Here is a 72,089-nt window from a genome sequence, read left to right as displayed (position 1 = left end):
AACATTAAAAATTAAAACATTAAAAACAATTAAAACCCATTCACACCATTCATGGCCGGATCTCGCCAGATCGCAACAGCGAGATCAACGGCCCCAGGCCTGCCGCAAAAACCAGGTCTTCACTGCTTTTCGGAAGGCCAATAGGGTGGGGATGGTCCGGATCTCAGGAGGTAACTGGTTCCAGAGAGCTGTGGTAGCCACAGAGAAGGCCCTCCCCCACGGGCCCACCAGCCGGCACTGTTTAGCTGACGGGACCTGGAGGAGACCAACTCTGTGGGATCTTACCAGTCACTGAAGCTATGCGTTAGAAGGCAGTCTCGAAGATGACCTGGGCCTCAGTCATGTAGTGCTTTAAAGGTAATAACCAAAACCTTGAATTGTGACCGGAGACCAACTTAGCTCCAAGTACAGCTGGGTGGTCGCTTCCCCCCCCCCCCCGAATGGCAGCTCCGGGCCGGCCGGCACACTGGAGCTGACATATGAATCTATTAAATGAAGCAATGGAATAATTAGAGATAGATCTTAAGGCAATGATGCAGAGATTCCCCTTTAAAAAGCAAAGGCTTGATACAGAGAACAGTGAGAATAAGAGAGAGGAAGAGAGAAATAGGAAGAATAGGAAGAAAGGAGAATGTAAAAAGCAGGAAACATGAAATTGACACGAAGATACCTTGCTCAGAGTTCCTTTATCCTAGAGTACCATCAGGATGAGATTTTATCAGAATTTGGATAAGTAGGATAAAGTTTTATTTGATTTACTCTTCTTTCCTATAACTGATGGAAGAGACGTAGCTGAAATTCTAAACCAGTATTAAGAGGTTACACCAGTCAGTAAGAGAAAGAATAAATGGAAACTTAATTCAGTCAAGGTACGGTTGCTTGGAGTTTCTGGGTGGGGGTGTACAGTCTGTTTGGGAGAGATTTGCACTTTTTCTGAAAAACTAAAAATACAGTTTGAGTTTTTGTTTGACTTGCATAAACGTTATCTCTTAGAATGGTCTGAAATTATTGTCCTGTCCTATCTTGTGAAAATGGATCTTGTTTCAGTCACTCCTGCCCGCGTTACACAGAGTTTAGATTATTCTAATACTCTACACAAAGGTGGTGTGAAGTATAACAGGAGCATTCCAGGTGATTCAAAGTGCGACTAAACTGCAGGTAGAAGCAAGGTGACCATACTTCAGATATATCCTACACCAGTAGTGGGTTCTACTTACCTTCGCTACCGGTTCGGAACTGTGAGAGCGCACGGGGTGCTTCTGTGTATGCGCATCCATGGTAATGTGCAGGTGGACGGTGCCTCACCCGAACTGGGGCAAACCGGGAGAAACCCACCACTGTCCTACACCAATTAGGATATATAGGTCAGATGTTCATTTCCAACTTAAATAAAAGGTCTGGAGTGAATTTTAAATCCCTAAATGGCCTCGAATAAATTATTTTTTTATATCCCATCTAAGCTTGGAGACTTAGTTACAGCATCTCCAAGTAAATCTTCCAGTTCTTTTGTTTTCTTATTTTTGGACGGAAAAGAGATTTTGTCCCAGAGGATTACATGATTGATTCATACATACAAACTCATTCTTTAGATTTTTTTTTCTTTTAAAAAACTATAAGTATTGTGTTCACCAATTTATAAGCTATTTTGTTTAAAAAATAAAAATTGGGATATAAAAACATTTATAGAGATCAATTTTGCAGATAAGCTCGGTTATAGGACCATGCTTCTTCAAAATGAAGTGAAAAAAGAACTAAATTTCAAAGCCAACGGAACCTTTTCTGTCAGATTAAAATTTTGAAAATGAGGACTTTCTGAAGATAGTTTTGCAATTAGGGTTAGTTGCAGTACTGAATGGACTGGCAAAGTTTTAGAATAAGAAGCATTCTTATGGTATGAGTCTTATATTTAAATGTCAAAGTTATGATTCCATTGCATGAATCACTGCACTTTTCCTTATACTGTAAACTATTCAAGAAGAACACCAGAATGAGTGCCTATTTTATTGTGCAAAAAACATTGAATTTTGATGGGTTTTCTAATCTTATGACAAACACACATATGCACACATGCACTAGCACACATGCTGCCAGTTCTGTGTACATTTTCACTCTGTACTTTCCCAGTTTGTCATGGCCATATACTTCCTGTAGAGTAGACAGTCAGCTGGTGCTGAATTACTTACTAAAGCAGACAGAGGAACTAACGATAGAAATTATCCTAAGAAGCGGGAGGTGGGGGGAAGAACAGACATATTTTACCTTCTGCCCCATTCATAAAATGTCATTTAAAAAAAACTTCAATGAACTGGTACTGCAGACCTTCATAATAAGAACAAAACAGAAAGTAGTTCAACACATTTTAAGAATACCAGGAATTTTTAAACTCAAGACGTTTTAATGAATGAATGACTCATGCTGTTATCATCACTGCCTTCAAAACCATCTCAGTAAAATAATGTACACTGGACATTGGCCAGAGAGATATGCTATTAAGAAATATCCTGGAAGGTAACAATAGTTTTTTGGCAAATAGCTACAGATACTGTATGTGTTAGAGTAACCCATGATGCAATACTGTTGCAAGGATATAATAATTGTGAGTAAAATACTTGACTAAAGACCCTGGGCCAGCAAGCAATCTTCAGAGAAATTCTGTCACATTTTTTTAAAAAATAGTTGGTTGCTTCCAACAATTTTGACAATGAAATGAAAGAGATGCATAGGATTAACTGTGCCAATAATAAAGTTCTTTAGCCTGGAAGATACATATTTTGATACCAAATGTCTTCCATGCTTTTTTCCGCATCAGAAATGGAAATGCTATATTAGCTAGTTTTCAATAACTAGGTTACAGTAAGGTTGCTTCATACCCTAAGAATCATGACAGCTAATCTCTTCCTTGTGCCACTGATTGATTATGTACAATCAAGTTGATGTCAACTTTTATAACCACATAGAGAGACCTTGTTCAGGATATAAAAAGGGATGAAAATTAAATATCAATACTAAATTCATGACAATGGGTAATTGTCTTAGAAATGACAATGAAGATATTGAAGTGTTTGACATTTCTTTGACATTCTTTGAAATAGTTACATCTATTCATTGACATCCCTTAGCATACCAGTTTGAGATTGGGACTTTCATCTGAGTTTGGAAAGCTTTTGGAAAACTTTGCTTGTTTTTCCAGATTTGTCCTTCTTACCACTCTTGAAATTCTTTGTTGAATTTTTTTTCTGAGATCTTTGTATTCCTCTCCTCTCCTCTCCTCTCCTCTCCTCTCCTTTCCTCTCTTTGCCAATTTCCACTGTTCATCCTGATTTCTAGTTTCCTTTCTTCTTATGTTCTTTGGTAGTTTGTTTTTCACATTTATCTTTTAACAACTTCTTTGTTTCACTACCACTGTTCCTCTGGTTTTCCTATCAATGAGATTCAGGAATTTAAAGTGATTACTGATGTTCTCTTTGAAAATGGTGGACATACGTTCACTATCATATCATGGAAGCTGGTTTTCTTCTGCTTTACCTTGATTTGAAATTATACACACGACCATAATTCATTCCATAACTTTGGTCGCAAACCGATTTGGTTGTGACCCAAACCTAATTTTGGAAATTTGGCACCTACCCAAAAAAATGGCGCAGAAAAGGAAATCGGTTGCGGGAAAAACATTGTGAATTTTTTGGTTGGAACCCAATTGGGTCGTGGTTAGAAGCATTCGTGACCAGAGGTTCTACTGTATAGGTGGTTCATAATGTCTTCCACAATCAAACTCTGGCCATGTCTTTGCTGTTACTACTGATCTCTTTCACCTTCTTTTACCTATATATAGTTCACCTAATTTTTTGTACTCTAGCTCTTCTTGAATATCAAGTGTCATTCTGGCTGTTTGAAGATGATATTGGCAAAGGGGAAATAATTGGTTTGGCAGAAACTGATAACTCATTCTCCTACTTCAATCCAGTTTCCTAGGCCATGTGGTCCAACTGCATTTTCTTCCTTAACATTTCCAATCTCCAATCACAACAGCACATCTTGCGTATATGCTCTATCGATTTCAGATTGAACTTGACCATAAAAGTATCCTATCAGCTTCTGATTGTTCTGCATCAGTGGCTAGAGCAAAAACTTGGTTTACTGTCAGGGTTGTCCATGAAATCTAATTAAAATTATTTGCTCTCTGCATTGTACCTAAGTATCATGTTAACTATATTCTTCCTGGATGTTCCATTAAAGTGTGTATGTTTTATTGTTCAGATGACAAATTAATTAAAAAAATAGGAAAAATGTCTGTTACCATGTTTTTAGAAATGTTAGAAATGATATATTTTTACTATGGGATCATGTAATATTAATATATTAAACTTAGTATAATATAATATACATCCCCAACTTTTACAACATGCTCATGCATTTGGACATTAAATCAGAAATGGGTGATAATATTGTAAACCAGAACATTTAGCAATATGTGAAAATGAACAGTTATTTTAATTTTAAGGAAAAGTTCAGAGTCAGACACTCCATACTGCCATACCACCTCCTCCAGATCAACAACCAGCCCACCTAACCCTTCTCCACTTATTTTTAAAATGTCTCTGAAACCACATATAATTCAGCCCACTCAAAACCTTGGTGCTTAACCTGGGGGAAAACCAACACCAATCACCTTCTTCCTCTCAAAGAACCTCCAGTGTGTTTTCCCACCTCACCCCTCTCATATAATTTCTGATACTCCCACTGCATTGTGACCCATCTCCTCGGGAGGAGGGGAAATTCCATCCCAGCTAATGACACATAATAGTGCTTTGCACTTCAATAGGAGGGGTGTTTACCTTTCACATGGAGAAGTTGCTAGGGCGGGCTCAGGTTAGGGAGGTGGGGAAACTAGGCCGGTTTTAAATACCAAGGTGAAAATCCATGTACAGATATATGCACCAGAACACAAGTACTGAAAAAAGTCAACGCTCTGTCCTAATCATAATAGAAGAGGATCTAAAGTATGATTTCCCCAACTGTGAGGTATACTTCCATTGGGGACAGAGTGTGAAGAGATATGAAAATCTTTTTACTTGCAAGTTGTTAATAAATCCACTTTTCCCAAAGTTCCATTGCATTGTTTTCATTATTTATTTGTGTCCATTTTGGTTTTTAGGGTTTTTAGGGGCGGTTTGTACATTAAGATAACACTAAAGGAAGGCGTGATGGCAAAAAGCTTAGGAACTCTTGGTCTAAAGGGTAAACTGAAAGAGATAAAATGATTACAAACATAAAGAAATTTGGCCCTAAAGAAAGATGTAGCAACAAGACAATTAAGAAAAGGTTCTCTTGTTCAATGTTTGACTTTTTTAAAAAAATAAGATCAAGTAAATGTAATCCTTGGTAAGAGCCTTGGTACTACAGTGGTTTAAAGCACCCTGTTATTAACACAGCTGCCTGCAATTTACTGCTGGTTCGAATCTCTCCAAGGCTCAAGGTTGACTCAGCCTTCCATCCTTTCTAAGGTAGGTTAAATGAGGACCCAGTTTGTGGGGGCAATAAGCTGACTTTGTATAAAATATACAAAAAGTATGAAGGCTATTGCTGAGCACATTGTAAGCCGCCCTGAGTCTCCGGAGAAGGGCGGCATATAAATCAAATTAAAAAAAAAAAAAAAAATCCATCCAAATTTATATTTAATCCAATTTGGTTTCAGTTAGAAAGTGAAGCACACTCTTAAATCTCTCCCACTGAATCCAGTGGCAATGAAAAGCAGCTTTGACGGCATTGTACTTTTTATTCCTTAATCCTAAAGGGGATGTACTGGTGATTAAAGCTATGTCTAGACATCTCTCTCTCTCTCTTCTGTATTTACCATCACTTTCTAGAGCAAGACAGAATTTAGAGAAATTCTTCTTCACCGTCACAAGAATTTAGAAAATCCTGTCCTGTTTATACCAGAAGATATGTCACAGCAGAATATATTTATATTTCTGTGCTTTTTCCCTCCCATATCCCCTCTCTTCTGTCTCTGCTCCGTTCATACCGGAGCAATTATAAAGCATTTGGTTGCATTAAATGCTGACTCTACATGTCTTTGAGTTGGTTTTTACAACTAAATTTCAAAAGCCAAAAATACAATTATTGCAAACAGACTACAATGGAACCCTGGAATTTTGCGAGTATTAAAAAACCCAATATTTTGCAAGTCATAAAAGCACAAAGCAAAATGTTTGAGTCTTTAGAGAATGTATTATAAGAGAGAAGCTTCACACAGGTGTCAGAGTTCCTCCTCATAATAATGTAGGTAATGCGGATCCAGCTAGATGATCACTGAGGGCCCTCTTGATTCATAGTATTGTAAGAAAGAAAATGTGCTTGAGAAGCAAATTATCCAGTTGAGACAGTACAAAGGCAGAACAAAGTTCCTTTGAAGTAGAAACATTCAGAAGAGGGGGCCCTCAGTTGTCAGAGATTGAAACATTTGGTGATATACAGTTTGAAGGTTAAAAGAGATCAAGGATGACCACATGTAATATCAACAAGAGATAATTTGAATCTATGCTTCAGTGATTTACAAGAAGAATTATGACTGTTTGGCAAAGATAATGTAAAACTTAGTAATTAGGAAATGTCAATTAAATATAACAAATGTATATGACCACATAAACTGCTGTGTTAGCAGAATCCTTTGTTTGAAACGGTATAAAACTGGAATCTCATGATCATAACCTTGTTCAGATCTTGAGGTATCAATACCTATCTGATCCTTATTGCAATAATAAACTGACTCTGTCTGCCCCAAAGGGATGTCTCTTAATTCCTTCCTTCCATAACAATATCCTCTGCAGCATTTTCATGCTCTCCCAAATATCTTCCCAGCTGCCCTTTCTCCACCTGGCCAATAGGAATTTGCCAGCTAGTAGTATCCTGCCATTGGACCATTCTTTCCTTGGTGGGTTTGCTTTCCACAGGGTGGAAAAAGGAACAACCCCAAACCATGAAGGGGAGCAGCCATCACTCAAAACAACTAAGCACAGGAGGGAGGCGCTCAAAGACTTCAGGAATGGGAAGGAACGCAAAACCATCTGTTCCTCAGCCTCAGAGGAAATGGTGCAAAACTATTGTTGCAGCATTTCCTCTGGAAGAGAACGTAAACTGAAGACGAATCAGCTCAGTTTGTAAATCCAAGCCCACAACTTTGTGGGGGCCAGACACAGATCTTGGTGAAGCAAAGCAATTGGGCATGTGGAAGGAATTCCTACTGTTCTAGGTGTGGTTTTGTGAAGGCCTTGGATTAAGGGAGAAATCCTTTCAGAATACCCTCTCATAAAGAGAACTGGCTATTGTCAGAAGAATAATTTGGGGTTCCAACTCGAGCCGGGGCTTCGCAAGAATAAATAAAAATGAGATCCTGATAGCTGTGAGGAAAGAAGAAATATTTATTCCTAGAATAAAACAGCTTGCATTTAGGGGCAGGCTGAAGAGAAATGGGGTACAGCCAGGAGTGGGCTTCTGTGAAGTTTGGAGAACCCCCAACCCCCCCTCCTGGCTGGCCCCTCCCCTCCCACCCCACCCTGCCCCTCCCCGGAGTTCCCACGTGACCCGTTTTGGATGCAGGTAAGTGCAGGGCCATGCGGAGGCTCTGGGAGGGCGAAAAATGGGCCTACCGGAAGTTCGGGAAGGCCAGAAACGGGCTCGTTTTCAGCCTCCAGAGGGCCTTAGGAGCCTCGGAGGCCGTTTTTGCACTCCGGAGGCTCCAGAACCTGGAGAGGGCAAAAACGCCCCCTCCCCTATGGTGCAGGAGGCCAACTGGCCACACCCACCATGGCCATGCCCACCCAGCAACTGGCAGAGAACCCCTTGCTAAAATTTTTGAAGCCCACCCCGGGTACAGCAGCAGATTTTTATAGGGAGAGCTTGCTGATTCTAGGGTGACACTTGAGGTGTGTGTGTGTTTGCGTGTATGTGTTTATTCTTGTGAACATGCAGTTTCTCTGGGAGATCTAATTTAATTAACTGTGTTTGCAGACCTTATCCTTTAATATGTGGGATTAGGTCTGGGTAATTTATATGAGGAAGTTTGCTAATTTTAGTTGATTAACTTCGTTTCAACTTGACTGTTAATTATCTAGTGGAGATACTGATTCTCAGACCATTGTGGATTCTGTTAATATTTTAAGGGGAAGATGGAAACAATATAAAGAATAAAATATATTTGGATATAAAACTTTTCACACCATGCTACTATAATCTTTTCAACCGTGTCACAGACTCGCAGTTCAATAATATTTAAAAGAATTCCCATTGCCTATCCTGGTTTCCTTGTGTTTCTTCTCACTCTCTCTGATACCCAATCGTCTTTGCTTCCCACAAAATACATAATAGTTGCAAAATCTGCATGTGTCAGCATGGCTTTTTATTCTTGTGTAAACATATGGAGAGAACAAAATGTTATAGGCCTCCATTACATGGATGACCACTCCCTACCACAGGCTACCTCCACTTCTTGTCTTCCAGATGACTACATAACCCATCATTTAAATCCACCACGAAATGCTGGGTAAAATAGTGGAATTGTAGTTCAACGCCTCTGGAGAAAGTCAGATTTGAGTAGCCAGCTTTATTCAGTGTTGCTTTTTTCTCTCCAGAAACACATGCTTTTGTTTATACATTTCAACTGTTTCAGCATTTGCACAATTGCCAATTGCCACACATGTATACAATCCTGAGGAAATGAAAACCAGGAACTATTATTTCCCCAGTGATTCAGTTTTCTTTTTTTTCTTGTGAAATCCCTGGATGTGTTCTTAAAACTGCTCGGAAAGACCAACCGCCTAATAATAATTGAGCAAGACATATGGGCTCACATGACTCAACCTGCATTATGTAATTGCCCACACTTCAAAGCGTTTATAGACCCAGCACGAAGATTAGGAATGAATGCAGTCAGAATATTTATCTTTTGAAGTATGGAAAAGGAAATCAAATGTAAAACCTTGTACGTGAAAAGCATTGAGTCACATTTTTAAGGTTTATCAAACTAAAAGTTGCAAGTAACTGAACCACAAAAGATAATTTGATTCTAAGCAATGACACTACAGCAAATGACATCTTCATTTAAATGCAAATATTGTGACTAGGATCTGATGCACCATAAAGGGTTTTATTTGCTGAGTATTCTGAGAACTGTAGACTTGCTACATTTGGAAAAGAAGAAGTTGGGGGGAAACTTTTGACAGAGATTTTCGAAAATACAGTACCTTATGAATATGATAATGCTCCATCATCATCAGTCAATCAATCAATCAGTCAATCAATTAACCAACACATGTATCATTTTTATACCAGTTGCTTCTGAAAAAGTCAACAAAGGGATGAGCTATTTTAGTTTAGTTTACTTTATTGTCATTGCACCTCGTACAATGAAATTAAATGTCATCTTCAGTGTACATCATACATATGAAAACTATAAAAATAAAACAAAAATGCACATCCTTCTCATTCTATACAATTGAATTGAAACCCCCTGATACTGCATTAGTATTAGTATTGTTTTATTGCACTTATATCCTGCTTTTTCTCTGAGAGGATGATTTACAACATACTTCCGAAGGGATCCAACCACAATACTGCCTATTACAGAAGAAGCTGAAGTTGATGTATATTTGCATTAGCTACTACTTTTCAAAAAATAAAATTTTGCTTATTTATATGTACCCAAAAGGAAGATGAACCTGAGTTTATGATGACTGCTCATCTCCAAAAGAAGAGTCAGCAAAAAATTTCATCTATTCCTATTATAAATTTTGAATAATCTTTTTTTAAAAAATGCTTATTATTTGAAGAAAAACCTCTCTTCCAGATACATAGTAAAGTTCCATTTAAGTTACTTTTATCTTATATCCAATGCTGAGCTCATATGACTTTTATTCATAAAAAAATAAATGTAATTCTCTGACAGTGAATTACATTTTTTTTGTAATTCTCTGATAATCTCTTTCTATGATTGATGAGGTAAAGGAGTTTTTGTGGGTAATTGAAATCATGGGCTATGTCATCAGACAGGTATATGTCCAAAAGGTGAACAGGCCATTAGTGATATCACAGACTAAAACATCTGCCAACCCGCATTGGACCAGCATGGCAGATTATGATCTATTCCTTCCAATCCATATGCCAATACATCAGAAATGGCTGTCATTTCCCTAGAGGCCTGAAGGCAACTACTCACAGCAGCAGGAAGACCTGCCGGAAGGCAGTGGGTGCTAAGAATCACTGGGTTAGACTTAAAACAAGATGGATTGATGACATCAGCAAATATTGCAGGCCCAATTGGCAAAAAAAGAGCTCAGGACCATATTAGTCGGAAACATGAGGAAGAGGCCTTTATCCTGCAGTGGATAGACAATGGCTAGGACTCCTGGCTAGGAGGAGGAGGAGGAGGACGAGGAGGAGGAGGGAGGAGGAGGAGAAGAAGAAGAAGAAGAAGAAGAAGAAGAAGAAGAAGAAGAAGAAGAAGAAGAAGAAGAAGAAGAAGAAGGAGGAGGAGGAGGAGGAGGAGGAGGAGGAGGAGGAGGAGGAAGAGGAGGAGGAGGAGGAGGAGGAGGAGGAGGAGGAGGAGGAGGAGGAGGAGGAGGAGGAGGAGGAGGCAGCTTATAGGGATACTTCCACTAATGTTTCTCCCCAAGTGGATCATATTATGAATGGATAGCAATGCTGTGAATTGAATTGGGCTGAGAATAACTAGCCCCAAATATTAATAGCAGCCTTGTGGACAATAAGCATGTGAGTTGCATCCAACATACAATCAAGAGTACAATCAGCCTTCCATTTTTTGAATGGTAAAGCAGTGAATGGGAATACTGTGACTTTTCAGCAAAAGATCCTTTGAAGTGCCTGGGAATGCAAATGCCACCCTGTTTGCAACTCTTTAAAGCAGCTATGTCACTTCTTGGAATATATTGGAGATGGAGCCTGAAGTACAACATAGTCCTACTATCAGGGGACGTGAGAACAGTTGAAATTATTTGGACATTAACTAAATGATATCTGAGCTTGTTGTTTTTGCATGAATTATTTCCATGCTTAGTTGAGGATGATAATTTTGACATCAACCAGGACCAGAAAATCTTAAGAACTACTTTCAAATTAGTCTTTTCTTTGTCAGTGTGATTTGACATGAGATTGTGATATTTGATTGTGATATAGAACGTGGGCTCTACTTATCTTTACTACTGGTTTGCAGCGGGGCCGCACGTGCGCACTTGCTTAGCTCCCACGCGTGTGCGCTCTTCTGCACAGAAGCATTTTGATGACATCGGGGTCAGTGGGTGGAGCCTCCTGCCGGTTTTACTACCGGTTCTATAGAACCAGTGCGAACCGGGAGCAACCCACTACTGATTCTGACCCATGCTTACATATCTCTATGATTATTTTAAGCTTGCATGAATAGTTGCATTTGAGTTTATGGTCAGTATGAATTTTAAACTTGTTTTCTCCAAAAAGATACATTCCCAAATATAAGTCACTCCATAAATATCTATTCAAATTAATTTGGACTTTGGAAAAAGGAATAGAGATTCATTTCAGAACACTGTAGAAAATTAAATGCTTCCATGCAGTCTATTATAAGGCCTCCCAGAGACGTATTGGTTGATGCTAGTGTTAAAGCTATAAGAAATGGCAAATACTGAGTTCCATAAGCTTTTCTGCTGATATCAGAACTGCCATATGTTTCAGTCAGTTATATTTAATTTGAATTTTGGATTGACACTTGCTGTTTAATAATCAGCTTAAACTGCCCATTATCATGAGTTGAATTTAACTGACAGACAAACATGTTCTGACAATTTTTTCCTCATAATATTGCCTTCTATTATCCTTTGGTAATGGATTAAACAAATGGAAATCATCTTTTGTTGTATTATTTTTCCCTTTTCCCAACCAGGTCCACAGGAAAGTCCTTGTGTCTATCCCACTACTATTGCCACATTCTATTGTTCTGTACATTGAAGGAACCATTGTAAACAAGAGGAAATGATATCAATAGAGATAAGAATGAAAGGAGTCATAGTTCAATTACAGTCACATTTTAGTAAGCAAAACTTCCTTCTTTATTGTGAAGTCTTTCTTCTCCCCTCAGACAGAAGCTGATCATAACCTCACTCCCCCTCCAACATACTTTACAATAGATCTGAATGTTGACAGCTATGTTCTACCCCAAAACAAAACTAGGCAACATTCTATGATCTTTATAACACAGGGCCACATATTTTAAAAACTGCTTATTTATTATTTTACTTGAAATATTCTAGACTCTCCCACTACACAAGGGGATCTCATGGTGGGTTACAATCCACAAAAACAATAATACCAGTTTAATTAGCTAGTTGACTAATCTAATTAAAACATGCAATAATCATCACAATAAAGGAAGCTAACAGAGAAGAACAATAGGCAAGGGTTTCCATGGGGATTAAAATAAAATGGTAGCTACAATGGCTCCATCTCTTTTTTGTGTAGCTAAACTTTTTTTAAAAAATCCCCTGGACCCCCAAGTATTCCTATGACTGCTACATCCTGAAAAAAAATCATGTCTAGTGCCAAAAGGGCCAAGCTGTCAGGGCCAAGCTGATGTCCAACAGAAGGGAATTTCAAAACAAGGAGCACAGAGAATCTTGCCTTCTGCATCACCACAGAATGTGCTTCTCCTGACCATTCTGAGAAGAGTTCTCACTGCAGACCTTAATATTTACCTACCCTGTTTCCCCTAAAATAAGACATCCTCTGATACTAAGCCCAATCGGGCTTTTGAGTGCATGGCAATAAAGCCACGTGCTTATAAGACAGGGTCTTATTTTCGGGGAAACACGGTAAATATATTCTGTCCATTTTGTTTGCTTGTTTGTTACTAATCGTTGCTAACCAAACATCAAAACAATTTGTTATCCTCAAACCACAAGTTGGAAACACTGTAGCTTAGAGGATGACTTGCGACCCACTATTCAGAGAAGTGAGGCTGATTGGGATTTGATCCACTATCACCTTACACTGGAAGTCAATTTTCTTACTCATATTTCCCCAGAAGAAAGATAATTCTGAACTTAAGATGATACACCACAAAAGAAAAATTACAAAGAAAAAAACACATCTGCTTCTATTATCATATTGTTACCATGGCTAAGATGAATTATTTTTGAAGTAAATTATCTGGATAAATGACTCACTAAGGTTGCATCCAAATCCAGTATTCAGTGATACAGGTAGTCCTCATTTAGTAACCATAACTGGGATTGACCATTTGGTTGTTAAGTAAAGCAGTCACAGAATGAAATCATGACTGCACTTACAGTCTTCCTTCCTTCCTTCCTTCCTTCCTCTTTTGCTTACAGACCTGCAAGGTCATAAACATCAAGGTTGGTGGTTGTTACTTTTTCATCACTGTGTTAACTATGAACAATCTGTACAGTAGTCCTCAGCCTATGACCGGTTGCTTAACCACTATTTAAAGTTACAATAGCTACAGAAAGAGCACTTTACAGCCCATAGAGGACTTCCAGCCATTGTAAAACGTCATGCCATACATGAAGGATTTTCCCTTTTTGCACGGAGGGTACTTGAAAATCTTGAACAGGCTGTAGAAACATTTGAAAGTAAAATGGCTGCCTACTGGGCGGATTTCAGCTCCGAGCAGAGCTGAAACCCTCTGATAGGTTTTCTCTATGGAGATTGCGCTATGGAGCTTGCTCTATGGAGCTTAAATCCTTTGGCAGGCTGCTCTTTTGCTCTTTTTGCTTAACAAACTGGGAGATCACTTAATAACCACCAAGAGGAATGCCGGGACTGTAGCTGTTGAGTGTAACAGTCACATAAGCATCTTGTTTAATGACCATTTTATTCATTAGTCAACAATCAAGATGTTGGTCCAAATTGTGGTTGTAAGTCAAAGGCAAACTATATGTGGCAGTCACTAAATGAAGGCTAATTGTACACGAGGAGATCTGAAACTGAATTCAACCTGCTCTCTGGGAAGACAGACTTCTAAATTTGGAGAGGCTGAGGCTGCCAATTTTGTTCTTGAGTTACTGAGTTTTTGTTCAAATGCTCTAATATTATCAGTTTCTTTACTGGCTGTTTTAATGTGCTGTAGGTTACCTTGGATTTGTATATATTAAAAAAGCTAACAGGGTTTCTTTTTGGAAAACTGTCTATCTAAATTGATTGCTAGACAAATACTGGTAAAATGGATGGATGGATGGATGGATGGATGGATGGATGGATGGATGGATGGATAATAGGCAGATACTGTATATAAATGGATAGTTATTTTTCCCCAAAGAAAGAGTAATTGAATAACTGCACAAATATGCAGAAGCAGCTTTCTAGGAACTTTGAAGTCTGACCTGAGGATATTTTGGGACTACTGTTATCAGCTGCTCAACCTTTAAATGTGTAAATATTGCATGAACACCAAATAAATGCTCTGGTCACCAGAAATTGACTTGTTAAATCCTCCCTAAAGGATCTTTTATGTCTAGGGAAATAAAGCACAATATTGCATAACATATTGCTTAACAATGCTTACTAATGTTGTACAATGACCAGTTCACTTTGTAGTTTACTAGAGTTAGAGTAGTCCAACCATTTATCTTGGGAATAAGATAAATGCTGAATAATACCTGCAGTATAACTGTTTTCATTATTATTAAAATGAGACCAAATAGGCAGAAGAACTGGATTATGAGGAAAAGAAAGATATCAAATTTCAACACTGTTCCCAAAGATCTAAGTAATATTTTGCTAAATCAGGTTGACTGATCTGTGTTTCTCAAGGGGAGGTCATTGGTAGGTATGGGATTTGTATGCTGCTGATACCCAATTATATATCTCCACCCCTAGCTGGACAGTTGATACTGTAGAAGTGCTGGCCAGATGCTTGGAGGTAGTAAGGCTCTGGATGGGGAGGAACTGGCTTCAACTGAACCTTGGCCAGATGAAGTGACTGCGTTTTGGGTTAGTCAGGTCCAGGTACTATTTCATCCTTCACTCTGGATGACATGGCACTTCCCTAAATTCAGCTGGTACACAACTTGGGGGTTCTCCTGAACTGCTCAAAAAGCAGGTGGCACTGCCACCACCGTGGCAGTGGTAGCTAGGACAGCCAATTGCACTCTTTCTTGAACCGGGACTTGTTCACAGGCACCCATTCCTTGGCCATCTCCTGTTTGGAATACTATAATGCATTCTACATGGGACCACCCAGAAACATTATCTAGTCCAGAACGTGGCACTGGCTTCCAGTTTCTTTACAGATGCAATTCAAAGTGATGATTATCACCTTTAAAGTCCCATATGGCACAGGGCTAGGCTATCTGTGGGACCGCCTTTCCCTATGGACATCTACCCATCTTAAAAAGTTAGAAAGGGTGTGCCCACTCCTAGACCCTTCCTCTAAACCCTGCCATCTTATGGAAGAAAGGAAGTATGCTGTTTTCATTCCTGCCCTATGGAACCTCCTACCCTCTGCACCTTCCTTATTCCTGAGTTGTCTCAATTAAAATTTTTGCACCATGGCATTTTAGCTCAAGGAAATTCTCAAGGAAGGTTGCCAGGAAGCTTCCCCATCGCCTCTTGCCTCTTCCACCAACAATAAACCAGAAAAACGTTTGTGCAGCTGCTGTTAATGCTTAGAAGCCTCTTTGGGCTTTTTTGAGTGCTGGTCAATGCAAACAGAAAAACCTTGACTTTATTCCATCCTCTGAGGATTCGTTAGAACTTAATGAACTCAAAAGATTGTTTATGCAAATAAGGGGTGAGGAGAGACTACCAAGAAGAACAAAGCAAAGCAGCTTGGCTCCCCCCCCCCACTAGAATCAAAGAGACCATATGATTTTGTAAGCTTTGTTGCAGCTGGGGTTCTGTTCTCCTCATGCGAATGGGCATTAAGTCATGGTGGAACGTAAGCCAACTTTCAGCTGTATATTTCCTCAGAAACTGGGAGCCTCACACTTGGGACAAAGGTCCAAATCAAGCACCCTGAGTAAAAGTTGGCTCAGTCCTTTATACAAAATGTTTCACGTTTACAAAAACGATAACATTTGTTGTATTTAGTACAACATAGCGAAACCCTCCTAATCTTATTATTGTGAGGAGCTTCCTGCTGCAGCCTGTCATTTGTCAGTTTCAAAAGGAAGCAGGCAAAGAAAGGGGAAGCTTAGACAGTCAGGTGGGTAATTTAATCACTTATAACTTTTGGTGGCTTGTTCCTATATAATTTGATCAATTCTTGGCTGACTTGCTATTGAAAACATTATTTAAAGACCTATTCTTACGAATGGGATAGCTTTCCTATAGAAGTTAATCACTTTTGCAGTTACTGTCTCTAGGATTTAAAGGGGACATTCCCTATTTGAAAGATTCCATTATTTTATATTTTTCGTTCTTAAGCTGTCATTAAGCTTCAAAAAAGGGACGCGGTGTCTCAGTGGCTAAGACATTGTGCTTGTTGATCGAAAGGTCGGCAGTTCAGCGGTTCGAATCCCTAGTGCTGCATAACGGGGTAAGCTCCCGATACTTGTCCCAGCTTCTGCCAACCTAGCAGTTCGAAAGCATGTAAAAAATGCAAGTAGAAAAATAGGGACCACCTTTGGTGGGAAGGTAACAGCATTCCGTGCGCCTTTAGCATTTAGTCATACCGGCCACATGACCACAGAGACGTCTTCGGACAGCGCTGGCTCTTCGGCTTTGAAACGGAGATGAGCACCACTCCCTAAAGTCAGGAACAACTAGCACATATATGCGAGGGGAACCTTTACCTTTAAGCTTCAAAAGTTCATCAAAGCAAAGGAACCCTTCCAAGATTTATAGATGATTCTCAGCTTGCTGCTTTTCCATTTGTTTTATTCCAGAAAAGCAGAACTATATATCTTAAGATCATTATCTCTTTCTTTTACCCACAGTTGATGTTTATGATTGCTCTCAATATGTTATACTCAATAATAGACTTTTGACTGGCACACCCAGTACACAGCCCCAGCCATAACAAGGAACATAACATTCCATTAGTTCATTTGACAGAATTCAATGGATCCAACATTAGGGTAAACATGCATAGGATGAAGCTTCAGATGAAACTGATTTTTTTTTTAATTAACCGAAATGCTTGAGTACACAACATGTAAAGCAAGAATGTTGAAAAGGGATTTTGTCAAGTCTGTGTGCTTAAAGCACACTGCGAACAGATAGCCCTCAACTTATAACCATTCATTTAATGATGATTGGGAGTTATAATGGTACTGAAAAAAATGATTTACAACTTGTCCTGGAAATTATGACCATGACACCTTCTCCACAATCATGTGATTGCAGTTTGGACATTTGGCTACTGGTTTACAACTGGTTACAGTGCTCTGTGATCATATGCAAACTTCACTGCCGACTTCTGACAAGCAAAATCAATGAGGAAAGCCAAATTTGGTTAATGATCATGTGACCATAGTAAAAATGATAATTAAATTGGGTCTGGTCATGTGACGACATTGCTTATGATGAAAATTCCAATCCCAGTTGTGGTCATAAATTGAAGTCTACCTGTACATAAATCAAGTATAAGCAAATTTGTACAAATATTCTCCCCATTTCCCTCAAATATTCTCCCTCAATGTATTATTGCATTTCCTAGAAGTTAAAGAAATCACTTTGCACTAACTTAAATTGCTTATGAACCTTCCACTAGAAAGTATACAATTGTGCAATGTCAACTTAACATCAGAATATTTTCATGCTCATTTTCAAGGGCTAACTCCATGTTCCCTCTGAGTTGCTTAAATGTATGGTTAGTGACTTCCTTTTGAAGAAAAACTTAGTCACCTGGTCTTGTTACACAAGTTTGGCATTCCCCTTTTGAAAAAATGAAATGTTCTGTATGCGCCTATCTGCTTGTGTATCTATGTTTAACAAATAGAAGTAACAGAAATGCTTGCATATTACTTATCTTTATCCTGATCTGAATCTGTTTATCTATTTACTGCTTTGTTTCAATATTTGCTTAAAAAGGGATGATCTGTACAAACCACTTTGCAAACACCCAGGAAATGAAATACAGCTCACCGATATTGAAACTATGATGGAATATCCTTAGGTATTTGTCCATCAAGCTGAGGATCTTAATACAAACTGCAGTTTAAAAAACTCATAGAGATTCTCAGTCTCATATAAAATGGAAGGAAATTATTTCTCCTATATGTTAAGGAGCATATACTGTACTCACTGTTAAAATTTTTTATCAGTTTTATCAATTATATCTATGAAACAAAACATCTCAGATCATTAACTTCTTATATGAAGAATGCCCTTCATGTGAGCATCTTATTGTAACAAGATACTATCCACAGTTAACAAAATTTGAACAACTAGAGCAGGGGTCTGCAACCTTAAACACTCAAAGAGCCATTTGGATCCATTTCCCACAGAAAAGAAAACACCAGGAGCCACAAAATCCTTCCCGTGCTTGACTGTGTGTTGAGCGGCCACAAAACTAGCATATGTAGTTGAATTAAACGTTCTGTTTTCTTCTCTTGGATTTATCCATGGTTGGCCTACCATACCAGGGGTTGAAAAACTCAATAAATTGTGTGCCAGTGGGTGTCGCACATTGGCAGTTGTGACACATATTTTGAGTGACAGGGAGCCACCAGAGGGGGGGGAAAGCCACATGCGGCTCCAGAGCCGCAGGTTGCTGACTCCCAGACTAGAGAAAAGCAAGGGAAAGTAGACGCTGTTTAGCTCTTTTCTTTGAGAAAAAAAATAGCACCTTAAAAGTTTCTTTTTCTGAGCCAGGAATAGACAATTTTACAGATGAGGCTCACTCTGAGGGCCACAGGAGGTATTGGCAGAAATACAGTTATGTTACCAGAGAAGATTGATCCAAATATTTTGGTGTTTTTTTTTCCCCCATTGGAAGTTGGTAAGGAAGCGGATTGTATCTATTTTCCAGTTTATGGTGCTAAGCAATATAGTTTTAAAAATTGTACCATAGGAAATCAAGGGGTTTTTTTTTACAAATTTTGGCCATTTCAATCCTGGCAGGTTTGGCTCCAGCAAAATTCAGTTCTGGGAGTCTGTTCAGCCACGTACGAGGCCTATCCTATCTTAAATAAACAAAAGGAAACAGAAAAAAAACACTTCTCTCAACATGTTTCTTATGTAAAAATTTCCTCACTAACAGATTTCCAAAGTTTTTTTAAAAAGTGAGTTGCTTTTGGCTCTCATAAAGTGTTCCTTTCCAAAATAAATATTGCTGTTTAGTAGAGGAAGGAGGTACGGGGCATTGGTTTTTCTTTTGTGTAGAGTTCTTGCAAAGAAATGAGAGATAAATAGCAATATCAGAAGATTTTTTTTTTCAAGAATTGATGTTGAAAAATAAAATACAATAGAATGGGGTGGTCAAAAGATGGGCATTGAACAGCTTGCAACATGGGGACTACATGATAGATATGGCTTGGTTCTTATTCAGGAGTGAAATGCTACCGGTTTGCTCCGGTTCGGACGAAACGGTAGTTAAAATAGCTACCGGTTCCTCTGAACCGGTATTTCCGACGATCGACTGTGCGGCGGGGTTTAGCTTTGCTAGAAAGCAGGAAATCCTGCTTTCTAGCAAAGCTAAATCACGTGCCACAGCTATTCCCCCCCCCTTGCTGTTCTACTTACCTTCCCAACCCTCCTTTTGGCATGTACTATGTGCATGCATGCGCAGTACGCACCAAAAGGAGGCTTGGGAAGGTAAGTAGAACAGTGGGAGGGGATCAGCTGTGCAGCGCAGTTTAGCTTTGCTAGAAAGCAGGAAATCACAAGATAAATCACACACTACAGCTGATCCCCCCCCCTTGTTTCTATTTACCTTCCCAAGCTTCCTTTTGGCACGTATTGCACATGCGCGCACACACACAGAGCGTTGTTTGGTGTGCACTGCACATACACATGCAGCGCATGTTTGGTGCGCACTGCACATGCACGGCCAGCAAACTGGTAGCAAACCGGTTTGGATTTCACCACTGATGCTATCGTTACGTTCTTTCAAGTCAACCCTGACTTCTGGCAACATTTTCAGAAGTGATTTGGCCTTGCCTTCTTCCTACAGCCGAGAGAGAACGATTGGCCCCAAATTACCCAGCCACCTTTGTGCCTAAGGTTAGAACTCAGGTTTCCCCACTCTTAGTCCAGTAACTTAATCACTACCCCAAACTAGTTTTCAGCCATACTTATGTGTATATAGGTATTATCTTTCTTGCACCCAGCACTATGGCTTGGAGTGAACTATGCAGGAAGGACATTCTTGCATTGGTTTGTGATTTTCCTCACAGTTTCCAACTTAAATCACCTCTAAGCATAGGGATGCTATTTATCAGCGCTATTTTTCTGTTTAAAATTAACTCCAGAGTCATTTTCCTTCCCAGGTGGGGAAAAAGTAGTTTTAATACCTAGAATAATATGTTAAAAATGGGCAGTGGTTAACAGTTTAAAGAAGCTTTAAATATGAATTCTTTCAGTGTTGCTTTATATTTGTGTGTTTTAAAGTTGAAGTTAAGATACTTATATGTGAACGTACATCATTAACCTCTAGTGAATCAGAAGTCATTATATTAGTATGGGAATTCAATTTATTATTGTGCATTGATCAGGATAAGGCTAACAGTGCCAGCAGTGTATTCAATAGCATCTAAGGATATAACAGAAAACATCCCATAGTTTAGGTCAGGTATGGTAGTCCTTGACATACAAACACAATTGGGACCAAAATTTGTAAGCAAGACATATATTGAGTTGCACCCAATTCTACAACTTTTTTGCCATCATTGTAAGCAAATCAATGCAGTTGTTAGTGAATTACACAGAAGTTAAGAGAGTCCTGCTTCATCCAGGTCACAAATGGTAATCAGATGACCCTGGGACACTGCAACCTTCATAAATAGATGCCAGTTGCAAATCGCCTGAATTTTGATTGCATGACTGTGGGAATGCTGCAACAGATGTAAGTGTGAGACTTGGTCATAAGACACTTTGTTCACTACTATTCTAACTTTGAACAGTCACTAAAAATATAGTTGCAAGTTGAAAACTACATATAACTTAAATCCTTGGACAAAAACTGAAATTATAGCTGAAACTAATGCTAGACAGAAAACAAATGCATTTTTCCTATCATTCTTCCAGTCAAATTGAAGAAAGAGAATATATGATCATGTATGGAATGTATTATTCTTCCACTTTAGTTACATAATAGAGGACGTGGCGGTGCAGCAAATTAATAATGCTGGAACCGCTGACCAGAAATGCTCTCCACTCCAGTGGCGTTGAAGGAAATACCTCAGGACCGTATTGGTTGACAACATGCGGCAGAGGCCTTCACCCAGCATTGAATAGACAATGGCTAAGATGGTGATGATGTTGTTGATCATGATGATGATAATAATGATGATGATGATGATAGTTGACATCAAGCAACTGGTAGGGAAGCAAGTCAAGTCAGAGAACATGGGATAAGGAAGCAAAATAAGGGAAGGCCATCTTCTTGAAATGCTTCTCACTAAAAGGGATGCAATATCAATATTCTTTTTTGCAGATGGCAAAAACTAAACAGAGACAAGGAAATCCCACAAGTCTACACTAGATGGAGAAGTTTTAAAATATTCCAGAAGAGAACAGTGGCAAGTCATTTCTATAATCATTGCCAAGGAAGCAGCATGATTCATTCTTGCTACTGAGCTGGAGAGGATATAAGACTGCTTTGTCCAAAATCTGAACCTGCAGTTATTTCGCTGCAAGACTGTTTGAATGTAGATTATCCTCCTCCCAGCACTGAAGAGCTTTATAATTCAACAGGCATTTTTTCTTCATTGTCTGTGGGGAGTGGAGACAGGGAGAGGTTCCTTAGCCACCATTCCTATATAAGAATGCATAAACTTATGAAATGGATATTTTAATGGTTATTGTGTCTCTACATGTATGTATAATTACACAAAGGAGGAAAAAATGTACAAGTGTTGATCCAGAAATGGAGGAAAGAAAAAAGGCCTCCATGAAAACTTTGCAGTGCTACCATCAACAAATCCAATCTGTTATAATCATAATAATTTTTTAAATCTGTATGCTGCAAAACTCTCATGGCCTAATATTTTTCTATTTTTTTCCATGTCAGTCCAAAGTCCCAGACTCCAATAGTGGCATATAAATGTAATAAATGATTGTTACTGGTCACATAGTCAGCCAGATGTTTAACCTGGATTTGGCATTTTTATCCTTTTATCAAATTCTTTCCAAAGACCTAGGCTAGGAAGATATTGTTATTTGATGTTTTTGAAGATATCATTGCAGAATGTAAGCTGTTCTAAGTAAGACTACTTTTTGCAATTGACTGGTGGTTTTGTCAATGCCGATTGTGTCAGTAGTGTTCCATGTTTTGGAATTGCACCAGAGGTGGGTTTCAGCAGGTTCTGACTAGTTCTAGAGAACCAGTAGTGGAAATTTTAAGTAGTTTGGAGAACCAGTAGTAAAAATTCTGACTAGCCCTACCCCCATCTATTCTCTGCCTCCCAATTCCCAGCTGACTGGGAGGAAATGGGAATTTTGCAGTAACTTTCCCCTGGAGTGAGGTGGGAATGGAGATTTTACAGTATCCTTCCCCTGGAGTGGGGTGGGAATGGAGATTTTACAGTATCCTTCCCCTGCCATGCCCACCAAGCCACACCCACAGAACCAGTATTAAAAAAATTTGAAACCCACCACTGAATTGCACCCAGCACATCTATTACTATTTGCTACAATTATTCTACTTGCAGATTTTTATATTTTGTGATTTTTCTCCATTTCTTTCTCTTCTATTCTGCCTTCTCCACGTACTGCAGCATCCATTATCCAGACTATTTTGTCTTCCTTATCAACAGTTAAGTCTGGGGTATTCCATGGCAGGTGCTTGTGTGTTTGAATCTTAAAATTCTAGAACACCTTATCTTCTTTATTTTTTATTACATTGTCTATTTTGTAGTCCCACCAGTTCTTGCTTGCAGGCAAGTGTTATTTCTTGCAGACATTTCAATGCACCATTGTTGCTCATTTATCATACTATTGTTTGTAGTTAGTCTGTGCAATCGTCTTGCAGCAGCTAAGTAGGTGGTCCATTGTTTCTTCAGCTTCTTTGCAGAGGCACTTCATTATGGCTTTCTTCTCAATTCTATATTTATATTCATTTGTTCTTAAGGTTTGGTCTTGTGAGCCAGAATTAGCCCCACTGTCTTAATATTATCTGTTCACAACAATGTAAAATCACAGCTGCCAGTTCTTTAGCTGATATTGGCCTTCATATGCATCAGTTTCTTTCCAAAAATGTAGGATGTTATAAAGTAACAGCATAGTACAGTAGTGGCCAAAATTGTGGAAACCTTTTGGGGAAAAATGCATTTTTGAGGTTTGATGGCTAATAACACCACTTTTTTTTGGAGTTTCAAGATAATCATATTCCACTGCTGGAATGGCCTGGGAATAGCCCAGACCTTAACCCAATTGAAAATCAATGGAACCGACTAAAGAAACTTGTTAGTCAGAAGTGACCCAGCAATAAAACCCAGTTAATAGAAGCAATCATTCAATCTTGGTTTCACATTATAAAAGCTGCAGAACTAAAAGACTTGGTTCACTCCATGGGAAGATGTTGTAAGGGTGTAATTCATGCTAAAGGTTACCCAACTAAGTATTAACTGACGTGATAATTTTTGTATATCTCATTTTTTCTATGGTGATAATTTTTGTATATCTAGTTCTGTCTATGTGTTTCACTTTTCTTCTTTATACTGTAACTGCTATTCTAATAGCAAATCCTTCATAAAAATTATTGCATTGCATTCTTGATTAAATTATCTTTCCATTGATATATAATTTTATGGTACTACTCCCAAAAAAACTGGTGTTATTACCTAGTTTTAGAAAATACACTTTTCCCAAAAGGTTTCCACACTTTTGGCCACTACTATATACAGTATGTGCAGATAAAAGCAGAGTAGCCTTTTGTAACAGATAGATGGAAATTGTGTCAATTCACACATTTTCTAAATGCCATCCTAGGGTGATAATAAGTCACCCTGGAAGATGCCTCTCCTTAATATTGAAAAGCCCATACTTTTCATTTCTAACCACCAACTCTGTCTTCCACTGCTTCATTATTTTTTTGTACAAAATGTTTTTGTAATGTTTGTAATGTTTTACTGTTTTACTGACAGTTGATTCCAAAGATTTGATGATCCGAGTGGTTAATCAAACACTTTTTATAATCGATGCAGACCATATGTAAATTGGCTTTTCGCCTTTTGCAATTCTTCAGTACCATTTTAGCAATCAGAAGTTGATCTTTTGAACTTTTGCTTTTCATTGTATTTCCTTTCTGTTCTACTGGAAGATGTTATTTTCTTCTTTATCATGTTGGATGTATGGTTGTTAATTTCCTTTCAGGTCACTGACACTACTGCACACATACAGACTAAAAAAATAAACTTTTATACACTTGGTTCAATTATTTCCACAGAATCTTTCCACAATTAGATTTGGTAGTTTAAAAAAAGAAGAAATTCAGATCAGGGATTTGAAACCCAGGTTTCTCAATCCACCAGACAGAATGATCAAATCTCCAGTTTTTTTAAGATCCAAGGCAGTGTGCCCTACAATGACTTGTAACATACTATAATTACGTAATTGAGAGAGCCTTATGAAAGATACTAACACAAGATTCTGACCTACTAAAAAATTCATGGAAACTTTTACTACAATGGAGTTATTTAGGGATGCTTTTTGCTCAAATTCTACTACTCCTTTTACCTCTGGTAATATCTTGATTTTTTTATTAAACTAGCAAACCCCAAGCCTGGTGGCTTCTTTTGCTTTCTACAGTTAATAAGTCCATCCATTAAAGAAATCAGGAAGTAGACAACTAGAAAGTGGAATGTATCTGTGATTTTGTTTTGTTTCATTTGTTTTAGGAGTTAGGGAAATGTATCTTAGTGAACATCCTAAACACAATTCACACTAAACAAGTGTGAATAATTAATATACATCAAAAGTGCCAAAGCTAAGACAAATTAAAAGACAAGTAAGATGAGATGAAACAGCATGCCTGTAATCAGGCACATGATAGAAAAGAACAATGTGAGAGAATTTCCTGCATGTAGTCATTCTGAGTAAGGAGTATAGGCTCCATTTAGCATCCTGTTAAATAATAATCTTGTATTTGTTAATGGCTGAACTATCATTCATCATACTATAACAAAGAATGAGTCTCATGTTTAGGAAAAGCAACTTAACTATATTCATATTGTTAAATTTCAGGAGTCTTTTCCTTTTTAGGCTAACATTTTTCTAACAGAATTGAGTTACAATCTCTATTGGGTTTGCACCAACAGTGGTGTGCATTTGATCTTATTCCCATGTTTACTGTTCAGATAAGGGCTCAGTGGCTCAGCAGTTAAGATACTAGGCTTGTCAGCTAGAAAGCTGACAGTCCAGTTTCAAGATCTAGTTCCATGTGACCGAGTGAGCTCGTGTACCTGCCCAGCTTCCGCCCACCTAGCAGTTTGAAAGCATGCAAATGTGAATAGAAAAATAGGTATCACTTCAGTATGAAGATAACAGCATTCCATGCACCTCGGTGTATATTCATGCTGGCCACATGATCACGGAAGTGTCTTCAGACAATGCTGGCTCTCTCAGCTAAGAAATTGAGATAAGCACTGTCCCCTATAGTTGGACACAACTGGGCAAGGGAAATCTTTACCTTTACCTTAACTGTTCACATTGAATTTCCTCAGGAAATTCAGTGGCCCTAACCTCACATAAAACAAGCCCATCATCTAGTTTGTGCATTTTTTGTTTAGCATAAAAACCAGGGGTGAAATCTACTTATCTTTCTTACCAGTTCGGAAGCGCACGCACTGCACACACATCATGTGCACATGCAGACTTGCACATGCGCAGAAGGTTAAAACCAGAAAGTAATGACACCTGGGTGGGTGGGCGGAGCTTCGCTCCACCATCACTAGCAGATCGCTGAACCACCAGCCAAGATCGCTACCGGACCGGGCGATCCAGTCCGATCTGGGACCATTTCACCCGATAAAAACCCTTCCACTATGAAATAATATAATATATATATATATATATATATATTATACCTACCTACCTACCTACCTACCTATATATATATTATATCTACCTACCTACACATATATACATATATTATACCTACCTACTAGTCATGCCGCCACATGACCACGGAGATGTCTTCAGACAACTCTGGCTCTTTGGCTTTGAAACGGAGATGAGCACCGCCCCCAGAGTCGGGAACGACTAGCACATATGTGTGAGGGGAACCTTTACCTTTACCTTATACCTATACGTACATATACATATACATATACATACACACACACACACACACACACACACACACACACACACACACGTATATATATATATAATTCAATCTTGTTCAACATTCAGCTAGAATTAAATCTTATTCCTTTTTTTTCTCAAAAATCATAGAATCACAGACTTGGAATTATCCCTTGGAAAGGGATAATTAGATCAACATCTCCCTGCTTAGTATATATTGCTTAATATATGGTTTGCATGTGAATTCTGCTAATATCTGCATGTTAGGCACTAACTGAAAGGTTCATGCTCAGACTTTTTATATGGAAGATCTTCTTTTTGGCTAATCTATACTTTTCTGCCTTATTAGAATATGTCAAGGGGGCTACAAGCGAAAAAGCGGGGAAGATATTTCTTCCCTGCCTGGTTTTTTAATGTTAAAAAAGCTTTTTTTGTGCTAAACTCATATTGGACTCTCAACAGTCCATACAGGATTAATATAACACCTGCAATCAATTAATAAAGAATCATGTCTGGAAAATTTTACATTGAAAATCAGCTGATTGTTTCTCAACACTGAAAATTCAAGCTTAGGAGTCTTAGGAAGATATTATTCATTCAATCATCCATTTTCTTTCTTCCTTTTCCCTCCATGAGCCAGTTCTTTCCTTGATATGATATATGGATTCATCATTGAAGATCAGCATATTAGCAAAGTGAGGTAATGTGAAACATGCCTAATTTTCCAAGAAATGGTTTTGACTTCCCTAAATGGCTGAAAAGAATATACTGTATATACACATGAACATCTCCATAGCCCACATATACTGTAATTCTTACTCTTTACTACTGTGGTTCTGCAACCACAGGAACATTTAAATATTGAAAGCTGGCACATGATTGTTAGTCTCCAGGGCAATGGAAACAAGAATGGCCCAATATCTTACAATGTCAGCATTATCAACTCAGTAGAAAAAGAGGTAAAAAAGATTTGAATGAACTTTTCACCATATGCTGTACAAAATATAAATGTACTTATGTATTTATATATTTCTAAAATACATTGCTCATTTTTAAATTATAAATATAATAATCAGGAGCGCAATAGAATTAAAACTACTGGAGTATAACAACTTAAAATAACAAGAGTAACAAGACATATTAACAACAGATTCATCTAAAAACCTGAATAAGGAAATACATTTTTTAAAAAAGTTCATAAGGCTTAGAGACCCCTGGATCTGAACTGAAGGCCAGTTCATGTTCTTCTCAAGTAGCTACACAGAAAGATCCTGTCAAATACAGATTAACAAGACTGTGTCACCCCTTAAGCCTCAAAAATCAGGTTGATATATATGCAAGATATTAACATATCATATATTAATTATCTAAATCTTACCTGATTTTATGCATCACCACAAGCATTTTAAACTTGGCTTCATCACAAATTAACAGTCTACTGTGTTTCCCCAAAAATAAGACCTGTCTTATATTTTTTGAACTCCGAAATAAGGGCTTGGCTTCATTTTCGGGGAGGTCTTCTTATTTTGGGGCGTGTGGAGCAAGATGGGGCTCCTCTTGCTGTCTTACTTGATTTCCAGCTCTGTGTTTAAATATTTTTGGGGAGGCCTTATTTTCGGGGGGAGGCTTATTTTAGCGCATGCGCTCAAAAGCCCAATTGGGCTTATTATCAGGGGATGTCTTATTTTCAGGGAAACAGGGTATGTAGCTCCTTCTGAACTGAAATAGTCTTAATGGATTGTCCCCCTTCTTTGAATAACCTATCCATGGCATTGTAACTTTTAGGACAGTTACATAATGAAGAGTTAGCTTGTGAGACTGTTTTGAGTAACAGTTAAAAAAATTGGGCTAAAAACCAAAATATTGAGTTCTAGTCCTGCCTTGAGCACAAATCCAGCTGGGTCACGATGGACTAGCCATAAGAAGATGACAAGGGCAGGCCATGTCTAAAAAAAAGTTGCCCATGGACTACTCGTCCATGTAGTTACCAAGAGTCAAGACTGAGCTGAAATATTCAATCGGTAAATGAATTCAGGTAACGTAATTATTGATATTATAAAAGAAAAAGATATAGTTATATCATGGAATAAGAACATCAGGAATGTGTGCCATTCCATTTGAAAATTGAGTCTCTTTTCTAAAGCATGGGAAATCTTAATTAATTCTGGGCCGGAATTCTAATAGTTGCAGGCAAGTACAAGAACTTGCACATATCTCCAAATATCAAATGTGCCACAATAAAAGGGAACTGAATACCACATTAGAGAGATGGTTAGAAATTAGTGAAGACTGAAATCCATTGATTAACTCAGTAGCTCTAATTCTCAGTTTGCATTCTAAAGTGTATTTTCCAAGGATGTAGACCAGTGGTGGGTTGCTCCCAGTTCGCACCGGTAGTAAAGGTACCAGTGTGAACCGGGGGCAAGTAAAGGTACATCGCGCACAGCCTCATTGCAAACCAGTAGTAAAGGTAAGTAGAACCTACCCCTGATGTAGACTCTATTGGATTACTTCCAAATAAATACCCAACACAGTATAATGCCTTTACACAGGGAGGGAGAGAAGATAGATGGTTAACTATGTAATCTTTCTGATTTGGAAAGTATGGATGTTACTATACTTTTCATGTATGGCCCTTTTACATCAATTTTAGTTTGTATACAATTGTGTTCATCATATGAAATTGCTGTGTAAACTGATACTATGTCATAGTGACTGTTTCCTAATATGATTTGATTGTTTATTTGTACCCTATGACTATCATTAAGTGTTGTACCTTATGACTCTTGACGAACGTATATTTTCTTTTATGTAGACTGAGAGCATATGCACCAAGACAAATTCCTTGTGTGTTCAACCACACTTGGCCAATAAAATTCTATTCTGTTCTATTCTATTCTATTCTATTCTATTCTATTCTATTCTATTCTATTCTATTCTATTCTTTCTATTCTATTCTACTCTACTCTACTCTACTCTACTCTACTCTACTCTACTCTACTCTACTCTACTCTATTCTATTCTATTCTATTCTATTGCAGAAAGTTCTACTGCTGGACAAAATTGTTATTTTCAATGGGAAAGTGTCTTTTACTGTCACTTTAAATACTGTGTAATATATACACTTTCTTAAGAGTAATATTTCATTTATAATTTCTCAGCAGCAATGTATTTCAGATCAATGGTTGCTTAGGAAAAGGTTTTCAGCAGTTTATAAGATCTTTGATCAAGATTGTTTCTAAGAAAATTAATGAAAGCCATGAAGATTTAATTCCTCAAAAATAAGCCAAGTAAGCTAGTAAATCTTTTCCCCATTTTTTCCCAAAGGCATTGAAAGTCATCGTTTTGCATTTTTTCTATATTGCCTAATAAAATCACCTAAAACTATAGGTTGATCTTTTTAATGGCAGAAGCCTCTTTAAAAGTTGAACTTTCTGTTCTAATTTTCATTGTACTAAAAATTTAAAATATGTTTATTTAAGTTTGCATCCACAAATTTGCAATAATTATGATTATCTTGTTTTAGGCACTTCTACAAATTCAGTGTTAGTGAAACTTGGTGTGGTTTGGTACTGTTATCTTCTACTGCTTAGTATGGACACCTCCACAAGAGGGCTTTGCAGTGCTTAAAGCCAGCTCTAGACTTGTACATTTGTACCATAATCATTGACATGGACAGCGGAGGTAGCCTTTTCCTGGATCTGTATTGGTTTATCTGAAACAAAATCAAAACTGATTTCTTTTAAACAATACTATAGGTCTTTATGGAAATTGTGGATGGGATTTTTTTTTCCTGGTGCCCAAGAAGTTTTGTCTCATTCTATCTCTTGAATCAATTTTTCATCCTCACCCCTAAAGTTTAGTTCCTAGTCCTTGAGTATTCATCTTCCCTTCTCTTCCAACCCAGGCCACTGCATTCTGGCTACAGCAACTGGAAAAAAAGCACCGGTTGTAAAAGATGCCAACATGTTGTTAATCTGCCACCATGGTTTACAATGGATTTTATACTGTACAATGAAGTGTTGATGGCTTAACACCTATATTAATTATTCAGATTATTCTTCACCAAAGTCAGAAAAATAAAGACAATGTAACTTGTTTACTAAAAATAGGAAGGAAAGAAAAATTCCAATTTATTCCATCTCCTTCCTTAGGAGCTTATCTGTAGTGTAGAGATAAGCATTTTTCCTACTCCAGTCAGATAATGTAATACCATAGTATGTGGGAATGACCTTGGAAGACAGGAGGAAGACCCACAGCCTAGACAATGGTAACAGAATCTAAGTTCAAAGGAGGAGGGTAGCAAAAGTGCCTGAGAATGGAGCTTTCCTAGTTTTTGGGAGAATAGAATGAAGATGGTAGGGATACTTTTACACTTGCAATATTCAATTGCAACTTCACACTAAAGATATACCGTATTTTTCCATGTATAAGATGATACTTTTTCTAAAAACATTTAGCTAAAAATGGAAGGGCATCTTATACATGGGGGGCTGAGAGGAGAACCGAAGTTGCGAAACTGCTGATACCTTATCTCTGCAAATATCTTATCTTAGCCTCATGAGCAAAATTGCTGATTGCAGAGACAAGCTAACAGGTTTCCTCCAATCATGAGCCTTATGTAACTGACATCAGCTGATGCTGCAGAGAGTGCGTAGCCAGTGCCCAGATGTGTCAGGGAGCGGTAATGTCAGAACGTCCTGAGCCCATAAAAATGTCAGAAAACAAACAAATAAATACCGGTACCAGTAAGTGTATAGTAAGTACCAGTAAGCATATACCAGTAAGCATATACAACAAAAGTGCATATAGTCAAGGCTATGGTTTTCTCAGTTGCAATGTATGGCTGTGAAAGTTGGACCATAAGAAAGGCTGAGCGCCAAAGAATTGAGGCCTTTGAACTATGGTGCTGGAAAAGACTCCTGCGAGTCTCTTGGACTGCAAGGCGATCAAACTGGTCAATCCTAGAGGAGATCAACCCTGATTGCTTTTTAGAAGGGCAGTTCCTGAAGATGAAACTCAAATATTTTGGCCACCTAATGAGAAGGAAGGACTCACTGGAGAAGAGCCTAATGCTGGGAAAGATTGAGGGCAAAAGAAGGGGGCGGCAGAGAATGAGGTGGCTGGATGGAGTCACTGAAGCAGTAGGCGTGAGCTTAAATGGACTCCAGAGGATGGTAGAGGACAGGAAAGTCTGGAGGAACATTGTCCATGGGGTCACAATAGGTCGGACACAACTTCGCAACTAACAACAACAACCAGTAAGCGAATATCTTACTCTGCAAAATAAGTGTCTTCTATTTAATGTTTAGAATATTAATTTCTTAATTTTGGATAAGAAAATTGGGGGGTGTCCTATACATGGGGGCGTTTTATAGACAGAAAAATATTGTAACTAGCACTCTTGGGTGTATTTCTTGTCTGGACTACCTCACAAAGCTGACAGGTAAGTTATTGAATTACATTTTTATTTTTTCCTATTAATGGGCTGGAGCACCGATTAGATCATGGTGCTTTCAGACCTCCAAATAAAAGTGAAAACAGAAGGAAGAAGTGAAGATAGGCTGGCTATTAGCTGCTTTTGAAAATTTGGGGAAGCAGGGAAATGGAAGTGGGTGGAAGGTTCTTAAACCATTTCCCTACTGGCAGTTTGGCTCTCTTTGTTCCTTTATCGTCTGTCATCAAAAATGCACAGTAACAAAGTATTTTAAAAGTGTTATCACTGTTTAATGTTAATGATCAGACACTGGACATTCATTTAACTGGTCTCCCACAAATATTTGCTTTGGGAACAGTGCTTATATTCTAATACAATCTTTTTCCTTCTGAATTTAATTTATATTAACATATGAAACCACAAAATAAAAAAAATGCACCTGTATGGATACTGAATATGGCATTTTTATCCAGTAAATTCATAATATGTGGACTATTGATTTCATGTAAGTCTGCATCCTATTAGTCTCAGAATACAGTAAAATATTTTACTGCCAAGAAGCTGTGTGATAAGAGTTCAAGGAAGTTTAATAGTTATGCAGAATACAAGATGCGAAAGGTGTTGCTTTTACCATCACATCAATACTCCATGACCAAGCAGGTCACATTTTTTCCGATCGTATTTTGACTATAAGCAGAAATCCTTACTTATATTCTCAGCACTTCATGACTTGCAGCATTTTTAGAAACAGTAGGTCACCCAGTCCACCCCTTGATGTCTTTCAGATCATGTGTGATTATGCCTCTGATAGATCATCTTTAGTCATTTCTGAGGATAATCAGTGGGAAGCTAAGTAACATCTGTTCATCCCACACTCATATGAGGTGAGAGTTCAGAAACAGAGTAGCATTGTCTCTTCCACTTTAACTGGAAAATTAAGTACTTGCCTTTCTAATTGAAGTGAATATATATAATTCAGGACTGAACTGTGGAATCTTTGGTGCTTTCTGATGTGTATGCATGATGCTATGAAGTTGAGTAATAAAATATCTGCAAGCAAAGAATTAACCTCAGAGGACACCAAGTAGTCCATACTTGCCCTTTTCCACATTTACTAAACATAATTAGGTGGAGTTGTATATTACCTAACTAATAAGACATAAACTTACAAAAATTCCACTTTAATTGAAAGCATATAGCTTAAAATCAAGCAACCACTGTTTTTTTTGCACTTTAATAATAGATTCACGCAGCAGGCTTTTGAATCGTGGACCCACAGTAGTATCTCCCCCTCTCTGTCGTCTGTCTCCCTTTTCATGTTCCAATGAAGTAGACATAGTAAAACAATGATAGAATAGAATAGAATAGAATAGAATAGAATAGAATAGAATAGAATAGAATAGAATAGAATAGAATAGAATAGAATAGAATAGAATCTGGAAGGGACCTTGGAGGTCTTCTAGTCCAGCCCCCTGCTCAAGCAGGAGAACCTATACCATTTCAGATATGTGGCTGACTAGTCTCTTCTTAAAAACCTCCAGTGACCCCACGATTTCTATTGCTTTAACGACATATCCCATCTTCTCTGAGACCAATGCAGCTGCTGGAAAGATCTCAGGTCCTCAACCTACGCCTTCTGGGATTTTCCTACGGCATATGGTTCGTGTGAATGCTGTTCCGGGTCACTAAAACATAAAGTGAGGAGGGGTGGGGGAAAGCAAACGGCTCCCCCACCTCCCTTACAAATCAATTAAACACGCCTTTCAAATAAAAGAGAAGGGAGGGGGGCAAAGGCACTCCGTGACTCATCTGGGAGAAACCCAGCCGGAGAGAAAAAAAGGTTTTAACCAGGTCAGACCGGCTGCGGATGACGACAATCCAGGACATCACGTGCCGGTCTGCTCATGCGCCGCGTCTTTCGCGTCTCCAGCGCCCCCTGGAGACCCCCGAGCCGCATCGCGCCCAGCCGATGCTCTTTCAAGCAGCTGTTGTTCTTGCCCAGGCAGGGGTGTCACCTCGGAAAATCCCTTGGCGGCCGATGTGGAAATCCCCATTATGGAACTTTGAGAGGGGGGTGGACGGGACGGAGGAGAGACTTGCCGTTTTCCTCCTTACTAACAGAAGGAAAAACAGATAGTCCTGGTCGAACCGGCCCAGAATCTCTTTGCAACTCTTGGCAAGCGCGGTGGCAGAGAGCAAGAGGAGGAGCCGAGTGGTTGAGCCAAGGGAACCATCATCCTAAAGCGCTCAAAGGACGGGATTGGGATTCATGGCTCCCCAAATTGCATCGCCCAACGCCTGACTCGTTTATATTGAGATTGCGGGGTCTTTCTTCCGAACGATCCGGGTAAGTTCTGTGTCCGGTTCTGATTCTGCGAAGCTGCTTCGGGCAGATGGTCGGAGAGGAATAGGGGGGATGGTTGGCTCCAGCCTGGGGGCTGCACAATGGTGCGTAAATGGAGTTGGCTTGTCTGGTGTTGGGAGATGCTTTTCTACCAATTGGGAGGGTGGAGAGAAGAGGTCGCTTTGGAATCAATGAAATTTGGCATTATGGGGCAGTCCTTAAGTAGAAACGAAGAAGCCTGTTTCCCTCCATTCTTTATGATTTAATGCAGAAGTGTTTGGATTTTGGAAAAAGCTTATGAAGATGATCAAAGGATTTCCTTATCTTTTGTGTACATCAGAGTTGCAGGGTGTGTTGTTGGACCTTATTTCATTCAGCTCTTGGAGGTCTCTGAATGGTATTAGTTGTGCAGAGTTGCCTTGTTGGATGGGCGGCTAATACGTTTTTCAAATAAATAAATAAACTGCTCAGAACACAATTCCCAGTGAATTCAAGGCAATTTTCTTCCAAGAAATAAATTAGCCTAATGTAATAATTGCACAGTTAGGGAACTGAACTATAAAGAAAGCTAGACCAGGCTTGCTGAAGACAGGTGCTTAGTCAAGTGGGGAAACTCAGATGTATTTATATTATAGAAAAATATAAATATAGTTGATGCACTCTCCTCCCCATTTAAAAATATCTGTAAGTGTTATCACACCAGTTCTTCCAATTTTGACTTAATGGAAACATATCCATAAAGCAATGTCATATTCAAAGTGGATTGCTCTTTGGCTTAGGCAACATAAAATGTATAGGCTGAGATAAACTTTCATTAGTTTATAGATAATAGAAGTTGGATTTAGTACTGAAGATAACGTGGGGTTGAACTCTGGTACAAATAAACTTTTGCAGCAAGAACTACAAATGTACAAGTTATACTAGTTTGTTCTATAAAGTTACATAAGAGTATGACAGCTCCTACAAATGGTTATGAAACAAGTATTCTCTATTTTTTAATAGGATGCATTTTTTAAAGAATGCATATTATATTTGGATATTACAAGGTGTAATATCACAAGATGTAACAATATGCAGGTATATCTTTTTAATGATAATTATACTATTATGTTTAATAGTATAATAGTATATAACTATACTATTATTATACTATATTATATTACAAAAATGGATAAATGTGCCACTGTTGCAAAAAAATAAAATAAAAAAATAACATATAATCCTACTTATAGGAAAGGAAGTCCCATTGAAGTGAAGGAATTCTGTTAGTTATTCCATAAAACCTTTCAAAAGGTTGTAGCTGAAATTCAGATTCCTTAACAGTGATTGTTAGCTCTTTATATAATTATTTATTTAGGATAATTTGCTGCCAGAGACAGAGCAGCCAATATAATACTCATTTTATGCAAAGTTGGTCAAGTTACATTGACACAAATAAAGATTTTTTTCTTTTCCCTGAATAATAGTTATACAATAATAAATATTAAAAATTGCCTAAGGCCAATTTAGCTGCTTAAGGTTGCTTATGCATTCTGCCTAATAACTGCTAATGAGACTGTAGAAGTTTTATGAATAAGTCTTCAAACTATGGATATACAGGCCAATACAACTCACAGAACTAAAACAGTTTTAGTTGCATGTCTGGGTTTGATGTAGTCTGTAATATTTACCGTAATTAGATTTGGAAAAAAACTTTTTAGGGAAATAGCTGGATTATCTTTATTATTGTCAGATCAAATAACAGAATTATGATCTATGGAACATAGGTAATTTCCTTATAATTAGTTAAGTAATTAGTTAAATATGTACTTTCGACAGGGATCTTGCCCACCCCTACCTGGAAATTTCAAAGATTAAAATATCATCTAGGACTATTAAAACTGAACTACAAAAATTCCAGGTAACCAGTAAACAGTAGCAAAGAGATACAGAAATGTAATTTGCTCAAATATTTGCAACCAGATATGGTTAGCCCTAGCATCCCAATTCCTAAGAGTACCTTATCTTGGCAGGTAATGTTTGGTGGCCACAACTGTCCATTTTAGCAATGGATAGTTTCTAATTTATTTCCCATATATGAGAGATAGGAATTACATCTTAGAAACAAACCTAAAAGTTGGCCAGGAAGAAAATTATAGAGAAACTTCTTATTTAGGTACAAACATTTTTTGGTGCTGCTTTACTACAGACTGCAATCCTAAACCTTTTACCTGGAAATAAGTCTCAATAACTTCACAGAAAATAGTAGATATGTATATGTCAGGGAAAGATAATCAAATATTTTCTGTTTAAAAGGCGAGCCTCATACAGATGCTTAGGGATGGCAACTGATAACATAGACAGTAGAATCAAGAATTTGTAGTGAGAACTTTAACTGTAGGCAATTGAGACAGTCCAATAAATGTGCTTTATTTATTTACTCATTCAGTTTTTTACCAGCAATAATCAGGAAACTCTCAACAGGTTGAGGTGTGAGAATATTTCCCAAAATGTGGAATAGAATTAACTCGTAGGAGTTCAGAAAGCCAAAATTGTGGTCTTAAGACTTCGGTAAAAGTACTAGAAACCTAGAAGCTTATATTTAAGTGCCAAGTAATGTGACCAAATCATAGTCAGTTCTGTTTAGTTTCATCAGTCTATTTTTACATCATACCTTGATCAATCACTTCCTTTTAAAATAAAATTCATTGAGTGTTTTGGAACTAATTTCTTAGTGGACATGAAGAGGTTCATGATGTGCTCTGATTTGATTCCAGTTTTTATTTTCATCCAGATTAAGCTGCTGCCAGTGTTGGACAAATGGTCCAATTTACTATAATTTTCCTTTATGCATAGCTACAATTACTAGATATTAGAAGCTAGAATTCTCTTGTGCTATTTAAAGGTAAAGATAAATGTTACCCCTGTCCAACTGATTCTGACTCTAAGGGGTATTGCTTAACCCTGAGGGAGCCAGCATTGTCCGAAGGCACTTCTGTGGTCATGTCGCTAGCATGACTATACACTGAGGCACACAGAACACTGTTACCTTTCCACCAAAATAATACCTATTTATCTATTCGCATTTAAATGCTTTCAAACTGCTGATTGGAGATGGGACAAGTAATGGGAATTCAACCCGTTGTGCAGCGTTTGGGTCTCAGACACAGGCTGTCAGCTTTCCAGCTGACAAGCTCAGTGGTTAATGAATATAATAGCTTAATATGAATATCAAGATAGATATTTATATCACTCTTCTATTTTTAAGCCTACCTGTAATGGTCAGTCGAGAAGTTGAAATCCCTTAATCTAGCCTTTCCCAGTTGTGTACTTTCCTGGTTTGACTTTAGATTGACTGTAGATTTTGATAGCAATTATTTTTTAAAAGGTAGTTTTATTTTTTTCACCACATAAAATGACATATTTAAAATTATGTCAATGGAGATTCTCAGTCATCCAGATCATGGTTGTCTCAAAGGTGCTTTTTTTTTTTTTCCAAAAGGCAATTGAACTGTGTTTTTTTCCTTTGTGGAAGAATAAGACATCGGTTCTCATCCAAGAAACTTCATCAGGTCTGGCTGGATGGTGGGGAGGATGGAAGGATGCTTTTTTTGGGGAGGAAAAAGCACCTTTGAACAACTATGTCCCGGATGACTGAGAATCTCCATTGACATATGGAGGCAATGTTTTTTTTTTTTTTTTAATAGTTGGTGAGATTTCTGCAGTCAAGAGAAAGAAAAACAAAAGCAGGCATCATCCAGGATAAAACCTTTGTTAGGGTGAAACTGCAGATACGTTTATATTGCTAAACGTATTGAAAACGTATTGAAATTACTAGGATTAAATATAAGTAGGATGGTTGGAAAACTCAAGATGTACAGTGTACTTAATCACATAACAAAGATTGCATTAAAGGGAACTACTGATAACAGTTCAGGAATGTGAATTAGCTTCACAATTGAACTTAACTAATTGGATAGTTTATTATTATGTAATATTGGAAAGAACCAGTTAAAGGCCTAAGCATATTTTTCTTATTTAGGTAATCATTGTTATTCATACCAACTTTCCCATTGACTCAAAACCATCTTCCACTATTATGTACTTGTGAGAGCTGTCAGATGGGAACTGTCTATATGCCCTTGTTAACTTTAGAATTGAAAACATATTTGTCTTAGGCACTATAATTCTTATAATTCTAGATGTCTTAATATGCATGCAATTCTGGAAAAAATGATTTTGTTAAGAAGGAGGAAAATCACTACTACATATTCTATTGAACAGTGATGTCTTTTTGTCTTCGCACATTTTAGACTTTGTCCTATTAATAGTTCATATAAAATAAATATTAAAACACAATTACATTGTGCGATTTCTGCATAATTAAGCATTTATTTCCATCAATGCTTTAAATAGATTTTATAAAAACGTATTTAATTATCATTCTAGTGTAATTAAGACTGAAATCCAGATTTTGTCTTATTTTGGTAAATGAAATCAATAGAATTGGATTCTGTGGGTCTACTCTAATGAAAATATATCTGGTTTTCATCTTGAGTGCTTAGCTGCAGTGCTTTCTATATAAAATCATAACCTGGTGTCATTAAAACTTTTTTATATATCTCAAGTTTTCTGTTGATCCAATAACTGCTTTGTTTTCAATTCCTATAGAGATATTGTTTACAAGACAGCTGTAAACAGTTTCCCCGTATAAAATATTTTCTTTTGTAAGACATACACATATTTAACACAAATTATTTCTTTTATATCGTTCAGGATTAGTAATCTTTTGATGCTTATTTGCTTTAGGACAAATAATGGCCACTTCACTGTTGCCTAGAATGTCTGTTTTTGATTTGATTTTGTTATGATGAGAGCTAACTAAACCCACATTTTTTACCAGAAGATTCTGGGAATCTTTAAATACCTGAAGTGTAGGTCACTGAGTTTTTAAGCTTCATGTACAGCATTAAAATTGCAATTCAATCTTGAAAGTAAGGTGGAAAATCCTAGAGAAAAATCTATTATAAATACTTCCTTTTATGGACAAATGTTCCAGTCTAAGTGTTGCTGAACAAATGAGAAACCTCTGTATTTCAATGAAATATCCGTTTTTAATAATCCATGGAAAAGTAGTCTTTCTTTTAAGATGGTGACCTTAAATACAGGTAATCCTGAAAGTAAGACCACAATTGAGCCCAACATATGTTGCTAAGTGAGAAATTTGCTAAGTGAGTTTTGCCCCATTTTCTTGTTACATTTGTTAAGTGAATCACTGAAGTTGTTAAATTAGTAACACGGTTGTTAAGTGAATCTGGCTTCCCCATTGACTGTGCTTGTCAGAAGGCCGCAAAAAGTGATCATGTGACCCCGAGACACTACAACCATCATAAATATGAACCAGTTGTCAAGCATCCAAATGTAAATCACGTACCATGGGGATTCTGCCAGGGTCATAAGTGTGATAAATGGTCATGTCACTTTTTTTCAGTGCCGTTGTAATTTCAAATGGTCACTAAACGAACTGTTGTAGGTCGAGGACTACCTGTATTCTTTAAAGTTGTTCTGGTTATTCAAATAGTGGACAGTATTACCCATGCCATCCTAATAATGATGTCTAGTGTTTCAGATTGCAATATATAATTAAAGATGGGCAATTCAAGCTATGCCATGTGCTACTAAAAAAAAAAAAAATCCCCAAAGTCACCAGACCATGTGAGGGAGAATGTGGGATGGAAAAAAATATATGGGGGGATTCTAAACTAAAAGGAAATTCATTGTCATCAGAAAGATTTACAGCTGAATAATTATGGCTCTTCGGTTCTGCTGTGTTAGGTACACTCAACCGTAGTATCTCTAGAATTGACATCATCTAAGGATATCCCTTAGGTACAGATTTCTTTTCCCACAGCAAGTAAGTGTTTGATTAAAATTCATGATAAACCACATGAAGATGCAAATATTTAAAAGTGACCTACAGTACTGCTTGTTACATGCTTGCATTAGACAGGGCATTTAGGACACATTTTGTGAGGTAAAGCAAGCCATGAATAACTAGTGTTGTTCTCTTGTAGGTTTCTTCGTACAGAATGGCTGGATCACAGATCATTCCTCAAGCTTTATATTTGAGCAACATGCTGAAAGCTGTGAAGATAAGAGAATTGATGTCTGAAGACCTTGTCAAATACAACAATGGAATTATCCAGCATTTTAAAACTATGCATAGATACACCATAGAGATCTTCAGGATGTGTCATTTTTGCCCGCCTTTTCAGAAGCTTCTTCAAAAATCTCTAATTGACCAAGCAACCCAAAACTCATTGGAACGCCAAAAGAAGTTAAACTGGTGTCGAGAAGTTAAAAAACTTATGCCGCTGAAGACTAATGGTAAGTCAAGTTCATGGTATAACTGTAAATTGAGATTGTTCTGGCAGTGTAAAAGTAACATGTAGTATTTTCAATTCTGTTCCATCCCAAATGTTAGTTCCTTCCCAAATGTCGATATTCTCATATGGTTGGTGTAATGCATCAGAAGGGTACCAGGTGAGTCAGTAGTGGCTAACTGATACTATTTACTATAATCATTCCAACAATGGACCTTGAATGAGCCTTGTTTAAAGGAAAGTACATTTAAAACATACACAAATGAGCCGTTTTCTCCTTTTCAAAATTAAAATGCATGTCTAATATAAAATGGGCTCCTAAAAATAAGTTATATTAATTTCTTAGAAATCCAATATTATGTTCAAAAATCATAGGTTTGTTAGAGCAACAGGTACCCTGAGTTTCCCCACAATCATGCCAAATATAGGCAAAAGGCATTTGAATGCTAATTTACAATCGTTTCTTCCATTATTGTTCATGGTGCCACCCAGAGCTGTTCAGATTTAACAAGGAGGTGGATTAATTGAAACGAATTTATCTGTGGGCAAAAATATTAGACAATGCCTTCTATGAAGTTAATACAAATTTCAGATCAATGCTTTGTCAGAAAGCTTCATTGGTGTTCTCGTATCTTTCTCAGTTTCAGTGTTTCCAGTATAATCTCTCTAAACTTTAGCTTTATGTCCAATTAAGTGGCTGAAACATTACATAGGAAGTGGTTTGAACTAGACAGTATTTGAAAGATACATGCACAAATAAATACATGAAAAGAGTATTTGTATTTTGCTAACCTAGCTTCATGTTTGCATTTCCTAAAATGTCTATAATCACCATTTTTGTCCCAAATTCCCAATTTTTATCCCAAAATTATCTTGCTGTTGTTGACTTATCCAGCTCTACAATATAGTCTTACTCAGAGAATCAGGGCCCTTGATGGGACTGTGAAGTTTATAAAATGAATTGGGTCACTTGTTGTTAATACTGTGTGTTGTGATGAATTTAGAAAAAGAAATTTAAAAAGGTTTGTTTTTAGGTAGAGTGCTAGAACTGGCAGATTCATCTCAGACGAAGGCAACTCTCTTTTCTTTTCTTTTTTTTCTTTTCTTTTTTTTTTTTTGAAGGCAACTGTCTTTTCATTGGCTACCGTATTCCACTATAGAAATCTTTCTGTCACTTATCTACATTCCTCCAGGTTTCTGCATTGAAAGTTTTATTCAAGGAGTTAATGCATGGTAGTCTCTGAAGAGTGTAGGCGTGGTGTCAAAACAGCTAAGATGGAGGCCATGGTACTGTCCTGTTGAATGCATATGCAACATTGACACACATAAAAAGGGCGGAGTTTGGAGTGTGACATTATGTCTGCTATCTTGCCTGCTTTGGCCTAACTCCCTCTTCCATGGATACTGCTGCCCTACAGCTGTTCTTATGCTTTCAGTTGTCCTATGCTTTCAGTTGACTCTCCAAGGCCTCCTTCTCACCTAATGCCTTCTGGTGGTCTATTAGACAAAACTGGCCCCCTTGATTGGAGAAGTGGAACTTGTAGTCCATATTTGGAGAGCATTAACCTTGGAATGCCTATCATGGGCATTTTTCTGACCATTGGCAGTAAATGATGCTACACATCAGAAGCGAAACATATTGGGCATATTTCAGTGTATCTGGAATGGGGAATATTGAGAATGCAGATGATAGGGGAATCAGAAGATACCCGAGGACTCCAAGCATATGAAGGAGTCTATAAGGGCATTATCTTCCCTGTGGAGATAATGACAAGATTTGTAAAAGAAGTTTTTGCACCTTCAGTATAACTATAAGTTGTCATTCTTACAGAACTATATGGATTTTTATTGCATGGAAATTGTATTATTCATTTTGAGAACAAGAAAATAAATGCTCCTACAGTTGTAGTAAAGTTAGTTTTAATAAATGGAGTGCAAATATTAAATGCAGTCGTAGAAATGGGGATGTTGCTACAAATACCTCACATAGGTTTGTTAATCTAAAAGACAATGACTGAAGGAAAGCATGTCATTTTAAAAGATTCCAAGATCTACTAACTAGTAATTTCGCTTCTCTAATGAATAGGCATTCCAGCATAACCTAACCACACCCACTTGGAAAGTCCAGTGTGTACTTCACAGTTCAAATGTCTGTACATCAGAACAAGAAGTACAATAGCTGTTACTCAATTGCTAGTCAAATATCTTAACACTGGGGAATTCCAAATGTTGCTTAGGGAATTTTGGACTGCTAGTTCTCAATAAAGAACTGAAAACAAGCATATACAGGGAAAAAACTTCTTATCTTTGCTCTAGATTTTGCACAGGGAATTTTTTTAAAGGATGTAATAATAATTGTCCTACCTCTATGCCATATTTTTCTGCTTTGCAGAGCCAGAAGCCTGTAAATCAGCATTTCATATCATTCGTTATTCTTTTTTTTCTACTCTTGTATTTAAACCCTTTTGTATACTTACTGAAAAAAGCTTACTACACCACTGAAAATGCCTTCCGTGAATTGTCCTAAATTGAACAAGCAGGGAAGGGGGGAAAAAACCGGACTAGGTTCTTGAAAAAGCTGAGATATTAGTTTATTTACTACTGAACATAGTACTTTAAAAATGGTTTTATAAACCTTCCTCTTATTACCTAATCTATAATATGAAGAAATACAAAATGACACCTAGGATTTTTTTTACAGCATAGTTGTATACAGTAGCAAAATAAGCAAGCAGGCATTAAAAAGTACCCAAAAATTAATTTTCAAATCTTGATAAAGGCGTATGAAACAAAGAGATGTAATATTTTAAAATACTTGGAAAGCTAATGCTTGCATCAGCATCTAAATTCACTTTTTCCTGATAATTCATTTTAATAGCTGCATTATAACTTCCTGCCTGTCCCACCATGTGTGCTTATCAACTAGGATTCTGTGTACATCAAAAGAAAAAGCAACAAGTCTGTTACAGTTTGCTGCACGCTACAGTATCCCATTAGAGTCCCTTGTTCAATATTGTCATTACATATATTGATACGATTTTCTTATATTTTGTAATGTATATTTGAATATCTTAATCGTTTATTTTCCTATAGGAGATGGAAATTGTCTCATGCACGCTGCTTCCCAGTATATGTGGGGTGTCCAAGACGTTGACCTGCTTCTGAGAAAAACATTGTTTAGTGTACTTAAAGAAGCCGATACACGCAATTTTAAACTGCGCTGGCAGAGAGAAACACTTAAATCACAGGAATTTGTGGCAACAGGACTCTGCTATGATACCAGGGTAAGGTAATTCAGTTTATGTAAGGGAAGAATGTTTCAAATTTTGATATCCTCAGGTTGTGATTCCTTGTGGTAATTACACATGATGGGACACAATTAAGAAAGTAAAATTGCGGAGCCAACCACCAGTTAAAACATTTTAATCCTATAACTTTACTGGATTGCTCAATTCATTAACAAAGAGTTTCACTATTGTGGAGTTTCCAGACTAAGTAACCTCCCCCAATTTGGGTTATTTCCATGGACCACCCACATCTTACAAAGTTGGTGTTTGTCTGTTTTTCCTATTATGGAGAAATACACCATTACTGCAGTAGTAAAAATGAAAAATGAAAACAATTATTATTATTATTTTTTTAATTCCTGCCTTTTGGGAATATGCAGTATGGTCATACCTCTTCCATTACAGAGTCTGTGCCAGCTGAATATTTAATCCTGTTTTCAGCTTCCCTGTGCAGATTGCTGATGGTTATCCATGCAAATCTTCCTAAGAATATCTAGCCATTTTCCCTCCTTTATCACCAGTTTGCCTAACTAGAAGCAGTAGCTTAGATGAGCTGTCCCATCCTCCCCTAGCAGACAGAATGATGTTCAGTCCTGAATTGGCATCCTTATAAATAGTCACTAGTCTGATTATTTGTTTCACTGGAAATTAATGTAGAAGTGCCAAGTACTATTTCTGTCTGTGATGGGCTCTGAAAGGAGTAGTCCCAGATTTTTTTAAAAAAATCATTTTGCTAATTAGGTCCCTTTCTTGATCGCTGAAATACCTTGATCCAAGCAACAGCAGAATATCATGTCTCTGCTCACCTCTTGCCCAGATTGTTGTGAGCTGGTACCGTTATGATGCATGACACATTTCTTCACCATCAGGTCATGCTGGTCCATAAGATAGCTATAGGGGTAGACTAGACCCATTCATCCTTTCGGGACATGAATAGAATATAAAATAACGTAGTATGTAGGAACGCTATTAAAAAACAATAAAGAGCCGAGGTGGCGCAGTGGTTAGAGTGCAGTACTGCAGCTACTTCAGCTGACTGCTAGTTCAGCAGATCAGCGGATCAAATCTCACCAGCTCAAGGTTGACTCAGCCTTCCATCCTTCCGAGGTGGGTAAAATGAGGACCCAGATTGTTGGGGGCAATATGCTATTTAGTATACTGTCTTTGGTGTAAGCCGCCCAGAGTCCTCGGAGAGTGGGCAGCATAGAAATATGAATAATAATAACAACAACAACAACAACAATAACAATAATAATACCAATGTTCAGACTCATGTTTAGAACTAATTTCCAGAAAAATGATTGGGAATGAGAGTAAAAATGACCACTTGATTAGTTCTGATTATAAATAAAGAATGATTTTCCCCCCTCAATAATGCGTTTATCAATACTTCAATCTTTCAACATGACTATGCTATAAAATGATTTGATTTGTAGCAGAAGAAAACTGTATTTAACTGTATTTCTGATGTGCGAAGGCTTCAGTGTTGCATGATGATTCCTGATGCATCTTATTTTTCTACATTAGAACTGGGATGATGAATGGGACAATCTTATTAAAATGGCATCTGCAGAAACATCAGTTGCCCACACAGGCCTTCAGTATACCTGTCTGGAAGAAATCCATATATTTGTCCTTGCTAACATCTTAAGGCGCCCCATCATAGTTGTTGCAGGTAAGAATTGATGGACATAATAGCAATACTTCTAAGACCCCATTTTATGTGCTCACACTTGTGTATATGTGTTATCATCCCTCCACATAATAATTGCCTAAGAAGGACAAGTGGTATTTCATAATTTGACCTTCCCTCTTTCCCAATATTCATTCATTAAGGGATCAACAGCAATTCTTCCCTCTGTCCCATATTCATTCATTGCTACAATGTGCAATCAAGGTTTTAGAGCAGGGTTGCCAGAGGTGGCTCCCAGGCTTCTTTTCCCCAACTTTTGGAATCCCCTTTGATGGTTAAAAAAAACCCAGCATGGCTTCCTAAGGAAAACATTAGAATTATTATATATCTGTTCTAAACTAGGCATAAAAAAAAATCCACCAAATCCCCCACCTACCCAGCCATTTACAATATCACTTTACTCACTTTCCAGCCTTCATTCTCCCGAAATCAACTGGTGTTAAGTTATTGTCACACTGAGTTGTTTATGTACTGATGAATCTTTAGAAATTAATATAGAGGAGCCTAATATTAACTCAACCTGTTTATCTTTTCTTATAGATAAAATGCTCAGAAGTTTGCAGTCAGGTTCCAGCTTTTCCCCTCTGAACGTTGGTGGAATTTATCTGCCTCTCCATTGGTCAGCAGACGACTGTTATCGATATCCTATCATTCTTGCTTACGACAGTATGCACTTCACTCCTTTGGTCATTCTGAAGGATAGTGGGCCAGGTATGCATTTGAATACCAGACTATATTGTTCTTCCATTTTCCTGTTCCCTCTGCCTTCCAAGCTGACAGCCCCAAACCTATTTTGAATTGTTATAGTCACTTTAGACAGGTTATTTGCCTGGTTTAGAATTCCCAATATTTTTCATCATTTGCTTATACCTGACTACTGCCATTACTTGACTTTTGTTTACATCATTGGTTGTTTGGATGAAGATTGCCAAACTTGATCTGTGAGTGACTTCTGCTGCATTGTGCTCTTCTCTACCCTATTTGATTCATTCCCTTTTTCTTATTTCTTTCTGTAGAAATCAAGGCAGTTCCTTTAGTCAGTTGTGAAAGAGGAAGATTTGAAGACTTGAAAGTGCATTTTTTAACTGACGCTGAAGAAAGAGAGAAAGAAAAACTGATAAGAGACTATCTCATGGTGATAGAAATTCCTGTTCAAGGATGGGACCCAGGGACAACGCATCTCATTAATGCTGCAAAGTTAGTATAAGTCTTATCCCCTTCCAACATTATTATTATTTGATAATATTTTAAAAATATTGTTAAATACCCTCTTGCAAGTTGTTCAATGTTAATGTTAAGCAGTGTTAATGTTAGTTCAGGAAGATACAAAAAATAATGAACATAGATCCTGTTCCTGATCTTTAACCAGGAACTGGTAGATTATTTTTTTAAAGACATTGTCTATAGCTTTTTTGTCACCCCTCTTCTTGCAAAGATGACAGTCCAAGATGAAACTATTTTATTTTACTCTCTGAAATTCATCTATCTGAGGGGCAATAAGGATATTCATATGCTATTCCTTTCTTTTTCCCTTGTGTATGAGGGTATGCAGAGGGGAGGAGGGAAAATCAAGGAAAAGTGTGACTAGTCTTTCATTCTTATTATTGATGGAGTCTGTGTGCCCAGCCGTCATGCTTACCTGCAAGACTTCTTTGCCACCAATGTGAAAAAGTGGTTTGTTCGTACCAATATATATATGGAGAGCAAACCTTTTGTAAAGTGAGATCTGGACCTACTCTTTCTTCAGATATCAGTATATAAAGACAGGGAAGTACCACTGCTACAGCCTGGGGGAGGGGGGCGACATAGCTGCAGCACAAAATATTTGAATGGCAAACTCACAAGCTCTGCTGTTCCCTTTTCATGTTCTTTTAACTGTTTGAGAAGTTTCTAAGCATCTCTAGTTAATCACTATCATGGATAAGAAGTAAGTTCAATTAAGGTTTACTTTATGGAAGCTTAGTGCCATTTGCTTCCGTGTTGTAAACCATAATGCTCCTCAGATTCCCATGATTAGATTGTTGAATCTGCCTCTTTTCTGTTACTCTTCTGGGATAACATGAAATAACTTCTCAAATTTGGAACAAGTATGAGCAGAGTTTTGTTTTTTGTTTTTTTTTTAAAAAGCAAATCAACTGGTCCACAAGCAGATCAAAAGCTTTAATTTGTATTTAATCCTTGGAGAGCAGCTAAGAGTTCCATGAAAAGCATGTCCATATGCCCTCCAAAGAATATTGTATGCGGCGTCTTTCAGAACACCTGCCAGCAAGATAGGTAGTAGCAAAACACCTGCCAGCAAGATAGGTAGTAGCAATTTAAAGTGATCTGCATGTTGATTAAAACAGCAGTACCATCATCTTGTCCAGAGTCCATTATGTGCTGCAACATCTTTACAACTGCATATTTGCTTCAGTGGAGTAAATCACTCCTGTTCCTGCAACTGTGTTAAGTTAAATTTCCTGAATAGTATATTATTGGCCTTGTAGACAAGGCAGAAAAAGTGTTCTGATGCAGGCTCAGCTGCCTTTTATCTGATCATTTCCTTGGCTGTGTCTCTGCCCTATCTCCCAAGGTCATCCCCACATATCATTACAATTATATTGTATAAAGCATTGCAGAAATCAAGGCTGAATGTTTCTGTGGAAATAAATAAAGCATAACAAAGGTATCTTGAACCAGAAAAGGGGGGCATAATTAGTATTCAAGCTAAGATAGTCTTCCAACTACTCTCTTTTGTTGTAATATTTAGAATTATTTTCAGAAAAAACTAGGTTGTGATGAGAAGTCACATTGTTTAATAGGGAAGAAATCTAATTGGAATGAGAAGTGGCGCCCATAAGCCACCTGGACCTTACAACTTGGTCCATGACATAATCAGGAAGGAATGTTCTTAATGTGCTAAAAGAGGCATTAAATGTCATGATCAACTCTTTCTGCAAATATGCACGAAACTCTTCCCCGTAATTTCATCTTTTTAAAAAAATTCCACTTCCTTCTGACATATTATTAGTGTAGCTTTTCAGTTGTAATGCTATACTTGATTATATAAATCACAGTTCTCCCAACTTTCCTCCCAGCTTGTGTAAGATCATTGCCTTTTCTCCCTCCAGTGATATTAATTCCTTCTCCCTTTGCTTTTTTCAAGGTTGGATGAAGGTAACTTGCCCAAAGAGATTAATCTGGTGGAAGATTACTTTCAGCTGGTGCAACATGAGTACAAGAGGTGGAAAGAAAACAGTGAATTTATTGGGAAGGAAACGAGTGCAAGGAACGGGCTGGAGTTGCAGTTATCCCAGCTATCGCTTATGGAGGCAAAATGTGAAACTCCCAACTGCCCTTTCTACATGTCTGTGAATACACAGCCATTCTGCCATGAGTGCTCCGAACAGAGACAAAAGGCAAATTTGGTAAAGAGGCAGCACTTCTGGTCAGGTTCAGAGAAGCCCCGGGTAAATAGGTCCAGTTACCCAAAGGATGAACGCCACCATCTTCCTGCCTGGACTTCTGAAAATTCCAGCACAGAACCTCGTTCGGCGCCTCCCACGGCTCCAAGTCTTTTTCTATACAGTGAAACAACTGCTATGAAATGCAGAACCCCAGGCTGCCCTTTTACACTGAATGTGCAATATAACGGACTTTGTGAACGTTGCTACAACTGTATAGAGGTCAACCCTTGCAATATTCCAAGCGACCCACAGCATTCAAATTGTGTGACTTGCACATCCTGCCTTAAGGACACCAACAGAACCTTCAATGGGATGTGTAGCACTTGCTTCAAACGGACTAGAGACCAGTCCTCAAACGCCGGCTCCAGCACTGTGCCTTCAACCCATCAGAGGTCCAGTTCTGATCCTATTCCTATACCGCAAAGCTTTTTGCAGCATTCCTGTCATACGGCAACCAACAGCAATAAGGCGGAAGCGCCGCCATATGTTCAGCCCCAAAGAACAGAGCCAAGGACGAGAAACAGTAAATGCAGGAAGCCTGGCTGTAATTTTTTTGGGACTCTCCAGAATGAAGGCTTTTGTACCCTGTGTTATTTTGAGTATCAAGAAAATAGAGGCAAGTAAGAGAATATCATTTGATTCTATCTTCCTCTTCCTTGATGAGTTGGGAGGGACTAAATTTTGAATTTGCAAGAGAACACCCGATAAATGCAAATGGTGTATAACAAAATAGCCGTTCGACTATGGATCAAGTGTAGCACATAGCTCTGAAACCTTTGAAGTGTTGTATTGTGCACATGCAGCCACAGTAGAATTTGCTCGGCTTGCATTAGTCATGTGCCATAATGATAATTGGAGGGCTGTTTTCATATTTTGCTGAGATACACAGAAGAACCTTAACTACATCTGTTTATTTTTGTTACTGGGGAACTTTAGATTTTCACATTCTTTTCTGATTTAGAAAATCATCTGGGATTGAAATTCATAGCAACTGTAAGTTTAGTAGTTATAAATAGTAGAATATTTTACAGTATAGTAAAAGTAGAAAGTTGATACCTGTTTTTCCTCGTGTATCTCATTGCCAGAAAAAAAAATGTCACCAACTTCTTAAACAGTTACCAAAAAGGCCCGGAGAGTTTTTAAAAATAGCCTTCCTAAATTATATGCCTCAGCTTTTTTTCTGAATACATACCAGAGTTGTAGAATGAGGGAGGTAAAACAGATAACTTGGCCCATTTATAATTCTCTCCTCAGAGTTTACATTAGAGTGATTGTTTTTCTCCTGTTCTCCTTTTATTATAGAGGCTCCCCTGCTTCATCAGCGAAGATCTCCTGTGACTTCTCCTGTTTTGGAGTATCCTGGAATCTCAGCTGCTGTCTATCAGAATACCGTTTCCTGCCCGGGCCGGGAATGTGGCACAATAGGGAGCACCATGCTTGAGGGATATTGCCAGAAATGTTTTATTGAAGCACAGAGCAAGCGGCTCCATGAAGCCAGAAGAACTGAAGACAAAACAGTGAGACAATCAGAGGTCAGCACGCAGATGCAACTCTTTCTTCCCAATGTAATCTTATACCTATCTTCCCAAACAGTCTATATGATTCCATGAAAGAATCAGCAAAATATTGCCTTCTACTGAATTTACGTGTTCATTGTAGAGGATTCTGGGAGATGGTGTAATATGATAAATGTCTGCCCACTTCTTGCAAAGAAGGAAGAAAGCTTTCTGCTTTTGTTTATTAGCAGAAAATATTGCTTGATAGAGGTTTCTTTCCATAATGGGGCATTTTGATATTACAACATTCCAGTAGTCAGTAGATTGATGGGGATTAGATCATAATAACATGGGTAAGGAAGTAGTTGTTTGCAATGGGAGGAGAGGGAAGCTGGTGTTTACCACAACTAGGAAATTCGTGTTTTGCATTAGCCATATGCCGAGTTAATCTGTTTCACGTGCAGGCAGTTATTCAGTCATTCTCCATGTTATAGTTGTTAAGCGTTTTCAAGGAAATCAAGTGTATTTCTTTCTTTTTTTAAAAAAATGAATGATTAAAAAATATTCAGCTTCCACATAAATTTTGTTAAGTACTCTTATATTCATGGTAGTTAGTGGAAGTCTAATGTAAATGCAGGGTTTATTGAATGAGAGTCCTTTAACTGCTTTCCATTTAAAAGATGCTTTTAATGTTCACAGCAAACGGGACAACATCAAGATTTACACCAGAAAACTACACGCTCTCAAAAACGCAAATGTTCCAAAGTTTCGTGTAGAAATAATTTAGCTTCCCGGAGTGCAGAAGTGTGTCAAGAGTGCTTGCGTGTCAGCCAGCGGAGACAGTCCGGAACACCTCAGGTTGACCCTCCAGCCGATGAACTTCCTAAACAGCGTTGCCGAGCCCCTGCCTGTGATCACTATGGTAATAACAAGTGCAATGGCTATTGCAACGAGTGCTATCAGTTCAAACAAATATATGGATAGCAAATGCCTTTTTTTTCTTTTTGCCTTGCAAAAGAAAAAAAGAAAAAGGAATGGTGCTAAGTTCAAAACACTTAATTGTCTTGCTAGCCACCTGATCTTCTTCAGTGAAAAGGTGAAAAAGGTGACTTTGGAGGGAAAACAATAAGCTGATTTCTTTTGTGCATATGTAGATACACACATGTATTATATGTATGTATATGTAAATGCAGAACTACGCAGGTCCAGAACGTTAATCCTGGAATAGTAAAGGAGGTTGCTTCCAGCACGGATGGTGAATGGCAAGACATTTTATACTTGACTACAAAACCCCTTTTCTCCAAAATATTTTGGATTATGTTTGGTATTGAATATGTAGTTGTATGAGAAAAATAGGTAATGCTGCTCTTTGCATGCTTTTCTGCTAATATGTCTCTTGCATTCTGTCTGCATTGTGAGCATTCTGTGTATAATGAAACCAGCCAAAAATTTGAAATGAACAGTTTCTACAACAGTCATCAAAACTGTGTGTGTGATTGCTCTGAAAATGCTGATACGGTAGAGCTAAGATTGAACAAAATATTAGGAAGTTGTGGGAGAACTTTTTACCATTTTTGCTTGCTTGTCCTTTTTTAAAGTTGTTGGCTGCTGCTACATTTCTTTTGTGTAGGTTTTTTTTCTTTTTGGCAGTGTTTCCAAATGAAAGTTTTATGCACGTAGAGCATCTATAAACCCATAAAATTTGGCCTTGGAACGCTGACTGATGTTTTTCCATTGACTATTCTGTGTGGTTTGAATGAGGGTGTAGTTGCTAAACCTCTTGTAATTTAGAATGTGAAAGAGCATAGGTATTTTTAAGTATAACATTTGAGAAGGGAAAGTGGGGGAGGGAGATCATGAGAAAAATAAAGGTTCCTAAATATTCATGCATATTGATTGACATGGAAGCATACTGACAGATTAGAAAGAACCTACTTTATGTTTATTGAGAAAAAAGACCAACCGTCTTTTTTTACCACACAGTCTTCCTGTATTGTAGATGATATAGCAAATCTGCTTTCTCTTCATGTCTGGCCCAGGGGTGGGTTCTACTTACCTTTACTACCTGTTTGCATCGTGCCCATGTGTGCACATTCGCTTTGCTCGTGCCCGTGTGCGCTCTTCTGCGTTTACGCAGATCTACTTTGATGATGTCTGGGTCAGTGGGCGGAGCCTCCCGCCGGTTTTACTACCGGTTCTTGCAAACCAGGGGCAACCCACCACTTGTCTAGCCTCTACTAGTTAATCAAGTTTACTGAACTGTTACAATCCTTTTGGAATTTACTAAGAAATAAGGAGGATCTTCTGTGGGTCTCTATGTCCTTACAGTTAAGTCTTAACTTCTGATTTATGAAATTCCCAAAGTAGACAGGATTGTTTTTTGTTTTTGTTTTCCCACACTCACACATCTCTACAGTCTTCAGTTGTATCTGACTGTTGATATATCTAATAGTGAGGGGGCGCAGGGGTGGGGGGCTCTGTGTTGTTTGTAAGGTGGCCACTCCTGTGAAATCCTACTTATTTCCACAGTGTAAATTAGCAATCTCGGGGCATTATCTGCCATAACTGCATATTGTTCTGAGTAATCACCCAAAAATCTTCCATTTTTCCCAAGGCCTTCATGCCTCTCTTATTTTCTCTCTCTGAAAATTATGGGGAGCGGGAGGGAGGGAGGGAAGCATGTACGCCAACTGCTTGCATTTTGCATGTGTATGTAATCTCCATTATGAGAAACACGGCTAGTGTCACAGTCCTTCGCTGTTCAAATTTCTGTGTGTGATTTTGTGAGCTTTGTAAAATGTGAAGGTGTATTTAAATATTTATGTTATTTCAAAAAATGTAATGTTGGAAATTTGCACATTGCTAATATAATAATTTGCTCTTTATTTCATTCTCCTTTTTTTTAAAAAAAAATCCTTCTTGTCAATACAGAATGGGAAGACAATGAAGGGAAATCCAGCAGCCGAAATAAATTATTTAAAGATTTGTTTAATTGTACTCTTGTGATTGTTTGAAATCGTCCCTTGCGGAGGGGGGGGAAGGGAATGATCAAAGTGAAGAGCTATCTATGGCATTTCCCTTTCCCTGAACTTCATCATGGTTTCCTTGCCACCCACTTGTTTCCCTACAAATTTCATCCCTCACAGTTTCTTCAGTTTCTCCAACTATTAGTTTTTAGGTCCATGGATGCTCTCTCTATACTACTCTATGCCATTTCTTAGAAGCTCTGCCTCCCTCATCTTTGTTCTGTTTTTCCTTGGCTTTTCTTCTAAAATGATTTCCACTCCATAGTAGGTTTTTTTTCCCTCCACTGTACCTCTTGCTTCCCAGAAAGGGAATTATTTGCTGTGCTCTCTGTCAAATCTGGCTCTTTGTCTCAGTGGTGGGATTCAAATTTTTTTACTACTGGTTCTGTGGGCGTGGCGTGACATGGCTTGGTGGGCGTGGCAGGGGAAGGATACTGTAAAATCTCCATTCCCACCCCACTCCAGGGGAAGATTACTGCAAAAGTCCCATTTCCTCCCAATCAGCTGGGACTCGGGAGGCAGAGAATAAATGGGGTGGGGCCAGTCAGAGGTTGTATTTACAGGTTCTCGAAACTACTCAAAATTTCCGCTACCGGTTCTACAGAACTGGTCAGAACCTGCTGAATACCATCTCTGGTTTGTCTCCTAATAAAGACCCAGAGATGTCTATGAAGACCAATGACACTCTTTCTTATAATAAAGAATACCAGTGGATGTTCTGTTGTACCAAAACTTACTTTCTCCTCTTCCTTCGAATTACACAGATAATTAAAAAGGATGTATCCTTCTCTCATCACATATTTTTTAGGGACAACTATATTTTCCCTAGTCCAGGAGATCTGAATCTATTTTTGTTAGCAACATGGTTCTCCTAATTTTACATTAAATTTTAAAAATCACGGAATGTCAGGGAATTTCATTTTACATTGTGGTTTTGTGATTCTACATTTCCCAAAGTAATAATCAGCTTATACATGCTCTTTCTACCCAAATTATTACCTCTGTATTCCTTTTTCATCACAAGTTTTTTTCATTTTGGACAGAACTCCATGATAAATTTTTATTTACTCCACATCTGCCAATCTAAAAGGTAATTCTTCTCTATTCCGTACCATCTGATAAGTTATCTCAGCTGCTCTCATCATTGTATCTGATCTCCCAGCCTGATTTTTAATTCACATACAAATTAACAATGTACTAATGTACATTATTGTTAATGTACATCAAATGTTAATGTACATCAAATGTACATAAATGTACATTTTATATACATCAAAATGTACTAATTCTATTATTTTTGAGCCTACTCTAATTCTCTCCTTTTCCAGTCTATTTGGCCTTTTGTAATATGATTCCAAATCCCTAGTTAAGCCTGTTGACAGCAGGAAAAGGAAGCAAATGAAGAATTCAGTCTGAAAATTATTTTTTACGGCCAACAGTAGCTGATCTGCAAATCAAATTTTTATAATTCTCAAAAGTAAAACCATGACAAAACTTTTATTTGCAGTTATTTCTCTTGACATTTGGTTTCTTGGGGCAAAGGAGGTTTATGTTGTTAAAAACTAGAGAGTAACAACTAGACTTCTCAAACCAGATATGTATAGCACTAGAGGAAATTCTAACTTCTTTATTTGTAGATTCAGAAGGGAGCAGTACTAGAACATTAGTATTAGGAACAGTTCCATTAGGACAAATAGGTTCTCCTTTAGCTTTCTTGCAATTTAAATTCTGGCAGATTTCTATTTTCAAGGTGAAAGCAACTTTGTGTCTGCCTACTGACCTTAATAAGTGTCTTGCACTCTTGAAAATTGATATGTGGCTAAAAGAAACTGATGTACAAAACTAGTAATTTTACAGTAATAAAACCAAAACAAATTCCTCCCTCCCTTCCTTTTCTCTATCACCATCTCTTTTTAAAATATTAATAAATGTGGAGTCCTTGGTGTTCTCTAACTTTGTTTGTTTGTTTGCAGACTGCTTGCAGATATTGGGTGTTGGTTGCAGGAGAAGATCATTGGAGGTTTTGTTTCCTCCTTAGCTTTTTATTATCTTTGTCTCATTTGAATGGTGTGTAAATGTTTTGTCTCTATGTGTCTATTCTATGTGACTATGTCTCTCTTCATCAATAGACACCCAAATAAGAGGCCCCTAAATAAACAGGGATTAACATCAGATAAACAACCAAGCGGAAGACGATATCCTAATCAAGAAACCACAAAGAAGAAAATCTCACCCCCACCAACTCTTGCAGGGCAAGCTACTGTATATAAACAGGAAGCAAACCCCATACTCACTAGCACTGATGACGTTACCTAGTTGGGTTATGAAACATCCGCAAATTCAAGGCCTGGGGGCCAGATCTGGCCCGTGGGGTGCTTAGATCTGGCCTGTGTGGCCACCCTGGAAACAGTGAAGGACTGGTCCGCAGTGCCTCTGCCAGCGAAAACGGAGCTCAGGACCCTCCCGAGCACCATTTTAGCTGGCAGAGGGTGCAGGAGGCCGTTGCAGCTGAAAACGGAACTTGGGAGCTCATTTTCACCGGCAGAGCACTCGGGCCACCACAGGTGCCCCCGACACAAGTGATGTTGAGCTGGCCACACCCACCTTTGCCACGCCCATCCCAGGCCCCCAAACACAGCTCTGATGCAACCATCAAAGAAATTGAGTTTTACACCATTTCTATTGTAATACACATATCTCTGTTTCTGTCAAGCCACTCTTAAACATCACAAAAATGTGATAGGGGTCTGCTATGGAGTTTCCTCAGAGATCCTAGTCTTGATGATCCCCAACACCAACATCTGTTTAGTGATCCATGCTTCAAACCATTAAAGCTGAATTCCTAGTTAACGGATATTTTTACAACCACAGGAGGATCCTAGAGAAGTATTTTTGTCTACATAATTCCCCGCAAATGGGGAAGGAGTGGGTGTCTCAAGAATAAAAATAGCTACTGAAAGCAAAGGAATGAGCAAGACTTACAAATAAAATCAACAGTTGCTGTAAAAGCAGCATGCCAGTTAGTTGCTTGCCTATGAATTTTAATTCTGTTTTTATAGTTTCCTTTCATGCCTAGTTATCTCCTCTTATCTCCTCATCTGCACCCAATGTCTCCTATGCTTCCTCCCTCCCTCCCTCTCTCTCTCTCTCTCCCCCTCAGTCCTTCCCTCCCTCCCTCCCTCTCCCTCCCTCCCTCTCTTCCTTCCTATTAAACAGAGTTGTATGCCACCTGACTTGTAATGATTCTCCCCTTTCCCTCTCCTATCCCTCCTATCCCTCACTCCATCTCCATCCCTTTCTTAACCATTTTTTTTTTTTTTGCTGTTTCTACTGAAAAGAAGGTGGGAAATTGTGTGTATAAGTAGGTATACTTCCATGTTTCTATGGATAATCGTGATTTGAATGTCAAAGAGATAGGTGAGGATCAGTTGATTCTGATCATTTTTTCTTGGGTGGGCCTTTTTTAGGGTGGGGTATATCTTCTGCCAGGTATCTATGCATGCTTGTACATACACATATAAACATATACTCATGCACACAAGTGTTTTATTCACAAATATATACTGCAAGGGAAGAAGTCCATGATTGCTTTTTACCAAAGTGGGCTTTACATAGGATTTTTAGTATCCAATGTGCTAGATATCTATATATCTATGTCTCTTCCTTTTATGGGATGTTTTAAATTCAGAGTCATCTTCCTCTGTGGTAAATATTGCACCCAGTGCTTTCTACATTCAGGGGTTTTAATTAGACAAGCAGGATTTAAATTCAGTTTAAATAGATAAATGTTAGCAACTGGAGCAGCTACCAAGTTCACACTTCCCTTTTAGGGTCATCACCGCTGTTGCCTATGTAGTTTTATTACTTACACTATTTGTGTAGGTATTGTTATCAGTTTTGTGGCAAAATGATCTTTGCCTAAAAGCTAAGCTGCTGTTTTAATGTAAGGACACTACATTAATGTCATTGTAAAACTGTTAGATTTAGTAGATCCACAAACTCAGTGCCAAAAACTTGTTGGGAGAACCACAGAAATCATGAGCAGATACTTCATAAGGATAAAAGATAGAAATAGGATATTGGAAAAGCAGAGATACTCCCATAAACAGCGTTTTGAAATCTCCCAATTTCTTGTATGCATTTGGCCAATGAAAGATAACTCGCACTTTCTTCCTTTATCATAGATACTTTGTATGAATGTGAACAGATTTGTGTGGGTGTGTGGTGTACAATATATTCTAATAAAGTGCATATAGTCCTTGTTTAGCAACATTTGCAGTTACAACAGAGATGAATAAGTGACGCTATGACCAATAGTCATGTTAACGACCTTCGCAGGTCTGTAAAGCAAAGAAAGCTGAAATAAACTCATACACACAGTTGTGGTTTTGCTTAGTGGCTGCTTCGCTTAATGACTGACGAATGTTGCTAAATGAGGCCTACCTGTAGTTGGAAAACAAACATGCTCCTGGCTTGTTTGGAGGGATCTTCACCATCAATGACATAAGAAATATTTTGTAATAGGAACATCACGTTCATCAGCTTCAGCTTGATTAAGCCTCATTGATCAAAAAATGTATTTATTAAATTTATATTTATAGTATTTATATAGTTATAAGAGCCGTGGTGGCGCAGTGGTTAGAATGCAGTACTGCAGGCTACTTCTGCTTACTGCCGGCTGCCTGCAATTTGGCAGTTCGAATCTCACCAGGCTCCCAGTTGACTCAGCCTTTCATCCTTCCAAGGTGGGTAAAATGTGGACCCAGATTGTTGAGGGCAATATATGCTGACTCTGTAAACCACTTAGAGAGGACTGTAAAAGCATTATGAACCAGTATATAAGTCTAAGTGCTATTGCTATTGCTATAAATACTGCTTCCACTTTATATTCTCAAAGGAATTATGATAAAGCAAAGGCTTTTAGCCCTCCCAGGCAGTAGGCATTCATTTAGAGGTAAAAGTGGACGCCAGGCATAGCCATAGCTTCCTGAGATCAATTTTCAAAACTAAGAGGTATAAAAAGCTACATTATTTTCATAGGGGTGGAAGTGGAGGGGTGGGGGTTCTTTATTCAAGTGGTATTCTTCAGTTTATGAAACAGATAGATACTCCCAAGAAGCCAATTTGTGTTTCTTCTTCCTGTTAGAACTGATTATAAAAGTAGAGATGGCAATTCTGCTTTCTTAAGAAACTTCTTAACTGGCTTCAGCAACTACGAAAAAATACTAAGAGAAATTAAAGAGACCTTCGTATGAAATTTCCAGATTCATACACTGCTACTTTGGTACTTGGGGGATAAGAGTGGCATTACTATTATGAATGTAATAAGAAGTGAGCTGTGAAAGCCACCTACAACCGAAGCAAAATGAGAACATCAACGCTGTTCTTCACATCAATTCTTTATTCTTATCTGCTCAGTCTTGCAAAGCTATTACTCATATCTCTCACAAAAGGTGTTTCATATCATGCTGAGGTACCTTATGCAAATTACAAGTCTTCTGAATCAATTGCAGATTAAGCATTTTAAGTACTCTGGTATTTCCCTGATCTTTGGGGAAAGATTTACTTCGGATTACGACACAAAATCTCGAGGGTTGGTATCCCCTTGCATAGTGTCCAGGTTGTCCACAGTGCTAACAACATCGGCTTCCAATTTTCCATAATAGTTAAGGCCATATAACACACACACACACATCTGGGCAGAAAAAAAGTTTCTTCCTGCTTCCTTTCCTCAGGAGCAACTGCTTCCTTTCCTTAAGAGATCTGGTGTGGAATAGGAACTTAAGATGTCTATGGAGTTTCTCAGTCATTCAGGTCATGGTTGTCCCAAAGGTGCTTTTTCAAGAGGAAACTGGACTTCCTTGTTTTTGTTTGAAGATGTTTTGTTTGAAGATCCAAGAAGCTTCTTCAGCTACCTGCAAGAAGTATAATCCTTCCATTCCCCACCATCCAGTCAGAGCTGAAGAAGTTTCTTGGATGAGAAGCAAAACAAAAGAAAAGAAAAACAAGAAAGTCCAGTTTCCTCTTGAAAAAGCACCTTTGGGACAGAAACTTAAGATGGATTTTAAATCCTAAATTTTTCACATGCAGGCTTCTTCTTTACTCTGAGATGCAACGGCAGCTTCCCCCCTCCACCCACCCCACTTTTTCTCCAGAAGAGACATAGTAGCAGAAGTAGATGTTACTCAACTGGAAGACTTACTGATAACTCATTGCTTTGACTTCCTCCTTGTCTACGGATAGGGAATTTCTTTTGGGAAGACCCAAAAGACTTCTCAGAGTTTCTCTATCCCTTTCCTCCCTAATTTCATTAGCATAGAGAAAGGGAGTGGATCTGCCTTACTCTTTGCTAGTTATAGTTTTGTTAAACAGGAAGTCCTCAACTTACAACCATTTGTTTTGTGGCTGTCCCAAGTTACAACAGCACCGAAAAAAGTGACTTATGACCGGTTTTCACACTTATGAATGTGGCTGCATCCCCATGGTCACTTGATGAAAATTTGGATGCTTAGCAACTGCCATGTATTTGTGACTGTTGTACTGTCCCAGGGTCATGTGATCACTATTTATAATCTTCCCAGTCGGCTTCTGACAAGCAAAGTCAATGGGGGAAGCCAGGTTTGCTTAATGATTCATTTAACAACTACAGCGATTTGCTTAACAACTGTGGCAAAAAGGTTGTAAAATGGAGCAATACTCCAACAGCACACACACCTCACTTAGCCCTCCAACAACTGCCTCACTTAGCAACAGAAATTTGGGATTCAGTTGTGGTCATCAGTCTAGGACTACCTATAATTAGAGTGTAAGGCTTCCCTACACTGTATCCCATCTTCTGTTGCCCCATACATTCCTTCCAACAGGTTCAGGGTTGAGTGAGAAAAGACCAGGAATCATCAACAATTCCACAACTATTTTCTTTTTCTCCCCACCATCTGGCTCCTCTGACATTTATCACCAAACTCTTCTTTGCGGAGAGATATTCCTACAGAAAGTTTCTCAGTGACTGGGACATTATAATAAGGCTTCAAAATTCTCTTCCCCCTTGTTTGCAGCAGTTCCACAGGAGAACAATGGACTGTTTTCCCTAGGAATCTTCCCCCAGTACATCCTAAAGAGTTTTAACTTCTTGTTTTAAAAATCTCTGTACTTTTCTTCAAACGTACGTGAATTTTTTAGAACAACGCAGACCGCTTTTACTACAGTAAAAGCTCCTGTCCCAAAATTCTCTACTGTAGCATTTACATAACAAACCCCCCAATTTGTTAAAATTGGCACAACAAGCCCATATACACTGTTCATCTTCATTTTGGAAAAAAATCAACCCTGAACCAAACATTTATTCACTTCTTCTATTTTTTCTAGTTCTTGCTCAACAGTATAAGAATTCACGGATATCCACTATCTCTCCCTGCCCCACTTTTCAAGATCATCAATGTCCATTGGCACACCCATACCTGTTCACAACTGGATTTGGGGGAGACTTTTAACAATTCAAATTTTGCCAGATGCTCCCCCTTGCTATAAGAAATGGATGGGTGGGTTAAGGTGCATAAAATCTCAGCATGTGACTCCATGAATGTGATGCCCTTGTAGTAACACAGAAGTGACTCTGAGCTCAAAGAGCTAATTCCCACCAAAAATTCCCAGGCAGGATCCTTGTCAATTCTTGAATAATTTAGTTTAAACAAGTCTAATGCTAAATCATTAACTAGTAGGGATAAGACAAAGAGATTATTCCTTTTCTTTTGCAACATCCAAAAGATGTTCCTTACATGTTGCATGTAAGGAAAAACTTAAAGCTCTGGGTAAGAACAGAAAACCAATGTACATATAGTCCTCGACTTACAACAGTTTGTTGAATGATCATTCAAAGTTACAATGGCCCTGAAAAATGTGACTTGTGACTATCTTTCACAGTTACAGCTTTTGCAGCATCCCCATGATCATGTGAACAAAATTCGGATGCTTGGCAACTGGTTCATATTTATGACCGTTGCAGTGTCCCAGGGTTATGTGATCCCCTTTTGCGACCTTCTGACAAGCAAAGTCAATGGAGAAGCCAGATTCAATTAACATCCAGGTTGCTAACTTATCAACTGCAGTGAGTCACTTAACAACTGTGACAGGAAAGGTCATAAAATGGGACAAAACTGATTTAACAAATGTTTCACTTAATACCAGAAATTTTGGGCTCAATTGTGGTTGTAAGTCGAGGTCTACCTGTGCTTATATTATTAAGAGTTATATAACAATATAATATGCAGTGTGTATGTGTGTGTGTGTGTGTGTGTATCCTGTTTCCCTGAAAATAAGATATCCCCTGATAATAAGCCCAATTGGGCTTTTGAGCGCATGTGCTAAAATATGCCTCCCCCTGAAAATAAGCCCTCCCTGAAAATATTTAAACGCAGAGCTGGAAATCAGGTAAGGTGGCAAGAGGAGCCCCATCTTGATTCCACACGCCTCCAAATAATAAGACCTTCCCAAAACTAAGGCCAAACGCTTATTTTGGGGGTCAAAAAAATATAAGAAGGGTTTATTTCCAGGAAAATACAGTATAAGTGTGTGTGTGTGTGTGTGTGTGTGTGTGTGTGTGTTATAATAATGATTAAAATGGCATATGTCACATGGACAGTATCAACATAGATATGATATTAATGTTACATTAATGATATTAAATTATTGAACTCAGTACAATGAATCTCTCTGTATCCTGATACCTTGCTCAAAGCTTTCATTTAATCTTTTTCTTATGTACCGCTTAAATGTGAAGAAAATTTCAGATGCACAGTACATACTTAAGCAAAAGAGCTCTTCCCACGCTCTTAGCAAATTCTCCCTCCAATGTCTGCCTCTGTGAAAAGTTTCATGCAGTTGGTTTTCTGGCCGCTTGGTTCCTCCTTCTGGATCAGTTTCCATTTCACTTTTCTTCTCTCTTTTATTATCCTGGCTGCTCAAACTGTAATCTTCCTCTGCCAATCTGCTAGGTGATTTCCTCATGGGTGAAACTTGCCAGCCTTTTTTTTTCTTTATGTGTTGACCAAAGTGTCAGTTGGTGATTTAAATTCTTTATCAAACAACCAACTTCCCCTCTTTTGTTGATAGCTACAAGGAAAACAGCTTCATGCACTGACTTCCTTCTTTATGATGATAAGTGTTTTTATTAATATAAACCTTTGCCTTATTCCAGGGGTGTCAAATATTTTACCACTCATTTTCATTGAGGGCCACATCAGGGTTGTTTTAGACCTCAGGGGGCCAGGTGGGGGTGGCCGGGGTTCAGAACAGAGGTGGTATTCAGCAGGTTCTGACCAGTTCTGTAGAACCGGTAGCGGAAATTTTGAGTAGTTTGGAGAACCGGTAAATACCACCTCTGACTGGCCCCGCCCCCATCTATTCTCTGCCTCCTGAGTCCCAGCTGATTGGGAGCCCTGATCGGGAGGAAATGGGGATTTTGCAGTAACCTTTCCCTGGAGTGGGGAGGGAATGGAGATTTTACAGTATCCTTCCCCTGCCATGCCCACCAAGCCATGCCCACTAAGCCATGCTATGCCATGCTATGCCACGCCCACCAAGCCACGCCCACAGAACCGGTAGTAAAAAATATTGAATCCCACCACTGGTTCAGAAGCAAAAGAAGAAAGATAAAATGCTTTCCTCTATACCAGGGGTGTCAAATTTAAGGCCTATGGGCCGGATGCGGTCCGTGAGGTGCTTAGATCTGGCCTGTGGGGCCACCTGTAAACAGCAAAGGACCGGCCTGCGGTGTCTCTGCCAATGAAAACGGAGCTCGGTATGCTAGCAGAGGCACTGCAGGCCTCCTCAGGGTGCCATCAGCCAAACAATGTAGGCTGGTGGCCCCCAGGGGGAGGGCCTTCTCTGTGGGGGCTCCCACCCTCTGGAATCAGTTGCCCCCGGAGATAAGAAGAATCCAGGACCTCAATGCCTTCCGTCGTTCCCTGAAAACCCATCTTTTTCAGCAAGCCGGGTTGGCTTAAGAAGAAATTTTTAAATTCTTTTAATTAGTCTGTGATTCTTAACTTTCGGGCCAAAATTTATATATATTTTTAAATGTTTTAATATTTGTATTCTATGTTTTTTATCTTGGCTGTACACCACCCTGAGTCCTCAGGGAGAAGGGCGGTATATAAATTGGAAATTAAATTAAATTAAATTAAATTAAATATGCTTAGGCTAATTCTTTCTAGGTTAACTTTCCTATTGTTTTTTTTTTCTCTTTTCTAGACAAACCAAGCTAAACTACTGCTTCTATCTCCTTTGACCCCCATTCATATGTGACTTGGACACTCAACTCACCCTTCCGAAGTCTTGAGTTTTATTTCCTCTCTCTCTCTTATCTCTCTCTTTATATATCTCTCTATCACTCTATTTCTCTCTCTTTCTCTATCTCTCTAATCTTATGATTCTTGATGAATGTATCTTTTCTTTTATGTACATTGACAGCATATGCACCAAGACAAATTCCTTGTGTCCAATCACACTTAGCCAATAAAAAAAATTCTATTCTATTCTATTCTATTCTATTCTATTCTATTCTATTCTATTCTATTCTATTCTATTCTATTCTATTCTATTCTAATCTATCATGTATCTATCAATCAATCTATCTACCTTTCTTATCTATCATCTATCAACCATATGTCTGTCTGCCTGTCTGTCTGTCTGTCTGTCTATCTATCTATCTATCTATCTATCTATCTATCTATCTATCTATCTATCTATCATGTATCTAATCTATCTCCTTGATGCAAAAGGAAAAGATCCTTAGGGTGAAAGTTTCTTCTACTTTACAGAATTTATTTAAGTTTTTCCAGTATACAGCAACTATGTTTTCAGGCATTTAACCTAATATAAATTGGTTAGTCAACATGCTGAACTGTTGGTACTGAAGCCACATACTAAACTGAATTCTATTCACCCTTCTTTACTCCCTCAAAAAAGTACAAATTTGCAACATGCCAATTGCCAAGCTACTGGTCTTCAGTCAGTGGTGAAATGTAAAATTTGTTACTACTAGTTCTGTGGGCATGGCTTGGGGGGATTAATATGACTGAGTGGGTGTGGCCAACTTTTTTAAAAAAAAACTTTTAAAACCATTTTTTCTACAACCTCTTCGGCTGAAGAGGTTGTAAAAAAATGCTTTTAAAAGCCTCTGACGATCCCAGCTGAGTTGCCTGATCAGCAGAGGCTTTCTTTTTTTTAAAAAAGCCTCTGACGATCCCAGCTGACTTGCCTGATCGGTAGAGGCTTTTTTTCCTTTTAAAAACATTTTTTCTATAACCTCTTCAGCTGAAGAGGTTGTCGAAAAAAATGCTGTTAAAAGCCTCTGATGATCCCAGCTGAGCCGTGCGATCATCAGAGGCTTTTTTTTTATTTTTAAAAGCATTTTTTCAGCCGAAGAGGTTGTAGAAAAAATGCTTTTAAAAATAAAAAAAAAGCCTCTGATGATTGCGTGGCTCAGCTGGGCGGGGGGGGGGCAGGGATTTTTGCTACCGGTTCTCTGAACCACCCGCCTTCATAGCTACCAGATCGGGCAATCTGGTCTGAACTGGGAGCATTTTACCCCTGTCTTCAGTGGACTGTGATATCTTGTACAAAATTCATCTAGACTGGTAAAATGTCTCTTAAAGTAACACATTAATAAACAGCAGGCCCAGGGCAAACATTGCCTAGTGGCATTGCCAAGGTTGAGACGGCTCTGAGCCAAAGACTCACATGTTTTCTGAGTTGTTTTTCTTTCCCAGTGGAGCAAATGTATTCAGTATCCTCACAGGCTAAGAACTCTGAGGCCTGCTTGATTCAACTCATTGAAGTTCAATATTAAATAACATCTGGGTGGCTGCAATCATATTTGGTCAGCCAGAAGACTTGTTTAGCAGCAGTGGAAAACATCTTCATGATCACAATCACTAGCACCCAGTGGTCCTGCATAATTTAGTTTTTTGTGTGATAAAAATTTATAAGTCATGAGGAAAATGACTACAATAGTAAACTATCTGTTGGCTTTTTTTAATTCAAATGCTAATATTTTACTGAATGTTTTGTTCCAGAGTATTCTCTTAATTTACCTTTGGATCTGCATAAATGAGAAGCAGGTTAAAACATATTTTAGAGCTAAGTAAATAATTTTTGGACATAATCCGTATCTGCTTAGTGATCTGGTAGGATTAAAGGGCTTTGAAGACGGTCCAAAGTGCTTTTTTCAAAAAAGACTGCATTTGATTTATTCTAGATGAAGACAGACAGTACTCCAAAGATTTGAAGGAGGACTGGTGATGAGGAATGCAGTTTCTAAATGTTTTCAGAGCAGAATATCACCTGCTGGAACACCAAGGTAATTCATTTACTTCCCTTGCAGTGATGAAATTCAATTTTTTTTACTACCAGTTCTGTGGGCGTGGTTTGGTGGGCGCAGCTTGGTAGGCATAGCAGGGGGAGAATACTGCAAAATCCCCATTCCCACCCCACTCTGGAGCCAGCCAGAGGTGGCATTTGCCAGTTCTCCGAACTACTCAAAATTTCCGGTACCGGTTCTCCAGAACCTGTCAGAACCTGCTGGATTTCACCCCTGCTCCCTTGTCTCTTCAGATGAAGAGGGTGATAGCGTGTCAAATGTTGTCATCATTTGCTACAGATCAACCAATCAAAAGAATGAAGAAAACATCAACAAAAATTAAAAACATATATATAGTAATAGAAATTTGCCTCTTTTTCCTTTACCATCTCATGCTAACAAATGGAATGGCAATATTTCTTTGCAAAATTGTTTGCCTTTCTATTTTAAAACTAAAAAATATTTTGAAAAACAAAACTTTGTTGCCTGGTTTGGCGTCGCGGAGAGACAGTCGGGGAAATAGTGGGCTCTGATAAGCTCCACGAAAACCCCGGCTGTCAAACCGCCGCCGATGGGTCTTTGGACCGGAACCGTCCTGCAGGGACAGGGAGAAAAGAGGGGCACCTCGAATGACCAAGAGGAACAGGCAAGTTCCTCGGAGGTCAGAGGGAGCCCTCTGTGAGTCGGCGGCGGGGGGCGGCAACCATGGCGGCTGCCACAAAGCCGGGACAACCGGACTAAGAAAAGTGCTGGAGGAAAACAGAGTAAAACGGAGCTCTTTGAAGCCGGATGAGTGACAACAACCCAGGCTTGCCACAACGTTTGGAGCAATATTAATATTTAGAAGACCCCAGCCTAAAACAGCGGCTGTGCAACAATAGGGGCTTTAGAAAAAAAAATTTAAACTGCAACTTTAAAGAGATAAAGATCCTAGAAACAACTAATTTTGGAGCAGAACTAAGGGAATTAATCATGGAGATATGGTAAAAAGACTAAACACTTCAAAACTTGAATTGGACTTTAAAAAGGAGGGGGAGAAGATTTGATACTTTTTAAATTAAAAGAAGAAGAAATAAATTGGATGGTTATATAACTGTAAAATGGAGTCTTGTATGACTAATGGAAAATGTGGATTATAGAGAGACACTAAAGAGGAACTTTGTAAACTTCTCTTTGTTATGGGAAACTTTGAGCTTTACAGATAAAAGCTATTGGACTTTGTGGAGGAGGGTTTTTTCTTTTCCTGTCTGCAGGTAACTCGATTTTGGTGAAAAGAAAAGGAATCTACAATGGAACTCCTATGGTTGAAATAATAATAATTTAAATACTGGCGCAGGAATGGAAGAAAGTTTAAGCGCAGGCCCAAAAGAAAGGGATTTGATACATTATATCCGGAATAAAAATAAGAAAGAGAATTAACCTGACCTAACCTGACATTCCTATTCCAGCAAGCCGGCCTGACCTAAACTTCTCCGCTTTTAAATGGGAATTTTAAATTTGGTTTTAAATTATTGGGGTTTTAAATATGGTTCAGCCAAATTTATTTAATTTGTTTTATCTCTATTTTAAATTTTGTATTTCCATGTTTTATTTTTATGGCTGTTCACCGCCCTGAGTCCTTTGGGAGTAGGGCGGTATACAAATTCAATAAATACAAATAAATACAAATACTATGGAGAAAAAAAATTAAAATTTGGAAAATGGAAGGAAATATATGTCTACAGACGAGGAAATGAAGATAATGTGATTAAAAATAAAATAATGTAAAGGTGGATTGTAATAATAAAAGGGAGGTTTTTACAGAAATTAAGAATGTTAAAATGAATTAATAAATATATGTAAAGGAATGTTTGAATGCAAGAATTATGTTCTAATATTAAAATGTTAGGAAAAAGAATAAGGATAAATATGATTAATTGAAAATGTTAAAAGGAATTTATAAATACATCTAAAGATACGTTTTAAGTAAGAACCATGTCTCAATGTTAAAATGTCATGAATGTTATGAAAAAGGACAAAGATAAATATGATTAAGTGAAAATAAGTAATGCATAGATGGATGGAAACAACAAAGAAAGGATTAAGTAGGGATCAATAGTTAAACCAACTATGAATATGCTGTGTTTAACAGCCAAAAAGTAAAAATAGATATGCTATGTAACAGCCAGAAAACAAAACTGAATATGCTGTGTAATAGTCAAAAAATAAAAATGAATATGCTGTGTTTAACAGCCAAACAAAAATGGGCATGCTGTGTAATGGCCAAAAAATAAAAATGGGTATGTTGTGTTCAACAGCCGAAAACAAAATGGATATGCTGTGTTTAACAGCCAAGAAATAAAAATGATTGGTTTAATAACAAAGATAAAGATAACAATGCTGGGTTTTATAGCAAAAATAAAATGAGGTGGGATAGTTAAAACGAGGAGGAGTATGTTGAGAGTGATAGTTAAAATAAAATTAATAAATTAGGTTTAATAATAGAAATAAAGATTATAAATTTTGAGTTTAATAGTAAAAATAAAATGAGTATGTTGGAATTAAATATTTCATGAATGTTTATAATAACTGTATGATTACTGTTAAAATATATCCATCTAAGCAACTGAAAGAGAAAAATGGAATGGTAATTGGTTAGGATTTAAGATTTAAGTAACGGGTTTTTGGGGATAATGGCATAGTTAAATAGACAGATTTGAGGGAAATATTTATGTAAAATATTAAGTTGTGTTAATTGAAAATTAAGATTTGTTAGTGATTTGTATTAATTTGTGACCAGATCAAAAGCTTCATTTTGAAAAGATGTGTTTTATGTTTTTGTTATCAAAATAATAATAAACTTTTTTTAAAAAAAAAAACTTTGTTGCCTGCTGACCAGACTGCAACCTGCTTTTCAGACATTCACTGTACATATCCCTTGACTAGAGGAGACCTTATGTCATGTACACAAAGTAAAATACTGCCACACCTTGCAGGATTTTTTTTTTTTTAAAAAAATAGAACTTTTAAAACAAACAGTAGATCTAAGGAAAACTCCATTGATTTTTTGATTGAGTTGAGTTGAGTTGATGCCTGACTCTGACTGCCAGCAACACTGGGTAGCTTACATGTCAACAATAGGATTAGTAACATGAAACGAAAAAACAAGTACATTCAGAACAAGCAACCCAATACATCCAAAGAAAACAAACATTAACTTGACAGTCACTTTAATCCCAGGTTTGGGAACAGGCCCTGGTTTTCAGACACTTGTAGAACAGCTATAGGGTGGAGCCATGTGGAACTCTGGGTTGATGCCGTTCCAGAGAGTAAACACTGTAACAGAGAAGGTGCACTTCCTAATAAATGACATTGTTGAATTCAAGGGACTGGAAGTGTGCCACCTGTGCCCAGTCTTATCGAGCAAGCAGAAAGTATTGGAGATAAGATGGTTCCTCAAATAATCAGGCCCTATATCCTAAATCTGTATACCAAGGCTGGAAAAGAACTGCATCTACCTTTGATGAAAATCTATCAGAATGGTATAAATGGTCCACCTTCCCTTAAGCCAGAGTTGTCAAACTCCTGGTCCACCTGCTGGATGCGTTACATGCTGGCCACGCCCACATCCGGTTTAGCGAAGGGGGAAAAAGTCCCGATATGTCACGCTGCCTTGACAATGTGAGTGTGACACCACTGCCTTAAATTCATAGAATGAGAGAGAACTTACATTATGTTATGCCCCAAGCATGAGGTTTTATGTAACTTCCACATCACGCCTCTTATCACAGACAAATTTTCCATTTTTGCATAGCGTATCTATCCTATGTGGTGCTTTTAGTTTAGGTTTTAGTGGTTGATCAGAATTCTTCCATTTAAAATCTGACTACCGAGAGCATTACCTGACCAGTTTCATCCTTATTAGGAATCATCAGATATACACTATGTACATCTGACAATTGCTAATAAGGTCATGAATTGCTTCCCAGTGTTCTCTGATTGCAGTGTAATCTTTTCCAAAAACTGGAGGAAGCATGGGTAATTGAAGCAGAAGAGAAGATGTTTGAATTTTAATAAGGATATTAACTCCTTTGAATACAAAATATATAAAAGCATAGTTTGGGGAGTTGTTGCGATGAGCTTTAATATTCAACATTTACTTCTAGCTTATTTCTTGTTCATTATAGATTAAAATAATTTAAAGATTATATATATATATATATATTAAAACTTAAATGAGCCATGATGGTGCAGTGGTTAGAATGCAGTATTGCAGGCTAATTCTGCCGACTGCCAGCAGTTCGATTCTCACCAGCTCAAGGTTGACTCAGCTTTCTGTCCTTCCGAGTCTGGTAAAATGAGGGCCCAGATTGTTGGGGGCAGTATGGTGAGCCTGTAAACTTCTTAGAGAGGGCTGTAAAGCACTGTGTAGCAGTATATAAGTCTAAGTGCTATTGCTAAAGCAGGGCTAATTTTTTCCCAAAGCTTGTATTTGAAAGGCTGAAGCTTGATTTAGAGTTGCATGCAGCTGTCCATACCTATATGTCCGCATACCTATACCACAAAGGCCAACCCTGGCTAAGCAGATGGTCCGACGCGCACACCTTCCAAATCACAATTGTGTGTTGTGTGGAGGTACACATTCTGTGTGGAGGACTTCCTGTTCTATGCTTTGCTGCTTGAGAAAAGTTAAAATTCCCATGTGATAGAGCGCAAAGCACAGAAAAATTCAAAGAAGCAGTGCAAGATTGGAAGATGTGGAGAGACATGGCCCATAGAATGGTCAAGAGTCAGACACGACTGTCTGGATAACATCATCAAAGCCCAACGCTATATTTCCAGCATTATAGCTGACATTTTAAAACAAAATGTACAATGAAACTTGTAGTTTGTCCCCAAATGTATGGCATCATCTATGCTAATCTTCACTTCTTTCCACATCTTGGCAAGAATTATATAAAACATCATTACAGTACTTGAATTGGCCAGAGTTAGCCATGCTAAGGCTAACTGTGCTTGGTAGGAGATTTGTATTTCAATACATTTGGGCACACCGGTTTGAAGACTATTAATCTAGAAATGAAATGCTTAGAGATTTAAAATTAATGCTTGGATGATTTATAGTGGGTGAGAAGAGTAAAAAAATGAACCAGTTTCCTGAAAGTTCCCCCAAGAGGCAGCTATCACCTTGTCTTTTCAGAAGACAAATGACATTCGATAGAGATGAAATAACCTTGGAGATTCTGTGCTTCGTTTTCTTGCAAGTGACACTAAGAAGTAATATTTGCATAGTTCACTTTCTCTATTAGCAATGAGAGTTTAAGTGAAATGCCTTGGCATTCCTATCACTTCTAGTGTTGGGTTTTACTGGAGTTTACTGGCAGAAAGCGGTGAAGCAACAAAAAGTTATTTAAAACAAAACCATTACAATGCTTGAAAAGTTCTTCACTGCACCCTTGAATTATTATCAGTTCTAGTATACAATACATGATCTTAAATATATTGTAATTTGACTGTCAGGCTTCAACAACTTCCCTACTTCCCTCCTTATGCTGTGAATGTAGTATCAGCATTTAATTTCCAATCAAATGCCAGTACATATACTGTACATACAAAATGATTATGGCAAAAGAGCAGAAATACACGGCTGATCAGCATATTTGGAATTCTTCCACTTAAAATCCTGAAATGATGCCATCGGGCTCTTGTGAAGATTCTATTTGTTATTATAGATCTTGAAAAAACAATGCCTTAGTTCAGTGATGGCGAACCTTTTCGGCACTGAGTGCCAAAAAGGGAGCGCCCGCAACTTGGAAAAGGAGCTGCCTAGGGCGCATGCGCGCGCCCAAAAATAAACTTCTGGTTTCAGCTACTGAACTTCTGATTCGAGCCAGCTACTCTTCCAGGTTTCTGGCACGCATGTGCACGCAACAATCAGCTGGCTGGCGCGCATGCTCACACAGCAAAATGGAAGACCAGCTCTTCTAGTTTCCAGCACTGCTGCATGCAAAAAGGCCAGCTGATCGTCGCACAAGCATGCACGCCACAAACCCTGCCCATGCCAGGCAACATGGCTCCATGTGCCACTTCGGGCACAAGTGCCATAGGTTTGCCATCATGGCCTTAGTTAGTTGTCCCCAAAATTGGTGAAGTCCATGAGCAAGGTTTCCATTAGTGCCCATGGAAGAGTTATTTCCAGGGTTTTCGAAATCCCATCTCCATTTTCAGGCAGAGGTGGTAAGTGTTGGG

The 72,089-nt window shown here is 38.1% G+C and overlaps 1 protein-coding gene across 1 annotated transcript; it reads left to right on the top strand.

The window, feature by feature from the left end:
- The first annotated feature begins 34,159 nt into the window (after positions 1–34,159).
- Positions 34,160–53,159, top strand: TNFAIP3 (TNF alpha induced protein 3). The gene is made up of 9 exons (XM_070952256.1): positions 34,160–34,196; positions 40,247–40,559; positions 43,649–43,839; positions 45,370–45,517; positions 46,076–46,246; positions 46,552–46,732; positions 48,681–49,597; positions 50,284–50,513; positions 51,177–53,159. The coding sequence occupies exons 2-9, from the start codon at positions 40,262–40,264 to the stop codon at positions 51,459–51,461; spliced, it is 2,421 nt and encodes an 806-aa protein (XP_070808357.1). The 5' UTR covers positions 34,160–34,196; positions 40,247–40,261; the 3' UTR covers positions 51,462–53,159.
- The last annotated feature ends 18,930 nt before the right edge of the window (positions 53,160–72,089 follow it).

Source organism: Pituophis catenifer, unplaced genomic scaffold (assembly GCF_029215685.1).
Source record: "Pituophis catenifer annectens isolate HBS135680 unplaced genomic scaffold, rPitCat1.0.hap2 SCAF_1, whole genome shotgun sequence".
Taxonomy (NCBI): Eukaryota; Metazoa; Chordata; class Lepidosauria; order Squamata; family Colubridae; genus Pituophis; species Pituophis catenifer.
This window is presented reverse-complemented; position numbering and strand designations above follow the sequence as displayed.

Coding starts and splice junctions, on each gene's coding strand:
- TNFAIP3 (XM_070952256.1), top strand. CDS start 40,262: ATGGCTGGATCACAGATCATTCCTCAAGCTTTATATTTGAGCAACATG. Junction 43,840..45,369: donor GACTCTGCTATGATACCAGG/GTAAGGTAATTC, acceptor TTTCTACATTAG/AACTGGGATGATGAATGGGA. Junction 45,518..46,075: donor CCCCATCATAGTTGTTGCAG/GTAAGAATTGAT, acceptor CTTTTCTTATAG/ATAAAATGCTCAGAAGTTTG.